This window comes from Nicotiana tomentosiformis, chromosome 5 (genome assembly GCF_000390325.3).
Source record: "Nicotiana tomentosiformis chromosome 5, ASM39032v3, whole genome shotgun sequence".
Taxonomy (NCBI): domain Eukaryota; kingdom Viridiplantae; phylum Streptophyta; class Magnoliopsida; order Solanales; family Solanaceae; genus Nicotiana; species Nicotiana tomentosiformis.
In genome coordinates, this window is record NC_090816.1 from 81292588 (window position 1) to 81364676 (window position 72089).

Consider the following 72089-nt stretch of genomic DNA (forward strand, 5'->3'; position numbering starts at 1 on the left):
TGCACCTCCGCTTGTGCGAGCAAAACGTCGCATTTGCGGACTCCACTCACCTGCCCAGTTTTCGCTTCTACGCGCATCCGTCCGCATCTGCGCTCACACAGGTGCGCAATTTTCCCTCGCACCTGCGACCAATGCTTCACAGCCCTCTGCCCGCATCTACGCTCCATCTCGCGCAGGTGCGATTGCGCAACTGCGAAGCTCCTTCCGCACCTGCGCGCCTCCCTTCAGCGCACCCCTGCTCGCACTTGCGAGCTCGCACATGCGACCACTTTTCCGCAGGTGCGATTACACCAGAAGGCTTCAGTTCCAGCAGTCTTCCAAATTCAAAAATCAATCCGTTAACCATCTGAAACTCACCCGAGGCCCCGGGACCTCAACCAACTATATCAACAAGTCCCATAACATAACACGGATCTACTCGAGGCCTCAAATCATACCTAACAACCTCAAAAATACGAACTACACACGGATTCAAGCCTAATAAATTTTTAAATTTCCAAATTATACAAACGACGCCGAAACCTATCAAATCACGTGCGATTGACCTCAAATTTTGCACACAAATCACAATTCACATTATGGACCTATTCCAATTTCCAGAATCAGATTTCGACCTCGATATCAAAAAGTCAACCCCCAGTCAAACTTCCCAAATATTCATCTTTCGGCATTTCAAGCCTAATTCCACTACGGACCTCCAAATAATTTTTCGGACACGCTCCTAAGTCCAAAATCACCATACGGAGCTATTGGAATCATCAGAATTAAATTCCGAGGTCATTTACACATAAGTCGACATCCTGTCACTATTTTAACTTAAGCTTTAACCCTTGGAACTAAATGTTCCAATTCATTCCAAAACTTCACCGGACCCGAACCAATTGCCCCGATAATTCACACAACAACTGTAAAGTACAATTTGAGCAGTAAATGGGAAAACGGGGTTGTAATACTCAAAACGACCGACCGGGTCGTTACATCAACCACGTGACTACGGAAGGCAAATGGACGGATCAGGTCGGATACGGGCGGGTCGAAGCAGTTAATGCAAAAACAAATAAATTATCCAGTCCAATCCATATTTAACAGAAGAAAATAGATTTATTAATATGGATATATTATCCGTGACTTTTTGAATATGATCACATTTTTGGGAGAATTTCTAGTCTTGTAAACTCGAGAAACACCTAATTTGAGTCCTTACAAATGTAAAAGTTAAACTAATTGGTTATCTATCTTTTAACTGAATAATATGATTTTTATCCATATTTGACCCATTTTTTAAAAGTACATTATCCAATTCATTTTTTAATGGGTAATATGGATGGATAACTATTTTTTTATCGATTTTGCCACCACTACACGTGACAAACGGAGGAAGACCAGCTAAACCTGAACTAGCACCAATATGTGCGCAGCACCTCGTGAGACTCATGACTCAACAATTTGATCCAATACTTGCTACATCTCATCAATACAAGCATTAAATAACTCTATCCACCAATTAAATAACTCTATCCACCAAAATCTAGACAAAAGTGGAAAAATCACCTAATATTTTGTCAGTACTAAAATTTAAATTCTAATCTCAATTTTCATCCCAATTCATTGATCAGCTTTCCACTTTCTTCTTAGTAAATGCTACAACTAGTAAGAAGAATCTAGAAGGGAATAATAAAAGGACCAGCTGTTTAATGGCAACATTAAGGGACGTCGTGCTAAATTACGATAACTACCTTCCATGCCACAATTGATTGTGAGATTATCATGTCTGATGTTACAGCTCTGCCGCGTATGTAAAACTCTATTTTAAAGGGCAATAGGTTGCTTGTACGAAAACTAGCTTCCATGCCACAATGATTGTGAGACATGTTAATTCATGTCTATCATGGCAAAAAGATGTTAATCCTAACGTTTAACTCTAACACATGACATGAATAAATAAACCCTTGTTGTCCAGAACACACAAACAACGGACTAGGTAGAATAATGTGATGGACAAACAGCCACATAAATAAAGGGCAAACTGAAAAGAGAGAAACAGGACCTTTCATCACAAAATAAGGTCTAAAGAAGATTGTTCCTCCGACAATTCATCAAACACCACCATAAAGATACACTTTTCTAATCAAGTATACACCATTAACACATAAGAAACATGAAGCTAACCACAGACTTCCGAAGTGTCAGCTCGGCAGAATCACGACTTAAATGGGTTTGATCTTGAAATGGAGAGAGATGAGAGAGAACACAAAACACTTGAGGTCCTGCAATGACAAGATAATGAGAAAACAGGTGTCAGTCAAGTGGGGCAGAAGAACTCCAAGAATGAAGTGCAGTGGTGCAAACCAACATCAATTGGTTTACCAATGATTCAAGCAAGTGAATACAGCATCTTTTCCAAAAATGCATTTAGAGCAGCGGAAACCGTGTGTTTTATTTCTTCTCTTTTTCGGGTGAGGGAGGGGGTTAGGAAACAAGCTGTAATTCCTTTTAGAAATCTGCCAAAGCAGAAACTTTCCTTTAAAGCAAGAGATTCTCCCCCACCCCACCCCACCCCACACACAAACCCCCAAAATTCGTTTTCCTGATCCTCTAACCTCCTTGTATTTTTATTATCTGCTTTGAAGGCTTGAAGATTGTAATTGAATGTCTGCGGCAACAAAGCTTTTACATTACATTTAATAATCCTCTTATAATACAAATGACTGATTATCATTACCAGACTAGAATGTAGCTTCAAAAAAGCCTGAGCTACAGCATTTATTAAAAGCAAGCTACGTGCTGACTTCCAGTCGTGTACCCTAGTTAGAGCTAATATCATGTTTGATTCTAAAGCTATTTGATTATTTCAATTAAAAGAATATGGCTGCTGATAACAAATGACAAGGAAGAATATGGCTACTGATAAAGAACATGGAATTCATTTGGAGCTTTAATCGACCATTCAAGGGAAGACGGGAAGAGGATAACAAAATTTCACAAGTGTAGGTCTGGGATACAATGTGTTTGCATAGGCAAGGACTGCATGTCAAAGCCTGTAATATATTGGCACGTCTCATCCTGATATTTCTATTTAAACCAACTGCATTTTTAGGGGTTGTTCGATTTATATACCAGTTATACAAGGATTATTTATGCAGTAATTAATAATGAGGAGATTGTTATCAAGAATTAGTATTGAGATTGTTATACATGAATTACGACGGGCACTTTTATCTTTCAATAACTTATTCCCCTTATTGCTAATACACATATTATTATTCCACGTTCAATTTCGCATAAAATAATACATAGATTTCAACATATCTAAATGTCAAGTATGATAGAGATATGACAATTATACCCTTCGACTAAACAGGCATTCTTGACGACATCTCAAACTCCATAGATGCGTGAAGACACCCCCTTGTTATGCAGGAATCAGTATTGAGGAGGTTGTTATACATGAATTACGACGGGCACTTTTATCTTTCAATAACTTATTCCCCTTATTGCTAATACACATTATTATTCCACGTTCAATTTCGCATAAAAAAATAAATCATAGATTTCAACATATCTAAATGTCAAGTATGATAGAGATATGACAATTATACCCTTCGACTAAACAGGCATTCTTGACGACATCTCAAACTCCATAGATGCGTGAAGACACCCCCTCACTCTCCCTCACACGTTTTTGTTTTCCCTCCAAATTTGAGAACATCCATTCCAATATAAAAGTTGACTACTAGAAAGAATGACAAATAATTATGTACCTACCTAGCATAGGTAGTCATGTTATGTAAGCTTTCTTTTCCCTTGTATTGTATGGAGTTTTCTTTCCCTTTTCCTTGCCATTATTCTCCATTGTAGTGAGGAAGAGTTAAAAGTTGAAAGCTAGTTCTCATTAATTCCCACCAAACACATTTTTAGCCTTAAAGGGGGAGAGTTCTCATTTATTATCATTTCTACCAACCATGGAAAGAGTTAATGAAGAAGATTAACATTCTTACAGCACTATCACACAATAATCGCTAGAGATACTTTACAAGATATGCAACCTCTCTGGTCATAGGGAAGTCATATTTCTATTTTAGCCAAAGTTAATTCTTCTAGTGTAGTCACTGATTTGACGAACAATGATATTGAAGAACGTAATAATACTAAAAAATAGGTCAAAAATATTAGCATACCCAATAATACAACCAACTTATTCAAGTCTAAATAAGGCGTTTGATTTGACATGAAACATGCCAAAGTCAAAGAATTTAGTGGTGTTAGAAACAATTAAAACCCTAGATGGCGATTACCGTAAGTATGTTATGTTCACATGTGACAAAGAAGGCAAGACTAGTTGCAGCAAGCACAGCGAGAGAATTGAATGCAAGGGAAGAGTTAACATCGTGATAACGGATGAAGGAGTGTATCATTTAAGGAAGGTGTAAAATATGCATAACAATGAATTATACCATGATATGTCTGGGCTTATGGCTAGGCATAGAAAAGTAATAAAGCCAATGAAGAGCACTTAAGGCAAATGATATTAGCCCGTGTCAAAATATGCAAGAATATTAGAGTGATGGAGGTTTTTAATAGCGGCCTTCAGCAAATGAGATGCTTGGTAGGGGACTGTAAAAAATTTATTCTAACCAATAGAAGGCTTCAGATGGAAGAAAGGGATGTTGTATTTAGATGAATTTTTTTTAAAGATGGAATTAAAGGATTCGGAGTTCTATCATTCCATGGAGCTCGACACTGAAGGTAGATTAAAAAACGTAGTTTGGATTCATCCACAAGGAAAAGATGCTTGTTCTGACTTCTACGAAGTAGTTAGCTTTGATACCACATCTAGTGAATAGGTATAGTATGTTGCTTGCATTATTGTAGGATTAATCACCATCGTCGGTCAATTCTCCTTAGGTGTGCATTAATATTGTAGGAAGATGTTGAAACGTATAGGTCGTTGTTTCGTACTTTGATTTATGTTACGGGAAGCACCCCTCTAACTAGTATATGGATGCATTGATGCTCTCACATTTATCAGTTGATATAATATTTGGAGGGATGCTTCACATAGGACAAATCCAAAAAGGGAACAACTACCTATATGTTGTAACATCTTCATGGTATCAATGCACTCCAAAGCAGAATTGACTGGCGATGGTGATTGTCTCTAGTGTCCAACTCTATGGAATAATAGAACTCAGTATCCTTTAATTCCATCCTACGAAAAAAATCATCATGGACTCAGCATCCCTATCTTTCATCAAAGCCCTCCTATTTGTTAGAATAAATTTTTAAAATCCCCTGCCAAGCATCCCATTTGCTGAGGGCCTCCATTCAAAACCTCCACCATTCTAATATTCTTGAATATTGCATATTCTGATACTGGCCCGTGGCAGATCCAGGAGTTCAAATTTTGAACTCCTGGGTACTTCACTGTCTTTAGAGTACACTGTACTCAGTACAGTTGCTACTACCAAACTTAAGGGTGAGGATATTTTACAAGTTTTAATTAATATTATCATTAAAAAACTATTATTTTCACAATCATCTTCAGCATGAGATGAATAATAACATTGTTGTTTACACTAAATTTATCTCCAAGATAAAAAATAAAAAAAAAAAGCGATTTGTTGTGAGGAAATAATTAGTTTTGTTTTGGGAAGTAGATAGGATTTTTTTTTGTGTGTGTGTGGTTGTGGGGGTGGGGGGGGGGGGGGGAACTAAAAAAGTAAAAGCAAATAAAGAAAGAAGAAAAAAGAAAAAAGGCATATAAGAAAGACGGAGTAATGGAAATATAAAAGAAATTAAATGGCAAGATAAAATAGAAAAGGAAAGCAATTAAAGGAAAGATAAAGAGAAACAATGTCAACTGCTTAAAAAGGAAGAGAAAATAAGAAAGGAAAACAGTTCAAAGATTAAGAAAGAAAGAGACAAACATCAGCCACATGAAGCGATAATGAGAAAACCAAGCCAAACACAATTTGCAAGCATAATCAGAACCATCCTCCCACTCCGTGATCCAAAGAGTTGCATAATGCGTAGGAAGTATCACAATTTGCTTTTTACCCCCTTTTTTTCTTCTTTGTCAATCCTCCTTTTTTTTTCATTTGTCTTTCGAAGGTAGTTCTTTTATCTCCCATCTTTTATTAATTTTTTTTTATCTTTGACATAGCATGCTATTGCAGCCTGTTCTACTTCCCATTGGCCCATCAAACTGGCCTTTCCTATTCGCCATTCTCCTACTCAACTCCCTCCAGACCCCCAACACATCCCTTACCACTCCTCTACTTTTTTATAATCAAGAAACCCCTGAGTATCGGTTGTGCACGTTCAAAACTCGATAGATGATGGGCCCATCCCTCTACCCTTCTCCACCTAAATACTAGGCTTTTGTCTGCAGCACAATTTGACCCCCCTGACATGCGCCTCCTCACATTACACGTTGCGCTCTTACAACTAAACCAAAATCATAGGCTTTAAGGGGCATAACAATGAAGGATGGGATGACTAGGAGCAGCAATGTGAGGGAGGGGCGATAAAAGGGAATGGAGGAGAAGAATGACAGCTATGTCAAAAAATGGGTAGTTTTTTTTTTCAGTCTTAACATCAACCCAGTCCTGGTCTATTTTTGTGCCAAACTAGTATAGTATGAAAAACTAAATGCTCTACCAAGAGATATTAACGATGAAAATGTTGTCAAATGGTAATCCAGAAAGAGAAATTTTCTTCACCTTGTTTCCTATTTCCTGGGGATAAGTACTCTCCTCGTTACTCCTAGTCAATTTGATCTCTTTCTCCAAGAACAATTAGACTCCTCTCTTACATCATGACCAAATCGGGAAGGGAAGTGGTGGTCAAGGTGGTGACAAGAGAACAAGAATTAAATGATACAACTAGTCAACCCAACTGTAGCATAAACCAGTAACCTTAGAAACCAAATCCAACTGCAAATGCAAAGAGTATTTCCAAACATACTGACTTTGGAGTTTGATAGGAGGGTATATCTAGTCCTATCTGAAGATGGAAGTTACTGAAATTAATTTCATAGGCAATTCAGCAATTGGATAATACGTTCATAATTGAGAGGACCATTTCAATTTTCAACAGAGTAGAAACGGGATTTTGTGGTATGCTTTCAGTAACTCCCTATACGAATCTACTCTGAACTCTCACACCATCCTGCCCTATATAGCTCTAATGAAGGTTAAAGCGAAGTAAACACTAAATCTCAATCTGAAACTATCAATTCCCGTAGCGTATATGACTACATTTCGAAAGAAGAAACAAGTGAAGTTTTTGAACAGAGTTGCCATACTAGATTAAGTGAGTCGGTGAACTGCATCTTTTCTCTTCTTCTTTTTTTCCTTTATGTGTGTTCGTGAGAATATGTACGTGCACTAGTTTGTTGATAGCCTGCAACAATTTTGCATTTTATCTCTTTTATCGAGCATCTCCCCTTACCATATCTACAAATTACTCTGCATAATTTTTGCACCCACTTGGTGCAAAATAACTATGCTGAGAATTAACTTAAAAAATTTCATCCAAAACATAAAATAGGGGCAAATGAAGCTTGCAATAACTACCTGAACAAGATAATAGAAGATACGAAGTCCCTCAGGATCTTTACTGGTTTGCACATCCATCAGTGAACCAATCTTAGATGTAGTGAATGATATGTGCTCATTCCCCATCACTATCTCAAGCTCCTGCCTCCCAACTCTATCCGGTTCAGGCCAGTTGTTATCATCTTCCTTCATAATCTACAAACAAAATAAACACCCAAATTACCAGATAACAAAACCTAATAGGCAAAGAGAATGGAAAAAATATATAAATACTGGAGGGGAAAGGTTAAAACCTCGCTATCGGCGACAATGCGGCGGCACTCTTTGAGTACGGCAGGGTTAAGGAAAACCTCTTTACGAATCATGGTATCGTTCTTGTAATTGGAGTTGTTGGCATAACGGAGTTTGCCGTCGGGACGAAACTCGAATTCTAAGAACTCATGCCCGAATTTCCCTTTGTGACCGACATAATACCTCAGGTAGAACTCGCCATTGTCTTCCAACTCCGCCATTTCTCTGATTCTTCTGCCCTCAAACCACTATGACTAAACTGTATCCGAAGGCCACAATGGAGCGTCGTCCCTCTTTGGCCCTAATGCCAGGGCGACGTGCACTGCTTGCCCCTTTTTAGGACTCTATTTAAACAATAGCCAAATTTACAAAAGTTTGTGTAGGAAAAAATAATGCATGCATTTTATTAATTACTTGTTTGGTATATTTTTTCAATCTATGTATGACTAATACTTGTATTAGTCATACATTCTATTTGATATTTGTAAATAAATAAATTTTGTGGAATTAAAATTCATATTAAATTTGGATAAATTCCTAAATTCAATAAATATTAAGCTCAAATTAAAATTATTTAAGCCCAATGTGGATTTAAATTAAAGTCCAATTTTATTCAGGCTAGCCCATTTAGTTAGAGTTCAAAAGACGAGCCCATCTTACTAACCCAAAGTCCAAATGGCTATTAGCCCATCTTAAAGCCCAGGCTCATGCCACGTGTCAAGTGATGTGGCGTTCTAAGTCAAAGGAACGAGCCAATAAAATTATGTCACATGTCAAATGATGTGGCAATACAAGTCAAATAAATGAGCCAATGAAATCATGCTATGTGTCAAGAAAAGGTGATATACCAAGTCAAATCAACAACTAGTAGAATTGTGCCAAGTGTCAAGATGGTATTGATCAATTCAAACGGACCAATCAAATCTTAGAGCCACACCACTCCCTATAACTATAAATAGAGGTCTTCATAAAGCTAAAAGACACCAGAAGTGAGAACTAGAAGCAAGCAGAGAGCTCGTGGATCAAAGGCTGCAGTTTTCTCTACAAGCTACAAGCTACAAGCTACAAGTTCAAGCACTCAAGATACAAGATCAAGATCAAGAACGAAGGCAAATCAAATACCAAGGCGTTCAAGATCAAATTACTTTTTCGTGGCGGATAATCCAAATTCAAGTTCAAGACCAAGCTTTACAAGCCCTTGAATCAAATCAAAACCAAGCTCATCAAGATAGTTTACATTCTTGAAGAATCAGAGGAATACCATAGAGATTGTAACATTTAACATTTATTGAAATCAAAAACTACATTTGTTACGCAATTTTCTAGTCTTGATTATTTATTTTTCTCGACCCGGAAATTTATTGTTATAAATTTCCGGCACGCCTAGTGGGACAATCTCTACCTCTCATCTCTTCAATTACCAATTTTAAAGAACATTGAAATGGTTCCTAAGAAGACCAACTTCAAATTCACTACTGCTAAGGCGACGGATTCCAAGTTTTCCTTTGATGTGGAAAACTTATTGGACGCTACTATGGAAAGCGTAGGACCTATCACTAGGAACAAAGCAAACTTGTTGGGACAACAAGCATTTAAAATGTCATCTACATCAGTTCCTATCTTTGATTTTCGATCCTCAAATGGGGCAACAATCTTTTCAACTGAACTAGAAGAAGGAGCGAACATTACTGAAATAGTTGAGAAGACATTGGCTCTACTTAGCCCATCTAAATCTAAGAATCTCATCACACAATATGATGATGATGTCTTGATTGTTGGATCTGCTCCAATCACTCCATGTGAGTTGTTACACTCGAAGTATGGTGTAAGAGAAAATCCATGCTTTGCTCCAGCATCCACGACGATTATCCAAGCAATAGTGACTAATACTTCAACTGTTGAAGAATAACTTGCAAATTTAACAAAGGCAATTGAAGGGTTAACGAAGCATATGCAAGATCAAGACAATCAAATTGTCAAGATGACAGATAGAGTTGAAAGCATGATGGAGGGAGATTCAAGTCATGCACCTAGAAATCTCCCTATGATGTAAGATAAAGGAGACTCATCTGCAAGGCAAACAATGACACCTAAGGAACTTCAGATTTCATCTAACGGGGTAATTCACATCGACCAGTTGAAAGACTTCATTATGGGAACTATCAAAGACAAGTACGATGTTACTGCCAAGTCTTCTCTCGCATATGTGAAGCCATACACTTCGAGAATTGATAGTTTGAAGATGACCGGGGGTTACCAACCTCCAAAATTTCAACAATTCGATGGTAAAGAAAATCCAAAGCAACACATTGCACACTTCATTGAAACTTGCAATGATGTTGGAACCTATGGAGATTATCTTGTCAAGCAGTTTGTTTGCTCCTTAAAAGGAAATGCTTTTGATTGGTACACTGATCTCGAGGCAGGTTCTATCGATAGTTCGGAGCAACTTGAACATGAATTTCTCAATCGCTTCAGTAGCACAAGACGAACTGTAAGCATGGTTGAGCACACAAGCACGCTTCAATGGAAGGATGAACCAGTCATTGATTTCATCAATCGATGGAGGAATGCAAGCCTCAACTGCAAAGACAAACTTAGTGAAACTTCTGGAATAGAAATGTGTATCCAAGGAATGCATTGGGGACTTCGCTACATACTACAGGGTATCAAGCCTAAGTCTGTTGAAGAATTAGCTGCACGTGCTCATGATATGGAGTTAAGCATGTCTTCAAGTAAAAATCAAGGACCACCTGTTTATGAACCTCGCAAAGGAAAGGATAAACAAGAAATAAAGAAAGGAGGCAAGTTTGTGCCAAAGTCTGAGAGAAAGGAATCAATGAATATTAATGTCTCGCCATTAAAGGTCACTACAAAAGCGAGTAAGAAGCAAAGTGTGAAGACAACTTCCTTACAGGATAAAGCTGGCCGAAAGTTAACTATGAAGGAAATGCAAGCGAAAGAATATCCATTCTTGGACTCTGATGTTCCAACAATTTTTGAAGAACTCCTTGAGTTGAAACTCATTGAGTTTCCCGAAATAAAGCATCCAGACGAAGCTGGAATGACTAATGATCCAAATTATTGCAAGTACCATTGGTTGATTGGCCACCCTATTAAAAAGTGCTTCATCTTCAAGGAGAAAATCATGGACTTGGCTGCTGAAGGAAAAATCTTGCTCGGGGATGAGAAGGAAAGTTCGAATCAAGTCTCCGTCACTTTTGGTTCACTTGATCCCATTATCCTTTTCAATTTTGCCGAAGTACATGAATGTGAGGGTATCCAAACTACATCACCACCAAAGATGATTAAATTTGGTGACTTTGAGCCTATCAATGTGAACACATCATTGTTTCTCCCTATAGTAAATAAAGTAATAGTGAAGGAAGGATCTCAAGAGAAAAATGAATCATATGCTGGTCAAACTGATGATGAAGGTTGGATTCTTGTGACTCGACGGAGACGCTGCAAGACAAATTCACAAAGGGAATCAAGTAAGCAATTGACTAAGGAAAAAATGGAGAAAAGACCCAAGAAGAAAATGATAAAGAAGGATCGGAAGAAAATAAAAATGGAGGAGAATCACTATCAAAGGCTATGTCGTCCAGTGACATTAGAAGAATTCATGCCAAGCCGGTTATGCGTGCAAGTAGAATCTTATTGTAAGGTAGATGGGGAAGAGACAAAGAAGGAATATCCATCAATGCTTTCGCTTTCATTCTTTGAAAAACTCACTGAGCGTCCATTTGAAGAAGTGGACACTTGTGATGCAAAAATTACATTCACTAATTATGATCTTTTGCTTGGTGAAACACACCATAATTGTCCCTTGTTTATGGTTGGATTTGTGTGTGAGCGAAGAGTAAGTAGAATCTTGATTGATGATGGATTTAGTGTCAATATTCTCCTAATTCATAATGTCAAAGAGCTTGGCACACCGATGGATGGACTATGTGAAAGTCTTTTGATGATTCAAGAATTCAATCAAGGGGGCCAAAGAGCTATAAGGGCTATCAAATTAGAAATAAATATGGGAGATATGCGTTCGAGTGCATGGATACACGTGATCGATGCAAAAAGCTCATATAATATCTTGTTAGGAAGGCCATGGATACACGAAAACAATGTGATTTCATTCACCTACCATCAATGCTTGAAGTACTGGGAAGATGGGGTTGAAAAGGAGATAGTTGTTGATGGTAAGCCCTTTACCGAGGCTGAATCATACTTTGCCAATGCAAAATTTTACTTAAAGAATTATGTCTCAAAAGAGGTTAAGGTTGATGATGTGATGTTAACCAAAAGTGTTGCAAAGAAGGTTGATGTCACAACTGGCAAGGCAAAGATTACGGTTGAAAAAGATCAAGTGCTTTATGATAGGAACAAGATATATAAGGCATCTTCGAGTAAGAAAGTGACTCATGTTCTTCGCTATGTTCCAAAGGCAATGAAGGTTGAAGACCCATTTTCTGAACTACAAGGTAATGTGTTAGGAGACTTGACCCTTCCTATTAAGCAAATTAATGCAATTAAGTCATTAAAAAAGTTGCTTAAAGGGTTTGTAAAATCATCAAATCACGATTGCTTCTAAATCTAGCACTTCCTACAAGGCGCACATATGAGGTCTTTGACCCAAATGCCTACAAATTGTTAGCGAAAGCTGGATATGATCCTAATGTATCATCCAAGTTGGATAAGCTCCCACCTGAAGCTTCTAACCCTGCTCAAAAGATGATGATAGAGAAAGGGTACCCCCTAAAACAATCACGTGAAGGTTTGGGTTATAAACAACCCGCGCCAATCCGTATTTCCATAAAAAGGGCAAGCTGTAACTACATTACTACTAAAGCAAAGTCTACCACATTTAATGAGAAGCCTTATGTGTTTGATCGACTTATGAAACCAAGGACCTCATTCTTTGATAGGTTAGGACAATTGAATAAGGAACACAAATGTCATGGAAGTAATAGAAGGATCGAAGCACCTATCTTCGCTAAAAAGGAGATTTTTACCATAGATTGCCCGAGTATGATTCCTTCTAGAATGAGGCGAGAGACACAACTTGTAGTTTCATGCGGAAAGGTCCCCAAAGTAAAGGCTCATACTATAGTCCATATAAAGAACGTGAGGAAGATTAAGAAACTGTAGGGTCATCATATCATATCACCATTCGTGACAAACAAAATGCTTCATCTCATATGGAAGTCGAGGAAAAGTGCCTTGATATTCATGTATATCATCACACATCTTTCAATGATGGTGATCCTCAAGAGGATGAAGATGCTAAAAATGCACCACCTGAGCTTGAAGAAGGGGTGAAGACAAAGGTTGATGCACTAAAAGAAGTCAATCTCAGAGCTATTTAAGATCCAAAGCCCATATATGTAAGTGCCTCTCTAACTGGTGATGAAGAGAGCAAATATATTAAGCTACTTAAGGAGTTCAAAGATATATTTGCTTGGAGTTACAAAGAGATGCCAGGTTTAGACCCCAAGGTGGATGTTTATCATCTTGCTGTCAAACGAGGCGCTCGTCCCGTGAAGTAAGCACAACGTTGCTTCAGATCAGAACCGGTTACCTTGATTAAAACTGAAGTTAACAAGCTTATTGAGGCTGATTTTATTCATGAAGTTAAGTATCCTACATGGATTTCAAGTATCGTACCTATAAGGAAGAAGAATGGCCAAATCCGAGTTTGGGTTGACTTTAGAGACCTAAATAACGCTTGTCCTAAGGATGAATTTTCTCTTACCATACCAGAGTTCATGATTGATGCCACGACTGGATATGAGGCGATGTCTTTCATGGATGGTTCGTCTTGATATAATCAAATTTGCATGGCACCAAAGTATGAAGAACTTACCGCCTTTCACACCCCTAAAGGTATATACTGCTACAAGGTAATGCCTTTTGATTTGAAAAATGCTGGTGCTACATATCAACGTGTCATATAAAATATTTTCGATAACATGCTTCATAAAAACGTGGAGTGTTATGTTGACGACTTGGTGGTAAAGTCAAGGAAGAGAGATGATCACTTAAAAGATTTGAGGATGGTATTCAAACGGTTTTGGAGATACTAGCTCAGAATGAATTCGTTGAAGTGCGCTTTTGGAGTTACTTCTAGGACGTTCCTCGGTTTTATTGTTCGACACCGAGGTATCGAATTGATCAAGCTAAGATGTATGCTATCTTAAAAATGCCCGAACCTAAGGATATTCATGAATTAAAAAGCTTACAAGGTAAGTTGGCATATATTAGAAGATTTATTTTGAATCTGGCTGGAAGATTGCAACCGTTCGCCTCATGAAGAAAGGGGTTCCTTTTGAATAGGACCAAGCTTCCAGAAATGCTTTCGAAAGCATTGAGTCCTATCTGGTGAAGCCTCTAATACTGGCAGCCCCCATACCTGGAAAACCAATAATATTATACATTTCAACACAAGAAAGGTCAGTAGGAGCACTTCTGGCTCAAGGAAACAATAAAGGCAAAGAAAATGCACTTTATTACTTGAGTAGGATGATGACGCCAAATGAGCTCAAGTATTCATCTATCGAGAAGTTATGCTTGGCACTTGTCTTCTCTATTCAGAAGCTAAAGCATTACTTCCAAGCTCACATTGTGCGACTCATCTCAAGAGCGAATCCTATCAAGTTTGTCATATCTAAACCTGTCCTAAGTGATCGATTGGCGAGGTGGTACCTCCAATTTCAACAATTAGAAATTGTGTATGTTCCTCAGAAGGCGGTAAAAGGACAAGTATTAGCAGACTTCCTAACTGACCATATGATTCCAGATGATTGGGAGTTGTCTGATGATTGCCCGATGAAGATGCAATGGTTACCGAAATTCAACCTCCTTGGAAGATGTATTTTGATGGCGCTGTACATCGTGATGGAGCTGGCGCTAGAATAGTGTTTATCACTTCTCAAGGAGAGGTTTTGCCGTATTCTTTCACTCTGACACAATGTTGCTCTAATAATGTTGTTGAATATCAAGCACTCATACTTGGGCTTGAAATGGTTGTGGATATGAAATAATTGCAACTACAAGTTTTTGGAGACTCCAAGTTAGTGATCAACCAGATTTTGGGTAGCTATGAGGTCAAGAAGCCAGAGTTGGTCCCATACCACAAATATGCTCAAAGACTGGTAAGTTGGCTTGGAGAGGTAACTATTCAACACATGTCGAGAAAGGAAAATAAGAGAGTTGATGCATTAGCAACCTTAGCTTCTACATTATCTTTGCTTGATCAAACGCAAGTCGCCGTTTGCCAAAGATGGGTAGTTCCTCCACCAAATGACTACGAAGAAGAAGAAAGCAAAGTTGAGCATTGTTGTCGTTCTTGAGGTTGAAATTGAAGATTGGTGACAACCACTAATCGATATCTTTGTTATGGAATACTACGAGAAAATCCAAGAAGGAAGACAAAAATCCGAAGGTAAGCCCCTTGTTTTCTTTATTACAAAGATACACTCTACAGAAGATCATTTAATGGAGTGCTCTTACGTTGTTTGGGGGCTGATGAATCCCTTCAAGTATTGGAAGAAGCACATTCTGGAGTATGTGGAGCACATCAATCTAGGCAAAAACTTCATTTCCACAAAAAAAAGAATGGGGTATTATTGGCCAACCATGGCGAAAGATTGTTTAGATTACGCTCGAAGGTGTAAAGCTTTCCAATTTCATGCTAACTTCATACATCAACCACCTTAAGTATTGCACCCAACTGTTGCCTCTTGTCCATTCGATGCTTGGGTTTGGATGTTGTTGGTCCATTGCCAAAGTCTTCTAATGGAAATTTGTACATTTTGGCCGCAACTGATTACTTCTCAAAGTGGGTTGAAGTTGTTTCTCTTAAGGAAGTACAGAAGGAAAATGTGGCTAACTTCATGGCATTCCTCGATATATATTGACGGACAATGGTAAGCAATTTGATAACAAGTTGATGAAGGAAATATGTGATCTTTTTCGCTTCAAGCAAAGCAATTCCTCCATGTATTATGCTGCTGCCAATGGACTTGCTGAAGCATTTAATAAGATACTTTGCAACTTGTTGAAAAAGGTTGTATCAAAGTCTAAGAGAGATTGGCATGAGAGAATGGAAGAAGCTCTTTAGGCATATACAACCACATATCGCCCACCAACATAGGTGACTCCTTATTCACTTGTTTATGGAGTTGAAGCAGTCCTTCCACTTGAGCGTCAAATCCCATCGTTCCAACTTGCCATTCAAGAAGGACTCACCGATGAAGAAAATGCTCGGTTACGCCTTTAAGAATTGAAAGCTCTTGACAAAAAGAGGCTAGAAGCTCAACAAAGCCTTGAATGTTATCAAGCTCGCCTGTCTCGATCTTTTAATAAAAGGGTTCGCCTTAGATCCTTCCAAGTGGGTGACCAAGTTCTTCTGGTAAAAAGGCCTATTATTACCTCTCGTTGATCTGGAGGAAAATTCTCTGCTAAGTGGGATGGACCATATGTTGTACAAGAAGTATGCTCAAGTGGCACTTTGTCACGACCCCAAAATCCAACCTAAGGTAGTCGTGATGGCACCTAGTCTCTAAGACTAAGTAAGCCTAACATTCATGAATAACTTAACAGAAATAGCGAACTAAGATGATAAAATAAACCGAATAAGCTCGTAATAACCACAAATCAGAAACATCAGTAATAAGATTCCAAAATCGGTGGAACATAATTATAAGCTCTACAGAAATAATCTAAGTATCTCTAATACAACAATGTCTAAGTAGAAGATAAATAGTAGTAAAAGTAATGACTCAAGGTGACTTCAAGGCCTGCGGACGTCGAGTAAGTGTACCGTGAAGTCTCCGGAAAGATAACTAAATGATCACTAGTGTCCGACACGAGCAGATGTATTTGGATCTGCACAAACAATGTACATAAGTATAGTATGTGTACACCAGAACTGCACCCAGTAAGTATCAAGCCTAACCTCGGTAGAGTAGTGATAAGGCCAGGTCAAGACACCTACTAGGATAAGAAAAACCGAACAAAATATCATATAGTCTAATAATGAAAGCGAGAAAATAATGAAAATGAAGCAATACAATAAGGTAAGCTAACAACGAAAATTAAGGCGGTAAAAGCAACAAGAAGTGAACACATGATGAGAACAACAAGTTATCAAATTGGACAAATACAAGTAGGACAATGAAGGAAACAACAACAACTATTCAAACAATAAGCCTTTTTAACATAGAATGTAAAACAAGAATCACAACCGAGGTACCACGCCTTATAACCTCATTTCACAATTCACAATCACAACCTTTCCTTATACCACCGCATGAGACTTACATTTAGATATTCTTGAAAATATTGTTTCCGAAATAACTACATGCACTTTAGCCCCCTTATGTCGCCACGTGGCTTCAAGTAATTCCCTTACTAGCAACACGCACATAGATTCCCACCTTATGTCGTCGCATGCACATTAACCCCTATCCTTATACTGCCGCATGCGCATCAATATCACAACACAATAACAACTCGCACCACAAGTGCCCATATGCCACAACTTGTCAAAATCAACAATACCGAAGTTACCACAACATATAGCCCATAGCTCAGCCACAATAAGAACAAGAATCTCAGTAATAACAAAATGAGAGAGAATTACTCAACAAGGAAAGATATCTCAATAATCAACAACTTCAATTCAATGTGATAATAGCTTGCATAACTTCAGCTTCAATAACTCAAAATAAAGGTACTCCCACGAAATGACAACTTGTAATAACAACTCCAAATAAGAATAACTTGACAATAAATGAGGTAACATGACAATAAGAGACATAACAAAGGCAATTAAGGCATATAAGAGCATGTTTGACAATAAGGGATAGAGCATATGACAACAACATCAAGTAAAGCATGTAAGAGCAATTTAACAATGGAAGATATAATATGATATTACAATTTCTAATTAAATGCTTGAAAGAGTCTAAGAGTCTAAATCACTCAAAGTACCACATATAAGCCCGTGTACTCACTCGTTACCTCGTGTACACATTTTTCACATAATCAAAATAGCACAAATCAACCCAAGTCCTAAGGGGTAGTTCCCCCACACAAAGTTAGGCAAGATACTTACCTCAAACAAGCTAAATCCATCCACTAATAAGCCTTTCTCACGAAAATCCAACCCCGGACGGCTCTAATCTATCTAAAATAACTTAGTACCATAAATACAAGCCATAGGAAGCAAATGAGGATAATAAAGTGCAATCTTTAAAGAAAATAAAAAAAAGTTAACTCAAAAAGTCAACCCCGAGCCCGCACCATGAAACCCAACCAAACTTATAAAATCCGAACACTCATTCCGATATGAGTCCAACTATACCAAAATTATCCAATTTCGACTTCAAATCGACCTTCAAATCCTCAATTTATGATTTAGGAAAGTTTTTACAAAATTCCCCAATGTTTTCAACTCAAATCACTAATTAAATGATACAAATAATGATGGTATCATGAATAATAAGCATCCGATTCAAAAACACTTACCCCGATCCAATCCTTGAAAATCCCCTCCAAAATCGCCCAAAATCGAGCTCTCTAACTCCAAATGTGGTGAATAAAATAAAACCCTCGAAGAAGCTATTTTTGCCCAGTGATTTCCGCATCTGCGATCATTTTGTCGCATCTGTGACTTCGCATCTGTGGAAGAAACATCACATATGCGGCTCCCATTCAAGCCTAGGACTTCCGCTGCTGCGGCCAAAAATAGCGTGCTTGTGCTTCTGCAAACCAAGGGGGCATTTGCGCGTCCGCTTGCAAAAGTCACCACACATGCGGTCCCTTTCCCCAATCCAAATTCCGCATCTGTGGAGAATAGTTCGCTTCTGCGATTACCGAGCCGCACCTGCGGCTCCCCATCTGCGGCCAAGCCCACCACAGATGCGATGACACCAAAACTCAAATTTCTTCAACAACCTTCCTAAGTCCAAAATGGATTGGAATTCGTTCTGAATCACACCCGCGGCCCCCGGGACCCCGTCTAAGCATACCATCAAGTCCTAAAACACAAGACGAACCTATTCGAGGCCTTAAATCACATCAAACAACATCAAATCTACGAATCGCATCCCAATTCAAGCCTATTGAACCAATAAACATTCAACTTCTAAACCTAACGCCGAATAATATCAAACTAACTCTGAATGAGCTCAAATTTTGCATGTAAGTCCCAAATGACAAAACGCACCTATATCAACTCCCAGAATCACAATTCGATCCCCATATCAATGAAGTCAACCCTCGGTCAAACCTATCAACCTTCCAAACCTTAAGCTTTCCAACTTTTGCCAAAAAGCCTCAAACCAACCTACGGACCTCCAAATAAATATTCGGACATACGTCTAAGTCCAAATCACCATACGAAGCTATCAGAACTATCAAAACTCCATTCCGGAGTCATATACATAAAAGTCAAACTCTGGTCATCTCTTTTAACTTAAACTTTCAACCTGGGGACTAAGTATCGCAGTTCATTCTGAAACCTCCCCGAAACCAATCCAACCACCTCCTTAAAATAAATGTTCGTCCTCGAACGAGTATATAGACATACTTGAAGTGCTGAAAAGGTGGGGATAACGGCTACGCATATCATGCTCGGTCTCCCAAGTCGCCTTCTCGACTAGTTGACCCCTCCATTGAACCTTCACTGAAGCAATATTCTTTGATCTCAACTTCTGGACCTGCCTGTCCAATATAGCCACTGACTCCTCAAGGTAAGTCAAATCCTTGTCCACTTGGACTGAGCTGAAATCTAATAAATGGGATGGATCACCATAATACTTCTGGAGCGTGGAAACATGGAACACTGGGTGATATGCCAATAAGCTGGGTGGCAATGCAAGTATGTAGGCCACCACCCCCACTCTCTCAAGGACCTCAAAAGGACCAATATACCTAGGTCTTAACTTGCCCTTCTTCCCGAACCCTTCATGAGTGAAACCCAAAGCAAAACCCTCTCTCCCACCATAAATGCTACATCACAAATCCTCCAATCAGCATAACTCTTCTGCCTAGACTGTGTTGTACGAAGCCGATCCTAAATCAACTTGACTTTATCCCAGGTATCCCGAACCAAATCAGTGCCCAATAACCTAGCCTCTCCCGACTCAAACCAACCAACTGGAGAACGGTACCGCCTCCCATATAGGGCCTCATAAGGAGCCATCTAAATACTCGATTGGTAGCTATTGTTGTAGACAAACTCTGCAAGCGACAAGAACTGATCCTATGAACTCACGAAATCCATAACATATGCACGTAACATATCCTCTAAGATCTGAATGGTGCGCTCGGACTGCCCGTCCATCTGGGAGTGAAATGATGTACTCAACTCAACCCGTGTGCCTAACTCACACTGCACAGCTCTCTAGGAATGCAATGTGAACTGTGTGCCTCGATCAGAGATAATGGACACCGGCACCCCATGAAGGTGAACAATCTCACAAATATAGATCTGAGCCAGTTGTTCTGAAGAATAGGTTATCACCACCGGAATGAAATGTTCCAACTTGGTCAACCGGTCCACAACGACCCAAACTGCGTCAAATTTCTTCCAAGTCTATGGGAGCCCAACAACGAAATCCATGGTAACATACTCCCATTTCCACTCGGGAATCTCAGGTCTCTGAAGTAAATCGCCCAGACTCTGATGCTCGTACTTCACCTGCTGATAGTTCAAGCCCAATCCATATACTCTACTATATCTTACTTCATTCTCCTCCACCAATAGGGTTGCCTCAAATCCTGATACATCTTAGCGGCACCCGGATGAATGAAGTAGCGCGAACTGTGGGCCTCCTCAAGGATCAATTCATGCAACCCATCCACATTGGGCACACATATCCATCCCTGAACCCGCAACACCTCGTCATCTTCGATAGAAACCTCCTTAGCATCGTCGTGCTGCACCGTGTCCTTAAGGACAAGCAAATGGGGGTCGTCATACTGATGCTCTCTGATGCGCTCATACAAAGAAGACCGAGAAACCACGCAAGCTAGAACCCTGTTGGGCTCCGAAACATCCAATCTCACAAACTGCTTGGCCAACGCCTGAACATCCAATGCTAATGGTCTCTTACAAACTGAAATATATGTAAGGCTACCCATACTCTCCACCTTCCTATTCAAGGCATCGGCCACCACACTGGCATTCTTAGGATAATACAGAATAGTGATATCATAGTCTTTCAACAGCTCTAACCACCCCCGCTACCTCAAGTTCAGGTCCTTTTGCTTAAACAAGTGTTGTAGACTCTGATGATCTGTGAATACCTTGCAAGACACGCCACAGAGATAATGCCTCCAAATCTTCAATGCGTGAACAATAGATGCCAACTCTAGATCATGGACATGGTAGTTCTTCTCATGGGGCTTCAACTGGTGTGAAACATAAGCAATCATCCTACCCTCTTGCATCAAGACATACCCAATACCAATCCTCTAAGCATCACAATAAATCGTATATGGACCCGATGCTGAAGGCAAAACTAGAACTAGAGCTGTGGTCAAAGCAGTCTTAAGCTTCTGAAAGCTCTCCTCACACTCGTCGCACCACCTTAATGGAGCACCCTTCTAGGTCAATCTGTCAGAGGTGCAGCAATGGACGAGAAACCCTCTTCAAAACAACGATAATATCTAGCCAAACCAAGGAAACTCCAAATCTCAGTAGTTGAAGACAGTCTAGGCCAACTCTGAACTGCCTCAATCTTCTTCAGATCTACCTTGATCCCCTCACTAGGCATCGCATGACCCAAAAACGCCACTGAATCAAGCTAGAATTCACACTTTGAGAATTTTGCAGATAACTTCTTCTCTCTCAATGTCTGGAGCACGATCCTCAAATACTACTCATGATCCTCCCGGCTGTGGGAATACACCAAGATGTCATTAATGAACACGATGATGAATGAGTCAAGATATGGCTGGAATACACTGTTTATCAAGTGCATAAATGTTGTTGGGGCGTTGGTCAGCCCAAATGACATCACAAGGAACTCGTAATGACCATACCGAGTCTTGAAAATAGTCTTCGGAATATCTGAGTCCTGAATCTTCAGCTGATGATACCCTGACCTCAAATCAATCTTTAAGAACACTCTAGTACCCTATAGCTGGTCAAATAAGTCATCAATGTGTGGTAATGGGTACTTGTTCTTGACTGTAACTTTGTTCAACTGCTTATAATCAATGTACATCCGCATAAAGCCATCCTTCTTCTTCACGAACAAAATTGGAGCACCCCAAGGCGAGACACTCGGCCAGATGAAACCCTTATCAAGCAACTCTTGAAGCTGCTCTTTCAATTCCTTAAACTCCACAGGTGCCATGCGATATAGTGGAATAGAAATGGGCTGAGTGCCTGGCACCAAGTCAATACCAAAATCAATATCCCTATCGGGTAGCATGCCCTATAGGTCTGCTGGAAATACATCTGGGAAATCTCTCACTACTGGAACTGACTCAACGGTAGGAGTATTAGCACTGATATCTCTCACAAAGGCTAGGTACGCATCAAACCCCTTCTCAACCATTCGTTGTGCCTTTAGAAAGGACACAACCCTGCTAGGAATATAATCCAATGTACCCCTCCTCTCCAACCGCGAAAACCTTGGCATAGCCAATGTCACGGTCTTGGCATGACAATCCAAAATAGCATGATAGGGAGACAAACCAGTCCATGCCCAAGATCATATCAAAGTCTACCATATTGAGTAGCAATAGATAAACTCTGATCTCATACCCACCAATAGTAACTAAACATGACTGATAAACACAGTCTACAATAATAGAATCTCCTACAGGTGTGGACACATATACAAGAGCAATCAAAGAATCGTGTGATATATCCAAATATTGAGCAAAGTAAGATGATACATATGAGTAAGTGGAGCCTGGATAAAATAAAACTGAGGCATCCCTGTGACAGCCCGGAACAATACATGTGATGACAGCATTTGAAGCGATAGCCTCCGTCATACCCGAAAAAGTATAGAAATGAGCCTGGACTCCCTCTCTAAGGAGACCTCTACATGCCTGACCTCCATACCTAGCTGGCGGTGCAGGTGGGGCGGCAACTGGAGCAACAACCATGGCCTGTGAACCTTGTGGACCTTGTGAAATCGGTAGAGCCTGTGTAGTTTATGGAGGTTCACCCCTCCTAAGTCTGGGATAGTCCCTCACCATGTGTTTGATATCACCACACTCAAAACAAGCTCTCAGTGGGCATGGCTACTGAAACTGACTCTAGCCTGGCCTGCTGGACTGACCGCTGAAAGCACCCCGTGCAGGAGGTGCACTGGCGGTACACAATAGGTAACCTGAGACCTCGGAATGGCTGGGGCACCGCTATAAGCTAGAAGTGCTGAATGAACTAGTCGACTTACATATGCCCTGCCATCCCGGGCTGTAGCTGCAGCATTGCCACCACTAAATCCTCTAGTACCTTGAGGCCTCTTGGCCTCCCTGTCCTCTCTCTCCCGGCCCTGCATACCCTTCAACCTCCGCGCGATCTCTACCACCTGCTGATATGGAGTATCTGTCTCCAACTCTTGAGTCATGCTGAATGTAACACCATAGTTGAGCCCCTCGATGAATCTGCGAACTCGCTCTCTGACTGTAGAAACCAAGGTAGGTGCATATCGGGACAACTCACTGAATCTGATAGCATACTCTGACACTAACATAGTCCCCTAATGCAGCTGCTCAAACTCTATACGCCATGCAGCCCGAAGGGTCTGGGGAACAAACTTTCTCAAAAACATCTCTGAAATTTGAGCCCAAGTGAGTGGGGCTGCATCAGCTGGCCTACCCTCCTCGTAAGTCTGCTACCACTGATACGCTGCTCCTGACAATTGAAATGTTGTAAAAGCAACTCCGTTCACCTCCATAATACCCATGGTACGGAGAATACAATGACACTTCTCTTGAAAGCCATGTGCATCCTCGATAGTCGTGCCGCTGAAAGTAAAAGGATCATACTTCTTGAACCTATCAAGTCTCCTCTACTCCTCCTCAAATGCCGCTAGCCTGACCTCAAGATGAATTAGAACAACAGGCTACGGTGGCATAACCCCGGGGACCTGATCAACATGGACCTGCTACTTTGGAACATGGGATATGGGAGTTTGAGCTCCTCCCCCATCCTGGGATGTAGCCGGTGCAAGGGGAATTAATCCCGCATGTGCTAGAGTGTCGAACATGCTCAAAACCTGTGCTAGTGTCTCCTAAAGTCTAGGGGCATCAACACATAATTCGGGTGTCTATCCCTCAATCAGAGCTACTAGTGGCTCCTCAGTCGTTGCCCGGGCCGGTGTTTGGACTGCACCATGTGCTCATCCTCGGCCTCTACCCCAGCCCCGGCCTCTCACGGCTCTAGTAGGGGGCGCATGTGTTCGATCATCGGATCCTGCACTGCTTGTCCTCACCATCTGTGAGAGAATAGCAAGACAAAAACTCAGATTTCAAAATCAACAAATTCGCACGATAAGGAATCAAAGAAGTATAATTTTCCTAATGGTTTCGTAGCCTCTCAAAGATAAGTATAGACGTCTCCATACCGATCCACAAGACTCTACTAAACTTGCTTATGACTCGTAGCACCTATGTACCTAGAGCTATGATACCAACTTGTCACGAACCCAAAATCCAACCTAAGGTAGTCGTGATGGCACCTAGTCTCTAAGACTAGGTAAGCCTAACATTCATGAATAACTTAACAGAAATAATGAACAAAGGTGATAAAATAAATCGAATAAGATCGTAATAACTCCAAATCAGAAACATCAGTAATAAGATTCCAAAATCGGTGGAACAGAGTCATAAGCTCTACAGAAATAATCTAAGTACCTCTAATACAACAATGTCTAAGTAGAAGATAAACAATAGTAAAAATAATGATTGAATGTGACTTCGAGGCCTGCGAACATCGAGCATGTGTACCGTGAAGTCTCCGAAAAGATAACTGAATGATCACTAGTGTCCGACACGAGCATATGTATTTGGATCTGTACAAAAATATACATAAGTGTAGTATGTGTACACCACAACTGCACCCAGTAAGTATCAAGCCTAACCTCGGTAGAATAGTGACAAGACCAGGTCAAGACACCTACTAGGATAAGAAAAACCGAACAAAATATCATATAGTCTAATAATGAAAGCGAGGAAATAATGACAATGAAGCAATGCAATAAGGTAAGCTAACAACGGAAATTAAGGCGGTAAAAGCAACAAGAAGTGAACACATGATGAGAACAACAAGTAATCAAATTCGGAAAAATACAAGTAGGACAAAGAAGGAAACAACAACAACTATTCAAACAATAAGCCTTTTTAACATAGAATGTACAACAAGAATCACAACCGAGGTACCACGCCTTATAACCTCATTTCACAATTCACAATCACAACTTTTTCTTATACCACCGCGTGAGCCTTACATTTAGATATTCTTGAAAATATTTTTTTCGAAATAGCTACACACACTTTAGCCCACTTATGTCGCCACGTGGCTTCAAGTAATTCCCTTACTAGCAACACGCACATAGATTCCCACCTTATGTCGTCGCATGCACATTAACCCCTATCCTTATACTGCCGCATGCTCATCAATATCACAATACAATAACAACTCGTACCACAAGTGCCCATATGCCACAACTTGCCAAAATCAACAATACCGAAGTTACCACAACATATAGCCCATGGCTCAGCCACAATACGAACAAGAATCTTAGTAATAATAAAATGAGAGATAATTACTCAACAAGGAATGATATCTTAATAATCAACAACTTCAATTCAATGTGATAATAGCTTGTATAACTTCAGCTTCAATAACTCAAAATAAAGGTATTCCCACGAAATGACAACTTGTAATAACAACTCCAAATAAGAATAACTTGAGAATAAAGGAGGTAACATGACAATAAAAGACATAATAAAGGCAATTAAGGCATATAAGAGCATGTTTGACAATAAGGGATAGAGCATATGACAACAACATCAAGTAAAGCATGTAAGAGCAATTTAAAAATGGAAGATATAATATGATATTACAATTTCTAATTAAATGCATGAAAGGTTATAAGAGTCTAAACCGGTCAAAGTACCACATATAAGCCCGTGTACACACTCGTTATCTCGTGTACACTTCTTTCACATAATCCAAATAACACAAATCAACCCAAGTCCTATGGGGAAGTCTCCCCCCCACACACAAAGTTAGGTAAGATACTTACCTCAAACAAGCTCTATCGATCCACTAATAAGCCTTTCCCGTGAAAATCTAACTCCGGACGGCTCGAAAATAGCCAAAATAACTTAGTACCATAAATACAAGCTATAAGAAGCAATTCCATATAATAAATTTTCATTCTTTAAAGAAATTCAAAAAAGTCAACTCAAAAGGTTAACCATAATACGAGTCTAACCATAATAAAATTATCCAATTTTGACTTCAAATCGACTTTCAAATCCTCAATTTATGGTTTAGGAATGTTTTTACAAAATTCCCCAATTTCTCCAACTTAAATCCCTAATTAAATGACAAAAACAATGATGGAATCATGAATAATAAGCAAATCCGAGTAAAATATACTTACCCCGATCCAATACTTGAAAATCCCCTCCAAAATCGCCCAAAACCGAGCTCTCTAACTCCAAATATGGTGAATGAAATAAAACCCTCGAAGAAGCTATTTCTGCCAGCGATTTTCGCATTTGCGGTCATTTAGTCGTATCTAAGACTTCGCATCTGCGAAGAAACATAAAAAATGCGGCTCCTACTCAATCCTAGGACTTCTGCTTCTGTGGCCAAAAATACCATGTATGCGCTTGCGCTTCTGTGGACTAAGGGCGCAACTACACGTCCGCTTCTGCACAAAAAATCACCGCACCTGCGGTCCCTTCCCCCCAGTCCAAATTTCGCATATGCGAAGAATATTTTGCTTATGCAGTTGCGTAGCTGCGCCCAAGTGTCCTCACCTGCGACTTTCCCCCGGCCAGCCTCCCTACGCTTCTGCGATTACCCAACCGCACCTGTGGTTTCACATCTGTGGCCAAGCCCACTGCAGATGCGACACCAGAACTCATATTTTTTCAGCAGCCTTCCTAAGTCCAAAATGATTTCGAATTTGATTTGAATCACACCCGGGATCCCCGGGACCCCATGCAAACATATCATAAAGTCCTAAAATACAAGACGAACCTACTTGAGGACTTAAATCATATCAAACAACATCAAATATACGAATTGCACCCCAATTCAAGCCTATTGAATCAATGAACATTCAACTTCTAAAACTAACGCCGAATCATATCAAACGAACTCCGAATGAGCTCAAATTTTGAATACAAGTCCAAAATGATACAATGGACCTATACCTACTCCCCGAATTACAATCCAAGCCTGATATCAATAAAGTCAACTCTCGGTCAAACTTATCAACCTTCCAAACCTTCAACTTTCCAACTTTTGCCAAAAAGTCTCAAACCAACCTACAGACCTTCAAATCAATATCCAGATATACTCGTAAGTACAAAATCACCATACGAAGCTATCAGACCCATCAAAACTCCATTCCGAAGTCATCTACAAAAAAAGTCAAAATCCGATCCGCTCTTTCTACTTAAAACTTTCAACCTTGGGACTAAGTGTCCCAATTCACTCAGAAACCTTCCCGAAACCAATACAACTACCTCGGCAAGTCACATAACCACAATTGAAGATAGAGAGGCAATAGATAAGAGAATGGGTCTAAAATACTCAAAACGACCGTCCGGGTCGTTACACGCTTAAAGATAGTTGACTCAAAAGGTTTGCGGATTGTCCCTATCAATGGAAAATTCATTAAGAGATATTGTCCTTGAAGAAAAAAATTATGCTCCTTAACATACGAGCATAAATTGCATGATACTCCTAGCCCGCAAGAGTATAAATTATGCATTCCCCCTCCCAAAAAAATGAAGGTCCGCTAGGTTTAAAACCTCAAAAGAGGTAGCCTAGGCAAAAGTAAGGACATCAAAAAAAAAACCTCACCCATTTTGAACTACGGTATGACTTGATCCTCTTCACTGAGGTACGTAGGAAGCTTAGAGTTTCATTCAAAGTTCAGTCATTGAGTTGAAAAAATACTTATTACCCAAGACATTATTCGAATAAAGTATGATGGAATATAATTCACTTGATTGACACTGGAAAATTAGGTGTACATGTATTTTTTCATTGAACTCTCTATCTTATAAGATATTGATGGCTCAATGGGGGGCAAGCCCTCCATGTCAAATTGAGGCCTCTGATGGAATGATTGTAGTCTTTTAGTAAAAGGCTAAATCTTCAAGTTAAAGCCTCCAATTCTAAGTCAAGTTGATTTTATCAAGTCTGTTACATCATCAATTTGAGGTATTCAAGCCCGCTAGGTCTTAAAGTTACAGTCTTCAAGTCCGCCAAGTCTTCAAATCCATAAAGTATTAAATAAATATCACTTGTTATGAACTACATGACTTGATCCTATTCAGCGAGGTACGCAAACATCTTAGAGTTTTTATTCTAAGTTCAGTCACCTTAATAAAAAGAAAAGTGAGGTTTTTCTTTAGAATACGTGGATAAACTACCAAGTCCTGATCGTTGAGGCACATAAATTAAAAAAATAAAGCAAGAACAAAAGGGAACATTAATGAGAATGCACAATATAAAGTGAAACAAAAGAAGTTTTATTGCTGATGAGAACATCTACTAAACAATCAAATGCAAGAAGAAAGGGAAAAATAAATAAAACAGTGTTTATAGCCTAATCTAAACACAACTTGTCGTTGGCCAAATCCTTGAGCATAGCTTCCAAGTATTTCTTCTTCTTCTCCAAATCGGCCAAGTCATTAGCAGTCAACAAGGCAACATTGCAGCATGTGTCACACTCCTTTCTGGCAGTTGAGGCTACTAACTCGGCTTCTTCAACTTCTTTCTTAGCAACTTTTAGAAGGGCTTCTAAGTTCTTCTCTTTTTCACGGAGTTTCTCTATCTTTTCTTTCACTGTAACTAGGGACTGACGGATAGATGACACTTCTCTAGCCTTCTCTTCTTCTTCAATCATAGCATTTGTAAGGTGGACCTCAACTTCTGATATTGCAGTCTCTTCAACCTTCTCAGACAAAGCAGATCATGTTTTGTTATATGAAGCAACAAACTCAAAAAGGGACTCCAATAAGTTTCTCAAAGGGGAAATATCCACATCATCTCCATCCATTGCCTCAAGGATCACTTTAGTAGTCTCTTCAAGGTCAGAGACCTTGTCTGCATCACTACCTTTCAGCTTACGATGGATCAAAGTCCAAAGCTTCAAAATAAACTCTTTTCAAATATCCAAGACAACCTTCTTTCCATCAAAACGGAAGCTGCAACTGTTGGTTGTTCACGTAAATCAGAACCCAACTTTACCATAATTCCATCACGAGAAATAGAAGTTGCCTCTTGATCTGTCTTAGTTGTGAAAGATGATTTCTGTGGGTTCGGTCCGCTATAGACTCACCGCTATCTTGTGGCCTTCCTCGTTGCAATGCTCCAATGTTATTTGGCTGCAAAAAAAATATATAAGAAAAATTTAGCAAAGTCATTTGGCCGAGATTCAAAAATGAAAAGCTTTTGTTTTCTTTTGCCTTCTCGTTACAAGCTGTTAGTGTTCTTGAAGGGCTATCAACGCGCTGGACCTCTACAACTCCTTCTAGGTGTGACGACCTGATAGGTCGTATTGAGTACTAGCCTTTATTTTCATGTTCCGAGACCTCTATTAGCTCTATTTGATGTTCCTCGATTTGCATACGCAGTCCAAGTCTTTTTTCGAAAAGTTTTTACGTAAAAATTTGAAAAGAAATATGATTTTTGGCTTTATAAATAACTTGAGTTGACTACGGTTAATATTTTGTATAAATAACCTTGGATCGGTAATTTGACAATCCCGGTGGGTCCGTATCGTGATTTTAGACTTGGGCATATGCCTGAAATTGAATTCGGAGGTCCTTAGGTTGATTTCACTTGTTTTGTCAAAAACTAGTAATTTGAAGGTTTGAAAATTTTCTAGGCTTGACCGTAGGTTGACTTTATCGTATAGGTCCAATTTGCTATTTTAAACTCTTATGCAAAATTTGGTGCCAAACGGAGTTGGTTTGATAGTTTTGGACGCTCGGTTGTGATTTTAGTTCTTGAGTTTTCTTGAAATTTCATGCATTTTAATGTCAGATTCGTAGTTCTAGATATTATTTTGGTGTTATGATCGTGCGAGTGAGTTCCTATGATGTTATTACACTTGTGTGCTTGTTTGGTTTGGAGCCTGAGGGGCTCGGGTGAGTTGCGGATAGGCTACAGACCATTTCGGACTTAGGAGATTCCTGGTTTTCAGGAGTTTCTGGTGTATGGGTTTGGTGTGATGTGCTTCGCGATCGCGAAGCTACTCTCTCGATCGCAAAGAGGAAACTTGGTGGGGTGGAATTGTTCTTCGCGAATGTGAGGACAGGGTCGCAAACGCGAAGTAGTGGGGGCTTGTCCTTCGCGAATGCGACCGTCCTTTCGCGAACGCATAGGGTTATGGTGTTCTGGGAGGAATTCTGTCTGTTACTCTTTGCGAACACGTTCCTTGGCTCGTGAACATGAGAGTATGGGGGAGTAAGCCTTCGCGAACGCGAAGAGTAGGTCGCGAACGCGAAGGCCTGTTGGTCGCTGATGCTTCGCGAACGCGTCAGGTGCTTCACGATCATGAAGGGCACGTGACGCCCTGGTATTAAACATTCCAAAACTGAGGATTTTCTTCACTTTTCACTATTTTCAAGTTTGAGCTCGGCCTAGAGGCGATTTTGAAAAGGTTTTTCATCCCCACTTAATTGGTTAGTAGATTTTAACTTGTGTTATCACATTTTCATAAACACTTATTGATTTCAACCTTTAATCTAAGATTTTTCATGGTAGAAATTAGGGATTTAGGTAGAAATTGGGGATTTTGAGAAATTGAGATTTAGACCTCAAATTGAGGTCGGATTTCGAAACTAATCACATAACCGGGCTCGGGAGTGAATGTGTAATTGGGTTTTTATCCGAATCTCGGGTTTTGACCAAGCAAGTCCGAGGTTGACTTTTGTTGACTTTTTCTGAAATCATTAAAGATTGAATCTTTTTCACTCATGGGTAGTTTCTAAAGCCTAATTTGGATTATTTGAACTATATTTGGCTAGATTTGATTGGTTTGGAGGCTAATTCTAAAGGAAAAGCCGCGGTTGTGCCTTGATTTTGTTGCAGAGTGAGGTAAGTATCGTGGCTAACCTTGACTTGAGGGATTAGGACTTTTTGGTCTATTTGCTATGTGTATTATGTATGGGGACGGCATATATATGAAGTGACGAGCATATGTGCGTTGTCATTAGGTTAAAGCATGCGACTGGTAATTGTTTCTTTATGTTAGATTGTTTCATTGACTATGCTTTCCATGCTTAGAATAGATTATTACTTCTTTAATTATTCATCTCGTATTTATTGTTATTTCAATGATGTTGGAATTTCGAAAGTTGGGTTTTTTATCATGGCACTATAATTGAAGTGAAATAGCTTTTCACTTTGCATTGTTAATTCATAATTGTATTATTGCTTGGTGAGGAAGCGTGAAAAGTACGAAGGGTGTTGTCGTATCTTATTTGCATACATTATCATATATTGAGAGGTTGTGAGGATAAAAGCACGAAGGGTGATATCGTGCTATTTTATTTATGATATTACATGGGACGAGAGTAAAAGCACGAAGGGTGATGTTGTGATATTTTATTTATGATATTACATGGGACGAGAGTAAAAGCACGAAGGGTGATGTTGTGATATTTTATTTATGATATTACATGGTGAGGTCGAGAGTAAAAGCACGAAGGGTAATGCCGTGCCATCTTTATTACATTGCCTTATTTAATTCCTTGATTGGTGATTTACTTGGTTACGATGTGGCTCATTTCGGAAAGATATTATTTGGTGATTTTATATTTGTCGTTCATATGATATAACCCTTTCGTATGTCCCCTCCCAGTTAATATTTTAATTTCTACTTGTTATTTTGTTGCTTTATGTATATATTTATATAGGATTTTACGTAGGTGTCTTGGCATAGCCTCTTCACTACCTCGTCGAGGTTAGGCTCGACACTTATAGAGTATATTGGGTTGGTTGTACTTATGCTACACTTCTGCATTTCTTGTACAGATACTGGTGCTGATCCTAGTAGCGTCTAGAGGTGTTCTGCTCGGACTCAGCTACATTCAGAGACTTAAGGTATAGCTGCACGGCGTCCACAGCCCTAAAGTCCCCTTCTTTATCTATTCTACTATTTATCTAGTTTCAAACAGTTGTATTTGCTTCAAACCTTATGTGTAGTACTCTAGTTGCTCATGTATTCGTGTCTTCGGATTTTGGGAGATGTTTAGTTATTGTCATTAGTATTCTATTGTTCCATTTCAAACTATTTCGATTTATTTCTAGTAATGATTTATTTTGAATTATTAAAATTGGTTAAGAAATCTAGCTAACGTTGGCTTGCCTAGAAAGTGAAATGTTAGGCGCCATCACGGTCCCGAGGGTGGGATTTCGGGTCATGACACTGGGTTAGGCCTTTTCTTTTTCCAACATTTATCTCCTTTGCTACTATCACTCTCCTCTTGGGATAGTTGCTTGTTTGAGGCATCAAAAACTACATCTAATGGAACGAGGCTTTAGTCAACTGGAGTATGTATCTTTTTTCTTTGAACTTCTTTGTGTAGTTGAAGTCCATTGCCTATGCGCATCTTAACTACCTTAGACTTTAAAGCAAGAAGCTTATCAATCACCAGGACACCCTTGTTGCGCTCTGAAAAGTATTTGTGATTGGCTCAACAATATTCATCAAAAAATTTAAGTGGTCTTCAAGAAAGCTTCCATGCTCCCTTGCCCACCAAGATCTATAGTTAGACGACGTAAATTCTTCATGTTGGACCCTAAAGGAGGAAATACCGCCCTTAACTTAGATCTAGTCAACACACAAATTCGTATAAGTCTTAACCCTTCTTCTAATGAGGCCTCAAGAAAATCTCGCTCCAAGCGACCAGAGGTATCTTGATAAAAACCAAATTGGCGGCTAAATCAATGAGGGCTATAAGGCTCAATAATAAAGTTGACTCTGTCCCTCAAAGGAAGATAATTCGAGTGGATACTCATAAAGAAATTTAACCCGAACTCGTCTGCCTTACCATCGTCATAGTAGTGGTACAAATCAGATCTACGGGGCATTATCGAAGTCCAAATGATATTTTCTCCATTATGGATACGCTTCCTTGCTTCTTCTTTCCCGAAATATCTAGCAACACCTGCACCAGAACATGCGGCCATAAGAGGAATAGCTAGCCCCTTTGCATACGGGAAATAAGTCTTAAAATAATGGGCTAACCAACCATACACATAATGGGCCGAAAAGTAAGCTTGGGTAGGATCAAGCAACGAACACTTTGAAATCCCGTTTAAACCCTTATATATGCTAGCTAAGACCGGGACTGCGAGGCTAACTCTTCGTTTACAAGCCAGATGACATGCGATCTTAAAGGTCCCAGGACAAATGAAGTCGCCTTCTTTTAAAGGGAGTACAAAAATACATAACCATCAAGATAGAAAAGAAGCCAAGTATGTCTCATCTTTCTTGTCTCCCATAACTCATAGCTTATGGAATAAGGCTTCTTCAACCGTCGACCAATTTGGTGGAATTTTACTGGATTGTTGTTGTTGTTGTCAACAGTCGACCAATTAACTGTTTTCTCTATGACCCAAGTAGGATTGTGCGTCGATTTCAAATGAACAAACTTCTTTTCTTTTCTTAATGGAGGTTGAGTGTCCTTCATTGTCTTTATGCACCAAAACTCTATCCATTTTTCACAGAAACCTTTGGGTCATTGCCACTTCCCTCTCGGAGGTGATGGAAGGCATCAAACAAATGCTCACAAGTCTAGGGAAGAAACCTTCTCCCCTTGTCATACGTGCATGTAAGTTATTCAACATTTAGCACAACTTCCTCGTAAGGAGATCCTGTTATAGGCAGACCGTCGATCTTTCATAAATCTCAAAGTGATATGGATAGTTCTCCAGAAGAGATAAGCAATGTATTTGTAACAGGGCACCATGCCTCATATAAAGGCTGCATGATATTTGTATTATGGTCATATGTGAAGAGTGAAAAATATACAACGTCATAAATTCTTACGCCTTCTAGGGTTAGACGACACCTACTTAAGACATCGTCTGCCCATTCCCAGTAGCCAGGAACGTAATGACATTCACCGTCGAACAGTAAATCATCACCACAATAAGTTTTCTTGTTAATAATTTCCCGCCCCAAGCATGGTAAGGTACTTGCGACATTCCAAGCATAATGATTACGAGTGCAAAGTATCTATGTCTTGGGAAGACGACTATTGTATTCAAGTGTCCAGTCTGCCAAATAAGGTGGATCCCTCAAAAGGAGCCACGAAGCTGCAGCATATTGGCCGACTAGTGACCTATCCACTAATAACCTCGTCTCCACCTTGCTTCCCTTATGGTCCGAAATAACAAGGTATTGTGAATTGTAGGAAGAAAATCTTTGAGTCTTTGAAGTAAACCATATTTAGACTGCAAAAAGAGAGAAAAGTGTTCATTAGCACTTATCATAGAAAGGTAATATTCATGGTCTTAAATCCTTAATATAATATGTCCTATATCAAGACTAATCCTACCAAGCACGAAAAAAGTAAAATCTTTGGCTTAGATAGCGTAATGATCTTTACCTCAGATAAAGTAAAATTTTTAACTTAGGCGGTGTAATGGTCTATGCCTTAGATAAAATGAAGTCAAATTTTTAAACAAAATAAAGTCTTCGACTTAAACGATGTAATGATCTTTGCTTTAAACAAAATAAAGTCTTTAGCTTAGACGGTGTAATCGTCTTCGCTTCAGACAAAATAAAATCTTTGGCTCAGACGCTTTAATGGTCCCTGCCTCACATAAAGTATAATTTTTGGCTCAGATGGTGTAGTGGTCTTCGCCTTAGATAAAGTAAAGTCATATCTTAAATAAAGTAAGATTTTTGGCCCAGATGGTGTAATGATATTCACCTCAGATAAAGTAAATTTTTGGCTCAGATGGTGTATTGATCTTTACCTCAGATAAAGTAAATTCTTTAGCTCAGACGATATAACAGTCTTTGCATCGGATAAAGTAAAGTTTTGGCTTAAACGGTGTAATAGCTTTCCTTTCGGACAAAACAAAGTCTCCAGCTTAGACGTTATAATGATTTTCGCATCGGTCAAAATAAAACTTTTGGCTTAGACAGTGTAATAGTCTTCGCCAGACAAAGTTGAAAGGTTATTTGCATGACAAGCAAAATAACTGAAGTTAAGCCAAAGAAAAATAATAATACAAGAACAATTGGTTGGATTTCTGTGAATAGCCAGGTGACATCAGCTAAAGATGGATTCATAGCACATAAAGATTTTATCTCAAAGAAAAAATATTTAATCAAGTCCACCCCAATAAAGAGCCCAGGAGCAATGTATTAAGGAATTCAATTAAGTAGACTTATAATTTTGACTGGATTTGCAGACAAGTTCCGCTTTGGATTATAGCAAGCAACACATGGATGAAAAGAGGAGCATACTGAATTAAAAATAAAAAAGAGCTTCAGTGAAATTTCACATTAAGATTTTGAAACCATAGTTAATTAATCATTGACACTAGAGTCTTTTTTTTTCTTTCTCCGGAAAAAATGCATATACAAAGAAAATAGACTACTGGCAGTGACTAATCAACTTGATAAAGTAATCATAGAGCCTCAATTTTTTAAAGAATAAATAACGTGATATATCTACTAACTTTCCAAAGGCAATCAAAAGAAAAGTGAGGATCTGTTCATTTGTACACAAAAGAAGTACAGGGATATTCATGAATGATCCAAGCAAGTAATTAATGCATAGATTAAAACAACAATTCTAATAAATAAAGCCATCATGGAATGGTACAAAAGCAAAAGAAAGTGGTGTCGTACTTCTCCATACTTGAAAGAAGAAACTGGAACTAAAGTTTGGAATAAAGGAACAAAATCCAATAATACATTCACGTGAGATTTTTTCTTTAAAACAAAGATACAAAAGGGTGACATGGACAAGGAAGTACTTGCTATTCTTGAAAATAATACAACAAATTCACATGATTCACTAAAGTTCAAGCAACTTTTATGCATGATGAAAAGTACGACAAACTGTTTGACTTGCTTTTTAAACGGGAAAAATATAAATGAGAGTACTACCTTCTGAAAAATAGCAGAGGATTCCTTATTCTCCCCGAGTTTTATCGTTTTCAGTTAAAAATATATATATTTAATCATTGTTATATTATATTTTAGTACTTTTAATTATTTTTTAAGTATTAATTATATTATTTTATGCTTAATATTATATTTTAATTATGTAGGAATAAAACAGTGCGAAAATAAAAAGATTTGGAACAAAAATTGAATAAAACTCGAAAGAAAAAGAAAGAAAATTAAAAAAAATTAATAAGACAAAGGGGGACACCTTTGGTCTTTGTTCCCCCCAAGTGAAAGGCAAGAAACAAAGAAGAAAGCAAAAACGATTATAAGTAATTGGAAGTTGGCGGCAGGAAAGGAATTGAAGTTGAAAACAAACGGGCTTTAGAGCCAGGTCGAGCGCTTGGCGCTAGACGTTGAGGCGGATATTTTTCCTATTTCGTCCGGAACAAGGTTATTTCGGTCATACACGGCCCCAATTCGTATAAAAGGGGTTCTAAACCTATTTTGGAGAAGGATGATGTTTTTAGAGTAATTTTTGGACGAAGGTAAAGCACATAGCCGTCGTGAAGGCCGGGTATCATCTTTCTTCCATCAAACTTTGTAATTTTTATGTTTCTTTGTATGATTTGTAGTTTGGCTACCATGTCTATGTGGAGCTAAACTTCACGTTCTAGGGTTGTGGTTCTTTCATGACTATTGTTATTCGAATATTGATTTTAATTTCTTAGTTTATTGTATTAGTTTATTTATTCAATCCTGCACTTAATTATTTGATTGCTTGATCACCAATTGAATACTATCTACAAATCTAGAATTGCACTCGAAAGTGAGAATTCTAGATTGCATATAGGATTAAGTAGAGCAAGTTCTTGAACCTGGGCATCGGGGAACGGATTCACGGTTAGGATAGACATATACTTAGTTGCCTTGCTTGGTTGATTTACAGGAATTATAAATACGTTCTTGTTAGAGAACTAATTCCATAGACATATAGGCATTAGGTTAGCTTGAATAGGCGAGTAAGAACTCGACAGATTCTTATGAGCAATATTAACCCTGTTAACCAATAAACTAGATAAATTAGTTAGTCAATTCAATTGAAGAATACAATAGGAATGTTAGTTAGCCCATAACCCTAGATCGTTTTCATCACATTGATAATATAAAAATCTGTTCTTCCTCTGTTTAAAGTTCATTAGTTATTTTATTTTAGTTTAATTACTTTAGCATCACTACTTTTGGGTTTAATCCTTGTTTAGATAATTAGGGTAGTCTAATTTAGTTAATAGTTAATCACAAGTCCTTGTGGGTTCGACATTCGAATTTTAGTCACTTTATTACTTGACGACCGCGTATACTTGCGTGTGTGTTTAGCCGCAATAAGTTTTTGGCGCCGTTGTCGGGGACTTAGTTATTGATTGTTTATCTAAGTTTAGCTTTTAGTTGATTTCTATTCAAGTTTTTAATTTTCTTATTTAGTTAGTATTTTCTTTTCTTATTTTGATATGATATCTTGGAATGAAAATTGTTTGAATGATGATTATTCTTACTTTGATGATCCTTTTCCATATTGTGGAGGACCCCACCGGTGAAAAAATTATCAGAATATTCCTAGGAGCAGGTTGTGCGCACAAACTCAATCCTATGAGTGGAATATTTGTAACATGTATGGTGGTCAAGGTGGCCATTGGAATGGTTGTCCTAATTCTTTATATCCTTCTCTGAGCCCTTATTATGACATTTCTAACAGTGTTTGTGAGTTTGATAAGGGCAATAAAGTGCAGGATATGGAACATGATGCATATAATAGGGATATTCTGAGGCAAGTAGTAGAGCAACAAGATGAACTAAAAAAAGATATGAAAAGAATGAGGGCAACAATCATAAGAATGAAGGCAAATATGAAAGAATTAAATGAAGAGAGCGAGTACCAGCAAGAGAAAAATTTTAAAAAAGAGGAGATTTTGAGTCAAACTTGGATGGTAGAACAAGCTGAAAAAATTAGAAATATATGAGGCTCAACATGAGAAAATTACAGATGGGATTAAAGACTTAATAGAAGGAAGAGCTGAACTGGGGTAAGAGATTGAAAAATTTGGCACCACTATTCACGACTTGGAAGCTCAATTGAATGCAAAAGTTATTGCGTCTAACGCCCAACAAAATAGTTCTGAGCCGTGTGAAGCTGAAAATGAGCTTATACGCCAAATTGATGAGCTAAAAGTGGAGAGTCAATCATTCGACCATAATTTTATTGATGATGTCCATGTTGAGGAAAGCACACTAGAGTTATGTGAGGAAGTAGATAATATTACATTTGAAGACTCTAGTGTGTGTACATATGGGGATGTAAATAGTGACGTAATTCTAGAGTTGGGGCGTACTGGTCCTCATTCCATGCATTTTTCGACATTGTGTTTAGATGATGATATGAAAATTGAGTCATTCGAGCCTTTGGAGGAGCCAACAGACGAGGAGCAAGGTGCTTATATTCTGGAATTTATTGTGCCAGAGACACATAATTACATACCTCATCTGAAAGCCAAGAAGTGTAGAATACGAAATTGGTTACTTGGCCCAACTACATTTATTCCACCACCCCGCGAGCATAGCAAAAAGCTTGATGCCAAATTAGGGGCTCAATTCTCAAGTTCGAGGTGGAGACAAAAAGTGGTTCAGGTCGTGCCGCAACGTTAAATCAGGCGCTTGTTGGGAGGCAACCCAACTTTACTGTTTTCTTTTATTTTTATTTTTATTATTTTTTTTGTAGTGTTTGTTTTTATTTTGTAGGATTATAAGCATAGGAAGCAAAGCCATTGGAAGAGTGCAAAACTGAGCTAGATGGTTGGAACTAAGTGTGGGGTGTCCACACAAAGGACCATGCCTGGGGGGAGACTGAGTACCTCGTGAGCCGCTATTGCTTCGGCCTTTGGCTTTTCAGGAAGTTTCTTGTTCACCCTTGTTATTGTTTTGCTTTATTTATGCATTGGGGACACTGCACTCTTTTAAGTGTGGGGTGGGAGAATTTCTTTAGATCATTAGTTGTATTATATTAGTATGATAATTCCTTTTTTTTTAGTTTCATATTTTTATTTTTTATAGTTGTGTAATATTTTAGTAGCTCCTAAGAAAAATTAAAAAAAAAAGTAGAAAAATTGGACTTTTCCCGACGATTGATCTCCTAGACAGTTTCTTGAGGGATTAAAGTCAAAAAAAAAAAAAAATAGTAGAAAAAAACACAAAAATATGTCTTTTTTTTCTAGGTAGTAACAATCCACCATGATTTTTCTTTATGCCTCGATTCTTTTTCATGGGATGTAGTTTGAACCGAGTCATAGTTTTATTTTTTTAGAGTAGAGTAGGATGTAGGAAATAAATGAAGGAAGAAAGATGAACCTAGGCGTCTTTGACTTGTTTGATAGTAGTATATTTAGGCTTTGGCATGTGTAGGATCTTCCCTATGTGTTGAAGTCATTGGATTGCATGTTTTGTGACGCCTATGTCTCACTTTCTTGACTTGTGTTCACTTTGTGCTTTATGCTTAATATCTCGTGGCTTCGTGAATACTTGCATTAATTTGAGAGTCGGAATGAGACCATCCTTAGTGAGTCATGTGCCATGTGTTGTGAGGTTTTTGTAGTACATGTTATTGTACTTGTGTCTAGAACTTACCCGATATGTGAGTTAAAACGAAATTTTAGGTGATGCTCGATTTGAAAAATAATTTTAGGCTTTCTTTGATCTTTTTGAGCTTAATGCTTGCCATAAATAAAATTTATCCCTAATTACCTCTTTTGAGCCTATAGTTTTTATTTGGCACCCACATTACAAGTTTATACCATTTTTGTTCCTAATTGACATTGTTTTGATCTTTTTACCTCTTAAAACACTTTAATTGTAAAATGAGCGCTAAAAGAAGTAAGAAGAGACTAAGTGTGGGGAGGCTTTTGAGTGGAATCAATGAAAGGAAGAAATGAGCACTTGTTTTGTAAAAGAATACACCACTAGAGAAAATTGCAAAAGAGAAAAAAAAAGTTGAAAAAAAGGAGAAAAAGGAAAATAAAAACAAAAACATGTAGATGAATAAATTGATATCTTGTTCTTACTAGTGGAGTGTAAATGAAGATAGTTCTTAAAAAATAAAAATATTTTTGGGGGTAATATTGTTTGTGAAGTTGAAGTTGGATCGAGGAAATATGCGTTTAAAGTAATTTTGTGATGTGTTAAAGTGCTTAGGAGGGTGAGTCACTGTTCCTAAAATATATCCTACCCGTCTCTTAGCCCACATTACAACCATGAAAAGTCCTAATTAATTTTAGATCGAGCGATCCTACATTAGTAGAGATTTACATTAAGGGCAAGCCTATGGTGTCAATTGCATGCATGTGACTTCTTTGTGAGAGTGAGAGATTTTCTTTGATATATGTGAGTCCTTAAAGTATATTTGATTATGAGATTCGAATGTATGGATTCTATTTACTCTCTGTGATTTTGTTGTGAGGGCACATGGTTTCACGAGGGATAGGTAATGTTATTAGACTTCTCTACGATGTTGGGTGTTCAAGCCACAAGTGCATTGTGACATTGCGTCGATTTTTGAGGTTAGGATTGTTATGAGCATGTTGTCTTTGTTTTGAATATTTGTGAAGTATGACACAAAGTAAAATGAAAGTGTGTGTTGAATGCATATGCTGTAGTTTAATTGTTGCTATCAACCATAGCCATTGGTGTAGTATGATTCGAATGTGTTAAATATAAAGTGCTCAAGAATATTGTGAATTGTTGGTTGACTCGAGGACGAGCAACGTTTAAGTGTGAGGTGGTGATATTCGGTCAAAAATATATATGTTTAATCAATGTTGCCTCACATTCTAGTACTTTTAATCATCTTTTTAGTATTAATTATATTATTTTATGCTTAATATTATATTTTAACCGTATAGGAATAAAACAGTACAAATATAAAGAGATTTGGTGCAAAATTAAATAAAATACAGAAGAAAAAGAAAGAAAATAAAAAAATAATAATAAGACAAAGGGGACACCCTTTGGTCATTGTCCCCGAAGTGAAAGACAAGAAACAAAGAAGTAAGCAAAAACGTTTATAAGCAATTGGAAGTTGGCCGTAGGAAAGGAATTGAAGTTGAAAACATACGGGTTTTACTGGGCGGATACTTTTTCTATTTCGTCCGGGACAAAGTTATTTCGGTCCTACATGGCTCCAATTCGTATAAAAGGGATTCTAAACCTATTTTGAAGAAGGAGAACGTTTTTAGAGTAACTTTTGGACAAAGGGAAAGCACAGAGCCGCCATGGAGGCCGGATTTCATCTTTCTTCCATCAAACTTTGTAATTTTTATGTTTCTTTGTATGATTTGTAGTTTGGCTACCATGTCTATGTGAAGCTAAATTTCACGTTCTAGTTCATGACTATTGTTATTTGAATATTGATTTTAATTTCTTAGTTTATTGTATTAGTTTATTTATTCAATCCTGCACTTAATTATTTGATTGTTTGATCACCAATTGAATACTATCTACAAATTTAGAATTGAACTCGAAAGTGAGAATTCTAGATTGCATAAAGGATTGAGTAGAGCAAGTTCTTGAACCTGGGCATCGGGGAACAGATTCGCAGTTAGGATAGACATATACCTAATTGCCTTGCTTGGTTGATTTACAGGAATTATAAATACGTTCTTATTAGAGAACTAATTCCATAGACATATAGGCGTTAGGTTAGCTTGAATAGGCGAGTAAGAACTCGACAGATTCTTATGAGCAATATTAACTATGTTAACTAATAAACTAGATAAATTAGTTAGTCAATTCAATTGAAGAATACAATAGGAATGTTAGTTAGCCCATAACCCTAGATCGTTTTCATCACATTGATAATATAAAAATCTGCTCTTCCTATGTTTAAAGTTCATTAGTTATTTTCTTTTTAGTTTAATTACTTTAGTATCACTACTTTTGGGTTTAATCCTTGTTTAGATAATTAGGATAGTCTAATTTAGTTAATAGTTAATCACAAGTTCTCGTGGATTCGACATCCGAATTTTAGTCACTTTATTACTTGATGACCGCGTATACTTGCATGCGCGTTTGAGCGCAACATTTGCTAAAAGAGAGAAAACTTATATCGTGAATTTTGGAGATGGTTTCACCTCTTTATATATAGCCAATGGTGTCAGTAGTCATAGTGTCCTATTTGAAGATGAAAATTGTTTTGATAGGCCTAAATAATCCTATTCATATCTAATCTCCAAGAATGAAGATTGTTCCGATAAGTCTAGAGGTTATCCTGATCTATTCAATCTTTAAGTCCACAATCTGGGACTTGGACGCCAAGTCGAGCTATTCCCGGGCAATGATGTGGCGAGAGGTTAAGTTAGCTATGGGTATGATTTTTCAAGGAAACACTTGAATTTTGCAATTAACTCATCCGGCTTAAAATGGAAGGAAAACAAAACTTCTCAAAAATGAAATATTAAAGTATAAAAGATATTTTAAAAGCATCATTATTCCACGTGCAAGTAAAATAGCTATGGACAATAATCCTTTTAAATTGATTCTCACGTATGCTTGCTTCAGAATGTCTTACCTGGGCCAAATACATTAACCACCAATTTCTGAGGCAAAGTATGATTGCCTCTTGTGCTCGATTGACTTGCACACGGAAAATTTTACTAGTACTTCAAGCAAAATCGTGAAAAATTGCACAAGTTCATACCACGATAAGACTCGAAGTAGGGGCATTTGTAAATATATGAATTTTGTGAAATTAAAATTTATATTAAATTTAGATAAATTCCTAAATTCAATAAATGTTAAGCTCAAATTAAAATTATTTAAGTCAGATGTGGATTTAAATTAAAGTCCAATTTAACTCGGACTTGCCCATTTATTTGGAGTTCAACAGACGAGCCCATCTTACTAACCCAAGATCCAAATAGCTACTAGCCCATCTTAAAGTTCAGGCTCATGCCATATGTCAAGGGATGTGGCGATCCAAGTCCCCAATAAAATCATGCCACGTGTCAAATGTGGCAATCCAAGTCAAATAAATGAGCCAATGAAATCATGTCATGTGTCAAGAAAGGGTGGCATACTAAGTCAAATCAACAACTAGTAGAGTTGTGCCAAGTGTCTAGATGATATTGGCACCACTCCCTATAACTATAAATAGAGGTCTTTATAAAGCTAGAAGACACCAAAAATGAGAACAAAAAGCAATCATAGAGCTCGTGGATCAAAGTCTGCATTTTTCTCTACAAGCTACAAGTTCAAGCACTCAAGCTACAAGTTCAAATTCAAGATCAAGAATGAAGGCAAATCAAATACCAAGGCTTTTAAGATCAAATTACTTGTTCGTGACGGATAATTCAAATTCAAGTTCAAGAAGGAGATTCAAAACCTAGCTTTACAAGCCCTTGAATCAAATAAAAACCAAGTTCATCAAGATAGTTTACATTCTTGAAGAATCAGGGGAATAACATAAAGATTGTAATATTCAATATTTATTGAAATCAAAAACTACATTTGTTATGCAATTTTCTAGTCTTGATTATTTATTTTTTTCGACACGTAAATTTATTGTTAAAATATTATCCTATGTATAATTAATACTTAGCAAACCATGATATTAGCAATGCAAGGGTTTTTAATACTTGCATAAACATGGTTAAGACATAATTTTCCCTCAAATACCTCAAAACTTTTTCCAAATACTTTCCGACATATTTTGTAAATGACATTTTGACTACACAAGATCGTTATTTCAGTTTACTATTTTAATACTGATGAGAAATATTTAAAAATATATGGTGTTTGTTTAGTAGATGGAAAATATTTTCTGAAAAAATTATATTACTAAAGATTAATAATAATAGTAGTAAATGGAATAATGTAAAAGAACCCACTATTTGCTCCCCAATTAAAAAGAAAGTTGACTTTAGAAAGAGTAAAGAATGTAGAGGGTAATAAAATTGTTGCAATAAAAATAGTGTATAAAGTTAAAAAATGTGGAGGATATTTTTGTAAACAATTAATTTTTTAGAAATTATGCAACACTTTAATATATCAAACCACCAATGGATAAGAGATAATCTCAGCATAACTAATCCCAACATTACTTATACATCCTATTCAGCATTATTCTTATATCTCCTATCAAACGATCCCTTAAAGTTTAATCACTTTAATAGTTTTTAAAGTTCACAAATATATTATAAATAATAGTGCTACAAGTGACTAACCGGTAACATTTCTGCGTATTGACACCTTGGATCAAAATTAATTACAACACATGAGCAGATGATAATATGACGACCCGACTTATCATTTTGAGAATTAACGTTCTGTTCAGCGGCTTAAGGTTTCGAGCAGCTTTATATGATGTGTTATGACTTGCGTGTGTGGTCGAGTTCGATTTTCGGATGATTCGGGGGTCAATTTGGAAGAAAGATTCTTGTTTTTGAAGCTTAAGCGATAAGAGTTGACCGAAGTTTTGACTTTTGTATAAACGACTCCGAAATAACATTTTGATGATTCCAATAGTTTCGTGTGGCGATTTTGGACTTAGGCATGCGTCCGGATTTGGTGTTGGAAGTCCATAGGTTAATTCGAAATATTTTGGTGAAAAATTAGAAAATTAAAGTTTTGGAAGGTTGAGAGGTTTGACCGAGAGTTGACTTTGGTGATATTGGAGTCGAAATATGATTCCGAGAGTTGGACTATCTCCGTTATATCATTTGTAACTTTCATGGAAACTTTAACGTGATTCCAGGTTGATTTGATATGTTTCGGCGCGAGTTTTAAAAGTTGGAAGATTTAAAAATTCATAAGTTCAGTTTGTGGTGTGATTCGTAATTTCGATGTGTTTGGTATGATTTAAGGCCTCGAGCGGGTCCGTGATATGTTATAGAACTTGTTGGTATATTTCGACAGGGTGCCGGGGGCCTCGGGTGTATTTCGGATGGGATACGGGTCAATTCTTCAGGTTTTTGAGTTGCTAGTTTCGGGTGTTGCTGTTGCTCCTCGCGATCGCGAACATTAAGACGCGATCGCGTAAGGTTCCTTAGAGCTGGGGATTTTTGTTCACCGCGAAAGCGATCGTGGTCACGCATTCGCGAAGCTTATGCAGTCATATGTCCGCGTTCGCAGCTATCTCTCCGCGTTCGCGTAGCTCAGCTTTAGCAGCTGGTATATTCCCTCTTTCGCGATCGCACATCCTGGCTCGCGATCGTGTAGTGCATTCTTGGGGCCTTGGTTGCTTCCTTCTTCGCGATTGCATTCATCTATTCGCGATCGCGTTATATAAATTCTGGCAGTGGTCATTTCCTTCTTCGCGATCGCAATACTTCTTCCGCGATCGCAATGTACAAATACCTGGGCAGCAGAATATGTTTTCCAAATCGAGAGTTTAACCATTTTTACCATATCTTGAGTTGTAGATCTCGATTTTGAGCGATTTTGTCGTGGAGTTTTTCAAACAAATCATTGGAAAAAGTGTTCTTCACCCGAATTTATTATATTCCATGATTCTATCATTATTTTTATCTTATAATTAGTGTTTTGAGTTGAGGAAAATGAGAATTTTTGTAGAAATCTTTCAAAATATAAAATTATGATTTGAAGGATGAATTGATGTCAGAAATTGATAATTTTAGTATGGTTGAACTCGTATCGGAATGAGTATTCAGGGTTTGTTAATTTTATCGGGTTCTGAGGTGCGGGCCCGGGGTTTGACTTTTGGATTGACTTTTTAGTTTTTATTAAAAATCAAATCTTTATTATCTGGAATTGTTTCCTATGAGTTTTATTTATGATTTGAAGTTATTTTGGCTAGCTTTGAGGCGTCCAGAGGTTGTTTCACTCGAGAAGGTCATTTAAGAGTAACTGTCTAGCTTCTTTGAGGTAAGTATCTTGCCTAACTTTGTGTAGGGGAACTACCCCTTAGGATTTGAGTCTTTGGTGATAATTGTGTCATGTGAAGCCCATGTACGCGAGGTGACGAGTACGTGCTCGGGCTTATTTGTGGAAATTTAACCGTTTAGGGCTCTTAAGTTCTTATGTTCATTAGATATGAAGTGTTTTGTTATGTTAAATCCCTCCCATTTACTAGTTTCACCTCTACGTGCCTTAATTGGAATTAATTGCTTCATGTTCCACCCTTATTGCCGATTAAACTCTCATGTGCCTTAACTGAAGTTGTTACCTCTTTTGTTACCATAGTATCCTTCCCTAATTGCTTATCCTTAATTGAAGTTATTGTTATCTCTTATGTAATTGCCTATCCTTAATTGAAGTTATTATTATCTTTTCCGTAATTGCTTATCCTTAATTGAATTTATTGTATCTCTTTCCGTAATTGCTCAACCCTAAACGAAGTTTTGTTATCCCTTATCATTGTTGACTTATCCTTATTTGGAATCATCGATTCATTTATCTCTTCTATCGTTGAATTGTACTTTGGTGAAATCATTGCTACACATTATCTCTTCCTTATTGAGCTATTGCCATGTTGTACCATTATTTTTTGTCGTGTCTTTCTTTGTCAGCTCATTATTCCATTTTTCTATGTATTCTGAAGTTATTGAGTTGATTTACTTGCCGTATTCTCGTGTTGTTGTCGCTGTTGCTCTTGTATTCAGTGTTGTTGAGCCGAGGGCTATGTGTGGGCATGATATTGAAATTGTTTTGAGGAAATGTTGTGGCATATGGGCACATATTGTGAAAGTCATTTATTTGAGTTGTTATGTTTTGGCATGCGTTTTTTGTTGAGAGAATGTTATTGTGTTTGCACGATGTTTCTGCCGTGCGGTTGTTATTGTGTTGCACGAGGTTTCTGTCGTGCGGTTGCTATTGTGTTGCACGGGATTTCTGTCATGCGGTTATTATTGATGCGCATGCGGTGGTATAATGTCTGGGTGTTGAAACGCATGCGGTGAGATAAGGTAGGCTTGAAACACGTGGCTAGTAGGGGAAGTACTAGAAGCCATGCAGTGTGATAAGGTGGGCTAACATGCGGGATGCTTTTTCGGGAAGATAATTTTCAAAAACAAATATAAAGGCTCCCGTGGTGATATAAGGAAAGTTGTGATTCATTTTACTATTTGAGACTACGAGGCGGTACCTCGGGAGGGATCTTGCTGTCATTTCCCCTCTTCTGTGCACTTGTCTTTGATTGTTGTTTTCCTTAGCATACTACTAATTGTTTTCCTCTGTGTTGCTCTATTTGCTCAGTTCTATGTAGCTAATCTTGTTGTGCTTGTTGTTACGTCCACTTCATTACTGTCTTCTTTACACTGTATATTTTGTGGTGATCGTTTCTTATGTGCCATTTATTGTCTCTACTCATATTTGTTGACTTGAATTGTGGTAGAACACTTGCACAAGCATACACGTAGATGAATCACCCATATCAGTTTAAGAAGAGAAATCCTAACGTTATTGACCATTACATGTACTCTTGTCTACTTGCCTTCTATGTGAGAGTTGTTCACTCGGCACATGAGTCGTTCGTATGGTTATGAATTGAAATTATACACAAGATGCAAAGTGATTAGGGTTCAAGAATTGGGACGCGTGAGCTATGATTTTGAGGTTCGGTACCTCATGGAAATGCTTGAACAAATTTGGTGTCAAAACGATTGCTCTTATTTAGTTGTTACTGGTTTTTCCTCTATTTTGGTTTCACCGGACTTAGACTGTGTCCAGTTTACTCTACAGCTGTGATGACCCAAAAGGTCATCTTATGTTTTAAAACTCGAATCTGTGCTCTTAAGCCTTAAAAAGCTCATTTTTACCCTCCTCGATTTGCGTGTGGTCTAGGCAAGTTTCCGAAAAGCTTTTATGTTAAAAATTGATAAAAATGAGAATTTATGCCTTAAAAGTTGATTTTAGTTGACTTCGATCAACATTTTTGGTAAACGAGCCCAAATCTATGTTTTGACGGTTCCAGTGGGTCCGTGTCAAATTATGGAACATGGGCGTATGCCCGGAATCGAATTCGGAGGTCCCTAGCTCAAGTTATGAATTTTTGATGAAAATTAAAAGTCTGAAAATTAATTATTTTTAAGAATTGATTGATGTTTGGCATTGTTAGTGCCGGGTCCGTATTCTGGTTCCGGAGCTCGGTACAGGTTCATTATGATATTTAAGACTTGTCTGTGAAATTTGGTGAGAAACGGAGTTGATTTGACGTGATTCGGACGTCCAGTTGAGAAGATATGAATTTTAAAGTGTTCTTGAGAATTTCATTTGATTTGGTGCTAAATTCGTAGTTCTAGGTGTTATTTTGGCGATTTGCTCGCGCGAGCAAATTCATATGATGCGTTTAGACTTGTGTGCATATTTGGTTTGGAGCCCCGATGGCTCGGGTGAGTTTCGGATAGGCCACGAGATGTTTTGGACTTTGGAAATCTGGTATTTTGCTGCAGCAGGTGTTCTGGCATGTCCTTCTTCATGTTCATGAAGGTACTCTCGCGATTGCGAAGAGTAAACTGGGTAGTTGAAGATTTCTTATTCGCGAACGCGAAGCGATAGGGGAGTTACCCTTCGCGAACGCGACAAGCCCATCGCAAACGCGTAGTGTTAGGTATTGGGGAGGGGGAGTCAGCCGTTCCTTCATCGCGAACGCGAGCAATGCCTCGCGAACGCGAAGACCGGGGGGGAGTAACCATCGCGAACGCGAGATGGGTATCGCAAACGCGAAGACCAGGGGGGAGTAACCATCGCGAACGTGAGATGGGTATCGCGAACGCGAAGGCTTGGCAGCCAGTTTCTTCGCGAACGCAACAGTGCTCTCGCGAACGCGATGAACACTGTCGCCCACCACTTAACAGAATCCAAAAACTGGATTTTAGCCAAAAACTCATTTTTCTCAAAAACCAAACGGTGAGAGACGATTTTCCAAGAGCCATTTCTTCCCCAAGTTGTTGGTAAGTGATTCTAAACCATTATCTTTCAATTACCCATTACATTTCTTGAATTTTCAACCTAAAATCTAGAGTTTTCATGGTAGAATTAGGGGTTAAGGAAGAAACTAAGGATTTCGGGAATTTGAGGATTTAGACCCCAATTTGAGGTCGGATTCCAAAACTAATTACATATTCGGGCTCGGGGGTGAATGGGTAAAAGGATTTTGGTCTGAACCTTGAGTTTTGACCAAGTGGGCCCGGGGTCGATTTTTGACTTTTTGGAGGAAAATTTGGAAAATTAAATTTGTGCAATATAATTGATTCCTTTAGCAATATTTGATATTATTGAGCCATTTTTGAATAGATATGAGTGGTTCAGAGGTGAATTCCAAAGGAAAAGCTGTGATTGAGAATTAAGTGGCTTTCGGAGCGAGGTAAGTGATGTGTCTAACCCTGACTTGAGGGAATTAGGAACATTATATTACTTGCTAAGTGAAATTTATGTGAGCAGCGTATATGCGAGGTGACGAGTACTTATGCGCCGCCAATTTACCTGTTTTCCATGTTTCTCTATTTTTCTTATATTGTCTCATTCCTATGCCAAATTGCTACGTGTTATACTAGTGTTGTTCAATTTATCGTTCTTATCATGTTTACGGATTTTCTGGTGATAATTGCGTTTTTATTTCAAAGTTGAGATTCATATTATGGAACCAAATGTTGAAGTAAGGTTTGTACTTGTTATTCTATCTCCCTATTGTTATTTATGCATTACATTATGGTAAAGGAGAGTGTTAATGCACGAAGGGTAACGCCGTGCCATATTGTGAGTGTTAATGCACGAAGGGTGATGCCGTACCATATTGTGAGTGTTAATGCACAAAGGGTGATGCCGTGCCATATTGTGAGTGTTAATGCACGAAGGGTGATGTAATGTACGAAGGGTGATGCCGTGCCATGATATAAGAGTTAATGCACGAAAAGTGACGCCGTGCCGTTTCTATTAATTTTATGGTGAGATTGAGAGTAAAAGAAAGAAGGGTGATGCCGTGCATTTTTCCTGACTGTATTCACTATTCCTTTTGATTCATGTTATATTGACTACTCCGGTGATCATTCTGTTGTAGTTCTTTATCTTGTATTCCCCTCAGTATGTTCCCCTCCCGATATTTCCCGTTTAGTTCTTCATTTCTATTATTTGCATATACACTGTTAAATTGTACATGTTGATTTTTAGGTGCCTTGACTTAGCCTCGTCACTACTTCGTCGAGGTTAGGCTCGACACTTACCAGTACATGGGGTCGGTTGTACTGATATTTCACTCTGCACGTTTTGTGCAGATTTTGATACTGGCTCGGGTTGATCGAGATTTTTCTATTGGTCCGCTATCCGGAGACTCAAGGTAGATCTGTCGGCGTTCACAAACCTTAAAGTCCCCGTCTATCTTTTCTGTTCTACTGTTTTTTTCATTCAGACATTTGTATTTCTTTCTGACTATTACTTGTAGCAAATTCTAGAATGCTCGTGAATTGTGACTCCAGATCCGGGTGGTAGTAATTAATACAGTTTTATGATATTCCGCACTTATTATATTTCATCTTAGTTAATTATTGTTATTTACTGAATGGAAATAAGGAATTGGTTTATTGATTCTCTAACGTTGGCTTGCCTGGTAAGTGAAATGTTAGGCGCCATCACTGTCCCCTCGGTAGGAAATTTCATGTCGTGACAAGTTGGTATCAGAGCACTAGGTTGCCTAGGTCTCACGATTCACGAGCAAGCTTAGTAGAGTCTGGAGGATCGGTACAGAGACGTCTGTGCTTATCTTCCAGAGGCTATGATGGTTAGGAACAAGTTTCACTTCTTTTCTTCTCTGTCGTGCGATTTTGCTTTCTCAAGGCTGATTAAACTCTTCTACTCTTATTCTCTCGCAGATGGCTAGAACACGTACCGCTTCCTCACCTGAGCAGCAGCCAGAGCCTCCAGTGTCAGCTCCTACACGGGGCAGAGGTCGAGGCCGAGGCAGGGGTAGGGCGTAGCCTATAGCCCGAGCAGCAGCCCCAACAGTGGAGCCTCAGATAGAGCTTGACGAGGAGGTTCCAGCCCCGACTGTTCCTGCAGGACCAGCTCAGGTTCTGGAGGGGTTCATTGCTACCCCAGTACTTCAGGACGCTTTGGTCCGTTTGATGGGCCTTATGGAGAGTGTGGCCCAGACTGGCGTATTTCCCATGGCACCAGCAGTCTCTCAGGCTGGAGGAGTAGCCCAGACTCCTACCACTCCCGCTCCAGAGCAGATAACTCCTCAGTATCAGGATCCAGCAGCTCAGCCAGTCGGATTACTTCAGCCGGTTATTGCGGTATAGGTCGGAGATGGGCCAGCTATGTCTTCTGAGGCTTTATGGAGATTGGACAGGTTTACCAAGCTTTTTACTGTTCACTTCAGTGGTGCTCCTTCAGAGGATCCCCAGGAGTATCTTGACAGCTGTCACGAGGTTCTACGAAACATGGGTATAGCGGAGACCAATGGGGTCGATTTTGCTGCATTTCGGATGACTGGTTCCGCCAAGAAATGGTGGAGAGATGACTTGTTGACCAGACAAGCTGGGTCACCTGCTCTTACTTGGGACCAGTTCTCTCAGCTCTTCATAGAGAAGTTTTTTCCTATCATATTGAGAGAGGAGCATCGCCGTCAGTTTGAGCATCTCCAGCAGGGTAGTATGACTGTTACTCAGTATGAGACCCATTTTGTAGATTTGGACCGTCATGCCATTCTTCTGCTTCCCACAGAGAGAGATGGTGAGGAGGTTTATTGATGGACTTGCTCAGCCTATCAGATTGCAGATGGCTAAGGAGACTGAGAGTGAGATTTCTTTTCAGGCGGCTGCTAATGTCGCCAGACGAGTCGAAATGGTTCTTACTCAGGGAGGTCAGGGGTTTAATAAGAGACCTCGTCATTTCGGTGAGTTCAGTGGTGCCTCATCTAGAGGCAGGAGTATTTTTGGTAGAGGCCATCCTCCCAGGCCATTTCATTCAGCGCTTCAGGCATCCCACGGTGCCTCAAGTGGTCGTGGCCCTCAGATGCATTATTCTGACCAGCTAGCCTACAGTGCACCACCAGCTCCTATTAGTGCACCTCCACTCCAGAGTTATCAGGGTGGTTATTCGGGCCGACAGGGTTAATTTCAGGGTCAGCAGTCACCGCAACCGAGGTTATGCTATACTTGTGGTAATCCGAGATACATTGCTAGATTTTGCCCTCGGGCAACGGGCAGCTCACAACATCAGAGTTCTCGTGCCATGGTTCCGACACCAGTTGCTGCACCACCTGCTTAGCCAGCCAGAGGTAGGGGTCAGACAGCCAGAGGTAGAGGCCAGACTGTTAGAGGTGGAGGTCAGGCCGTTAGAGGTGGAGACCAGCCAGCTAGAGGCCATCCTAGGGACGTAGTTCAGGGTGGTGGGACCCAGCCCCAGTGTTATTCTTTTCCAGCCAGGCCTAAGGCTGAGTCATCTGACGCTGTTATCACAAGTACTGTTTCAGTTTGCAGTAGAGATGCTTCAGTTCTATTTGATCCGGGATATACTTACTTCTATGTGTCATCCTATTTTGCTTCTTATTTGGTTGTGCCACGTGATTCTTTGAGTGCTCCTGTGTATGTGTCCACACCAGTGGGAGATGCTATTATTGTAGATCGTGTTTATCGTTCGTGTGTGGTCACCATTGGGAGTCTCGAGACTCATGTAGATCTTCTACATCTTGACATGGTTGATTTTGATGTCATACTGGGTATGGATTGGCTGTCACCTTATCATGCTATATTAGATTATCACACCAAAATGGTGACCTTAGCCTTGTAGGGGTTGCCTCGATTAGAGTGGAGAGGGAATCTTGGCCATTCTGCCAGCAGGGTTATCTCTTATGTGAAGGCTCGGCATATGGTCGAGAAGGGGTGCCTAGCTTATTTGACTTATGTCTGCGATTCTAGTGTGGAGGTTCCTTCCATAGATTCGGTGTCGGTTGTCCGTGAGTTTCTAGAGGTGTTTCCTGCATATCTGCCGGGGATGCCACCCGACAGGGATATTGATTTCTTCATTGATTTGGCTCTGGGCACTTAGCCTATTTCCATTTCGCCATATCGCATGGCCCTGCCAGAGTTGAAAGAATTGTAGGAGCAGTTGCAAGATTTGCTTGATAAGGTCATTATTAGACCTAGTGTCTCGCCCTGGGGTGCACCTGTGTTGTTTGTGAAGAATAAAGATGGATCGATGAGGATGTGTATAGATTATCGGCAGTTGAACAAAGTCACCGTCAAGAACAAGTATCCATTGCCAAAGATTGATGATTTATTTGATCAGCTTCAGGGTGCCAAGGTGTTTTCAAAGATTGATTTGAGATCTGGCTACCATCAGTTGAGGATTAGGGCATTCGATGTTCTTAAGACAGCTTTTCGGACTCGGTATGGGCATTATGAGTTTCTAGTGATGCCATTTGGGCTAACAAATGCCCCAGCAACATTCATGGATTTGATGAACCGGGTGTTCAAACCCTACTTGGATTTCTTTGTGGTTGTGTTTATTGATGATATCTTGATCTACTCCCACAGTCGAGAGGAGCATGAGCAACACCTTTGGATCATTTTTCAGACTCTGAAAGACAGCCAGTTATATGCTAAGTTCTCAAAATGTGAGTTTTGGTTGAGTTCACTTGCTTTCTTGTGTCAGTTGTACTAGCAGAGGGTATTCAGGTGGATCCTAAGAAGATTTAGGCAGTCCAGAATTGGCCTAGACCCACATTAGCTACATAGATCCATAATTTCCTGGATTTGGTGGGCTATTACCATCAATTTGTGGAGGGGTTTTCATCCATAGCAGCCCCATTAACCAGATTGACCCAGAAGGGTGCCCCGTTCAGGTGGTCAGACGAGTGTGAAGCGAGCTTTCAGAAGCTCAAGACTGCTTTGACCACGACACCGGTATTGGTGTTACCCACAGGTTCATGATCTTATACAGTATATTGTGACGCATCTCGTATTGGTCTGGGTGCGGTATTGATGCAGGGTGGCAAGGTTATTGCATATGTTTCACAGCAGTTGAAGGTTTACGAGAAGAATTACCCTGTTCATGATTAGAGCTGCAGCTATTGTTCACGCGCTGAAGATTTGGAGGCACTATCTTTACAGCATGCCATGTGAGGTATTCACTGATCATCGGAGCTTGCAGTATTAGTTCAAGCAGAAGGAACTCAATTTGAGGCAGAGGAGGTGGCTGGAGCTATTGAAAGACTATGATATCACCATATTGTATCATCCCGGGAAGGCCAATGTGGTGGCCGATGCTTTGAGTAGAAAGTCAGTCAGTATGGGTAGGCTTACATATATTCCAGTTGGTGAGAGACCGCTTGCATTGGATGTTCATGCCTTGGCCAACCAGTTCGTAAGGTTAGATGTTTCTGAGCCCAACCGTGTTCTAGCTTGTACAGTTGCTCGGTCTTTTTTGTTTGAGCGCATCAGAGATCAGTAGGATGACGATCCTCATTTACTTGTCCTTAGAGACACAGTGCGACATGGTGGTGCCAAGTAGGTTACTGTTGGAGATGACAGAGTTTTGAGGATGCATGGTCATATTTGTATGCCTAATGTGGATGGACTTCGTGAGTTGATCCTTGAGGAGTCCCACAGTTCCCGGTATTCTATTCATCTGGGCGCTGCCAAGATGTATTAGGATTTGAGGCAGCATTATTGGTGGAGGCAAATGAAGAAGGACATAGTTGCCTATGTAGCTCGGTGTCTAAATTACAAGCAGGTAAAGTGTGAGCATCAGAGACCTGGTGGTTTACTTTAGAGGTTAGATATTCCTGAGTGGAAGTGGGAGCGTATCACTATGGATTTTGTTGTTAGACTCCCACGGACTCAGAGGAAGTTTGATGCAGTTTGGGTTATTGTGGACAGGCTGACTAAGTCAGCGCATTTCATTCCTGTGGCAGTTACCTATTCCTCAGAGCGGTTGGTAGAGATTTACATTCGTGAGATCGTCCGTCTTCACGGTGTGCCCGTGTCTATCATTTCTGATCGAGGTATGCAGTTTACCTCGCACTTTTAGAGGGCAGTACAATATGAGTTGGGTACACGGGTTTAGTTGAGCACAACATTCCATCCTCAAATGGACGGGCAGTCCGAGCGTACTATTCAGATCTTGGAGGATATGCTCCGCGCTTGTGTCATAGACTATGGAGGTTCTTGGGATCAGTTCTTGCCCCTTGCAGAGTTCGCCTACAACAACAGTTACCAATCAAGCATTCAGATGGCTCCTTATGAGGCATTATATGGTAGGCGGTGTCGGTCGCCATTTAGGTGGTTCGAGCTAGGAGAGGCTCGGTTGTTAGGCACAGATTTAGTTCAGGAGGCCTTGGACAAGGTCAAGATTATCCAGGATCGACTTCGTACAGCTCAGTCCAGGCAGAAGAGTTATGTCGACCGTAGAGTTCGTGATGTTGCATTCATGGTCAGAGAGAGAGTGTTACTTCGGGTATCACCCATGAAGGGTGTAATGAGGTTCAGAAAGAAGGGCAAGTTGAGCCCTAGGTATATCAGACCTTTTGAGATTCTGGAGAGAGTGGGAGAGGTGGCTTACAAGCTTGTGTTGCCACCTAGTTTAACAGTTATTCATCCGGTATTCCATATTTCCATGCTTCGAAAGTATCACGGCGATCCGTCCCATGTGTTAGATTTTAGCTCTGTCTAGTTGGACAAGGATTTGACTTACGAGGAGGAGCCGGTGGCAATTCTAGCCCGGCAAGTTCGCCAGCTGAGATCAAAGAGTTACCTTTCAGTTCGAGTGCAATGGAGAGGTTAGCTTATTGAGGCAGCTACTTGGGAGTCCGAGTCCGATATGCGGAGTAGATATCCCCACCTTTTCATCAGCCCAGGTACTTTTCCATGTCCGTTCGAGGACGAACGGTTATTTTAGAGGTGGAGAATGTGATGACCCAAAAGGTCATCTTATATTATAGAACTCGAATCTGTGCGCTTAAGCCTTAAAAAGCTCATTTTTACCCTCCTCGATTTGCGTGCACGGTCCGACCAGGTTTGCGGAAAGCTTTTATGTTGAAAATTCATGAAAATTAGAATTTATACGTTAAAAGTTGATTTTAGTTGATTTCGGTCAACATTTTTGGTAAACCGGCCCGAATTTGTGTTTTGACGGTCCCACTGGGTCCGTGTCGAATTATGGGACCTGGGCGTAAGCCCGAAATCGAATTCGGAGGTCCCTAGCTCAAGTTATGAATTTTTGATGAAAATTAAAAGTCTGAAAATTAATTATTTTTAAGAATTGATTGATGTTTGGCATTGTTAGTGCCGGGTCCGTATTCTAGTTCCGGAGCTCGGTACAAGTTCATTATGATATTTAAGACTTGTCTGTGAAATTTGGTGAGAAACGGAGTTGATTTGACATGATTCGGACGTCCAGTTGAGAAGATATAAATTTTAAAGTGTTCTTGAGAATTTTATTTGATTTGGTGCTAAATTCGTAGTTCTAGGTGTTATTTTGGTGATTTGATCGCATGAGCAAGTTCGTATGATGCTTTTAGACTTGTGTGCATGTTTGGTTTGGTAGGAGTCTGGGCTCCTCCTCCAGCCTGAGAGACTGCTGGTGCCATGGGAAATGCGCCAGTCTGGGCCACACTCTAAATAAGGCCCACCAAACAGACCAAAGCGTTCTGAAGTACTGGGGTAACAATGAACCCCTCTAAAACCTGAGTTGGTCCGGCAGGAACAGTCTGGGCTGGAACCTCCTCGTCGAGCTCTATCTGAGGCTCCACTGCTCGGGCTCTAGGCTAAGCCCTGCCCCTGCCTCGGCCTATGGCACGGCCTCGGCCTCGACCTCTGCCTCGCGTAGGAGCTGCCACTACAGGCTCTGGCTGCTGCTCACCTGAGAAAGCGGTATGTGTTCTCGCCATCTGCGAGAGAATAAAAGTAGGAGAGTTCAATCAGCATTGAGAAAGCAAAATTGCACAACAAAAAAGAATAGAAGTGAAACTTGTTCCTAAACTTCATAGCTCTGGAAGATAAGCACAGACGTTTCCGTACCGATCCTCCAGACTCTACTAAGCTTGCTCGTAAATCGTGAGACCTAGGCAACCTAGGGCTATGATACCAACTATCACGACTAAAAATTTCCCACCGACGGGACCGTGATGGCGCCGAATATTTCGCTTGCTAGGCAAGCCAACGTTAGAGAATCATTAAATCAATTCCTTATTCCCATTCAGTAATTAACAATAATTAACTAAGATGAAATATAATAAGTGCGGAATATCATAAAATGTATTAATTACTACCACCAGGATATGGAGTTACAATTCATGAGCATTCTAGAATTTACTACAAGTAATAGTCTGAAAGAAATATAACTATCTGAATGAAAGAAACAGTAGAACAGAAAAGATAGACGGGGACTTCAAGGTCTGTGAACGCCGACAGATCTACCTTGAGTCTCCGGATAGTGGACCAATAGCAAAATCTCGATCAACCCGAGCCGGTATCAAAATCTACACAAAAAGTGCAGAGTGCAGTATCAGTACAACCGACCCCATGTACTGGTAAGTGTCGAGCCTAACCTCGACGAAGTAGTGACGAGGCTAAGGCAAGGCACCTACAAATCAACCTGTACATTTTAACAGTGTATATACAAATAACATAAATGAAGAATTAAACAGGAAATGTCGGGAGGGGACCATACTGAGGGGAATACAAGATAAAGAACTACAATTGAATGATCACTGGAGCAGTTAATACACCATGAATCAACAGGAATAGTGAATACAGTAAAGGAAAAATGCACGACATCACCCTTCGTGCTTTTAATCTCAATCTCACCATAAAATTAATAGAAACGGCACGAAATAACCCTTCGTGCATTAACTTTTATATCATGGCACGATATCATCCTTCATGCTTTTACACTCACAATATGGCACGTCATCACCCTTCGTGCATTAACACTCACAATATGGCACGGCACCACCCTTGGTGCATTAACACTCACAATATGGCACGGCATCACCCTTCGTGCATTAACACTCACAATATGGCACGACATCACCCTTTGTGCATTAACACTCCCCCTTACCATAATGCAATGCATAAATAACAACAGGGAGATAAAATAACAAGTACAATCCTTACTTCAATATTTGGTTCCACAATATAAATCTCAACTTTTAAATGAATACTCGATTACCAACAGAAAATCCGTAACCATGAGAATGACGATCAATTTAACAACAATAGTATAAACATGTAGCAATTAGGCACAGAAAAGAGACAATATAAGAAAACGGAAGAAACATGGAATACAGGTAAATTGGCGGCGCATAAGTACTCGTCACCTCACATATACGCCGCTCACATGAATTTCACTTAGCAAATAATCTAAGGTTCCTAATTTCCCCAAATCAGGGTTAGACACAACACTTACCTTGCTTTGAAGGACACTTAATTCTCAATCACAGCTTTTTCTTTGGAATTCACCTCCAAACCACTCGTATCTATTCAAAAATGACTCAATAATATCAAATATTGCTAAAGGAATCAATTATATTTCATAAATTAAATTTTCCAAATTTTTCTCCAAAAAGTCGAAAAATCAAACCCGGGCCTGCTTGGTCAAAACCCAAGGTTCGGACCATAATCCTTTTACCCATTCACCCCCCGAGCCCAAATATGTAATTAGTTTTGGAAATCCGACCTCATATTGAGGTCTATATTCCCAAATTTCTGAAATCTCTAGTTTCTATCCTAACCCCTAATTCTACCATGTAAACTCTAGATTTTAGGTTGATGATTCATAAAATGTAATGGGTAATTGAAAGAAAATAGTTTAGAAGCACTTACCAATACTTTGGGGGAAGAAAATGACTCTTGAAAATCGCCTCTACCCGTTTGGTTCTTGAAAAATGTTGAAGAAATGGCTTAAACCCGTGTTTGATTCTGTTTTATGCACTGGGCGACAATGTTCATCGCGATCGCGTGAACACTGCCGCATTCGCGAAGAGCAGCCTCCTAAGGACTTATGCGATCACGGGAGGCTTTACGCGTTCGCGAAGGTTTAGCCTGCCTTACCTTTGCGTTCACGTGAAATGGCTCGCTTTCGCGTAGAGCTTCCCCAGGTCCCCTGCCCAACATAATTAGAGCTACGCGTTCGCGTTCGCGTAGAGCAACTCCCCCCAATGCTCCGTGTTCGCAACCATGGTCTTGCGTTTGCGTAGAGTAAATCCTCCCCCATCCTAGTTTCCCCTTCGCGATCGCGAGAGTGACTACGCGATCGCGAAGCACAGTATTGCAGACATCAGATACAACAAAAATACCAGATTTTTCTAAGTTCAAAACATCACATGGCCTATCGAAACTCACCCGAGCCCTCGGGGCTTTAAACTAAACATGCACCCAAGTCTAAAAACATCATATGAACTTGCTCGCGTGATCAAATCGCCAAAATAACACCTACAACTAGGAATTTAGCACCAAATCAAATGAAATTCTCAAGAACACTTTAAAATTTCTATTTTCTCAACTGGACGTCCAAATCACATCAAATCAACTCCGCTTCTCACCAAATTTCACAAACAAGTCTTAAATATCATAATTAACCTGTACCGGGCTCCAGAACCAAAATACGGACCCGGTACTAACAATGCCATACATCAATCAATTCTTAAAAACAAATAATTTCCAGACTTTTAATTTTCATAAAAAATTCATAACTCAAGTTAGGGACCTCCGAATTCGATTCCGGGCATACGCCCAGGTCCCATAATTTGATACGGACCCACCGAGACCGTCAAAATACAGATCCGGCCCATTTACCAAAAATGTTGACCGAAGTCAAATAAAATCAACTTTTTAAGGCATAAATTCTTGTTTTCATCAATTTTCAACATAAAGCTTTTCAGAAATATGCCCGGACTGTGCACACAAATCGAGGAGGGTAAAATGAGATTTTTAAGGCTTAAGAGCGCAGATTCGAGGTCTAAAACATAAGATGACCTTTTGGGTCATCACATGTGGTATTGTGTCATTTGTTTCTCCATGGTTATGGTCGTGCACCTTGGGTACTTGATGTTGAGTTTCGCACGATTATTGATTTTAAGTAGGGTGGCTTGAGGTATTTCATATGAACCCGTGTTTGAATGGGGTCACGCATTACAACAGAGTTATGTTGAGATATGATCCCTGTGTTAGATTTATGTATTATGGTTCTACGGTGTGCTATAGATTTTTAGCATTGCATTGTGGTAGTACTTGTTGAGCTTGCGGGATGGTTCCCTCGTTTGAGTCATTTTCTATGTTTGAGTACATTTGAATTGTTGCATGGATTGCACAGTTTGTGGCTCTAGGTAGTATTGGTGTGGCATATCAGTAGAGTAGTTGGTATTTGATAAGATGAGGTTGTCGGATCTAGGATGGGTGCCATCAGATTTGATTACAGTATATTTGGAAGGATAGTATCAGAAGTCGGCTTCGAAATTGCTATAGTTCTTGCCGAAGAAGAGGGGGCTCCATGACGTGTTGATTTGATGAATAGTTATGAGTTCTATGTGTTTCTTTCATCGTCAGTAGTGTACGAAGGCTTGATAATGAGGTTTTGGTTTGATATGAGGTTTATTGCCAGTATTGGGTTGTTTTGAGTAGATACTGTGATCAGCAATTTTGCTACGAGCATGCGAGTCATGTGGTGTGTCATGTGATTGCATCATGGGTTACGGATATGGCTTGATACAGCTTGTTCAGACTTATACAGTATGTAGATGTGAGATTCTGATCTTATAGAAAATTTCAGATGTTGGAAATTGGATTCTAAGGCTTATGAGATAGGCTGAATTAAGAAATTTCAGTTATGTTGTGTTACCAGACCTATATGGGATAGGGTGACGTGGGATTACCCCCGGGTATGTGCATGGTAAGGTTACATAGAGGTTTGGCGGCTTTCGAACAACTCTGGGCACGTTCGAGGACGAACATATATTTAAGTGGGAGAGGATGTAGTGATCCAACCGGTCGTTTTGAGTATTTGCACTTCGCTCGGTAGTTTACGAGCATAAGTAGCTCCATATGATACATTATGACTTGTATAAATCGTCGGTTTTTGTTTTCAGGTTATTCGGGATCGATTTGGAAGAATAATTCACAACTAGAAAGCTTTAAATTGAAATAGTTTACCAAGTTTGACTTTTTAGTAATTGACCTCGGATCGGAGTTTTGATGGTTCCCTTAGCTCCGTTGGGTAATTTTGGACTTAGGAGCGTGTCCGGATTGTGATTTGGAGGTCCATAGTTGAATTTGGTTTGAAATGGCGAAAGTTGGATTTTTGGAAAGTTTGAACATGAGTGGACTTTTTGATATCGGATTCGGATTGTGGTTCCGGGAATTGGAATAGCTTCGTTATGTCATTTGGGACTTGTGTGCAAAATTTGGGTTCATTCCGGGTTGATTTGCTATGTTTCGGCACGAGTTGTGGAAGTTGAAAAGTTTAAAGTTCATCAAGTTTGAATTGAGGTGCAATTCGTCATTTCGATGTTGTTATGTGTGATTTGAGGCCCCGAGTAGGTCCGTGTTATGATATGGGACTTGTTGGTATACTTGGACAGGGTCCCGAGGTGCTCGGGCGTGTTTCAGATTGATTTCAGATCATTTTCTTCATGTTTTCAATGCTGGTTGCTGCTGGTTCTGGTATGACCGCAACTGGGGAGTTATGGGCACATGTGCAGAGCAACAAAAGCAGCAGAAGAGTCGCAGGAGCGGAATAGGAACTGGGAGAAGGTCTCCGCAGATGCGAGAAATGGACCGCACCTGCGGAAGCAGTGCCTTGGAGCGCAAGAGCGAGGTTTGGCGCAGGTACGATGGTAGAACCGCACCTGCGTGTGCGCAAGTGCGAAGTGATATTCCGCAGAAGCGATGGTTGCTGAGTTGGTTTGTTCACAGAGGCGAATATTTGGCCGCATGTGCGTGTCCGCAGAAGCATAAATTTGGTTTGCAAAAGCGAAAATGCTGGGCAGAATGCTATAAATCGAGGTTTATGGTTCTTTTATCATATTTTGAGATGTGGGACTCAGATTAAGGCAATTTTTTGAGTAATTTTGCATCATAAGGATTGGGGTAAATATTCTACACTTGGTTTTGATCTTATTCCATGAATCTATCTTTATCTTTGGCAATTGGTTGATGAATTTTAAAGAGAAATTGGAGGTTTTAGCCTAAAGTTTCATAATGTGATTTTTTTGAGTTTTGAACATCGATTTGGAGTCGGATTTGAGTGAAACTAGTATGCCTGGACTCGTAACTGAATGGGTTGTCAGATTTTGTGAGTTTTGTAGGGTTCCGAGGCGTGGGCCCGGGTTGGACATTTTGGTCGATTTTTGGGCTTTGATTAAAGTTTCGACTTTTATCGATTGGGTTTGTTTCCTTTGGCATTATTTGATATATTTGAGTTACTTTTGGCTAGTTTTGAGCCGTTCGGAGGCCGGTACATGCGAGATGGTATTTTTGGAGCATCGCTTGGCTTTCTCGGTATTGGAATTGGCTTGTTTGAGGTATGTAACACTTTTAAACTTGGTGCTGAGGGTATGAAACCCCAAATCACGTGTTATGTGATTGGTGTTGAGGTGATGCACATGCTAGGTGACGGGCATGTGGGCTTGCACCATATGAATTGTGACTCCGTTATTCCTGTGGTACTGTGTAGTTACCTGATCTTATATCTAATCTTGAAATCTCTATGTGCTAGAGATTTTGAGCTATGATCCATGTTAGAAACTATGTATAGACTACATGCTTATCCTATTGGGACCCTCTGAGGTCATTTATGTTGTTGAGCTATCTACTTTCATTGTATTACATACTCAGTCATACGCATTCATATGCATATCATATCTCAGTCTCTGTTACCATTTATTGATACATCACATCATTATTTTTGGGTTGATTTTTCATGACATTGAGAGCCCCAGAGACTGGAGAGATTGATGACTGAGTGAGGCCGAGGGCATGATAGTGAGGATGTTTATGGGATCGGGCTGCACGCCGCAACATGTCTTACTGATTTATGTCATGATTGGCTTGTTATAGCGCTTGGGCTAATGGAGCCCCTTCGGAGTCCGTACAGATGCCTAGTGAGCGTAGGTACCTACTGAGTGCTAGTGCCGAGTGCCGAGTGCCGAGTGCCAAGTGCCGAGTGCCGAGTGCCGAGTGCCGAGTGATTGGGAGGATTGAGTGACTGTGAGGACTGAGTGGTTGTGAGGACTGAGTGATTAGGAGGACTGAGTGAACTGATAATCTGAGAGTATGCATATGATTTTATCACTGAGTCTCATCGCATTTGACATGCACATGATATACAGGCATAAAGATGTATTTTCCTCATACTGTACGGTATCACGTCATTCATGATTTACCACATATATTGACGTATGGGCATCGAGAGGTATTTTACACTTGCTATCTGGAGAGAAAATGAAACATCATATTTACTGTTGAAAGGATTTTTGGGAAATCTTACAGTTTTCAAATTTACTCGTATTTTTGACGATTTCGGTAAAGGAGTTGGGTTTTCACTAATATACTTGAGAAGCGGAACTATTTTTGGAAAACTACGAAAAAGCTGAGCATTTTATCTCTGAGTTACTTCTTTTATTATTTGGTTTACGTTGTTATGAACTGTTGATGGCTATTGGTGTTGGACCCGACCTTTGTTCCAGCTCGTCACTACTTTCAACTTAAGGTTAAGTTTGTTACTTATTGAGTACATGGGGTCGGCTGTACTCATACTATACTTCTGCACCTTGCGTGCAGATGTTGACTGATGATGTTGTTGTGTTCGACAAGAGCTGGACTTGAAGATGTACCTGCGTTCCGATTGTAGCTTCCACTTGTTCATGGTAGCCTTAGATTCATAAAACTCTGTTTATGTATTTTTCGGACAAATTATGTATTTATTTCATACCCGCTTTGTTAATTCTATTTTTAGAAACTCATGATTTGTACTACCAGCCCTTGATAAATATATAAGATTCAATTAATTTCTATATTTAATTATTTTTATTAATTTCATTGGAATTGGATAGTTGTTAATTGGCTTACCTAGCGGGTTGGGCTAGGTTACATCATGGCTAGTCGGATTTTAGTTCGTGACAGTTTTAAAAGGTGCCTGTTATGAAGAGATGAGTCTGTTAGGTATTATAAATACCCATATCATCTCCAAAACGAAATACATCATCAGATTTCCATCTCTTTCTCTTCTACTTATTTTCTACAACTTACAAATATTTTTTCTTATGAAAAATTTGAGTTAATTGCTGAAACTCAAATTTCAGTAGCTTTGTAAAATCTTGAAGGAATTATGCTATTATCCCTGCAGCAACAAATGGGGAAGCTTAAATTCCTTAAGGACAATGATTACACTTCAAAATCAGATTATTTTATCCGATTATTTTTCTAACAATCTTAAGGAATATAAACAACACTGCAATGGAGGCCTCTGGTAGTGATTCTAGTTTGAACAAGATGTTTGAAGTGTTCAAACTTGATCGATTTGATGGTTCGAATTTCACCTGCTGGAAAGATAAATTGATGTTCTTTCTCACGGAGTTGGGAATAGCATATCTGCTGAGTTCGGATCTTCCTACAATACCAAAACCTGCTGCTCAAGATTATAATGAAATTAAGGTGGCACTCAAAAAATGTGAAGATGATGAGGTGCGCTGCAGAGGCTTTATTTTAAACTCACTTTCTGATCGTTTATATGATTTGTTTCGTCCTCTCAAATCATCACAAGAAATTCGGAAAGCCTTGGAACATAAATATACTACTGTGAAACAAAGAACAGACAGATTCCTTGGAATGAATGTTTTTGAATTTCAAATGGTAGATGGAAAATTTGTTACAAAACAGTATGAGTTGCTTGTCTTGATTACTAGAGTCAAAGATTTTAAAGTCGATGTTTCTGAATTTCTTTAAGTGGCTGTTGTACTTGCAAAATTACCAGCCACTTGGTGTCACGACCAAAAACCCTACCCGTCGTAATGACACCTAACACACTTGCTAGGCAAGCCGAATATAACCACAAAGAACCATAAAAGTAGGATTTACAGAATTAACATAAGTCTGAAACCTTAACATAACATAATAATGCCATAACATAATAAATTTTCCAGAACTGGTAACTACATAGTCACGAGCTCTAATATGAAAATACAAGTCTGAAATGACTAAATACAATACTGTCTAAAATAAAGATAATAGTACATAAGAGAAGAGATGTCAAGACTGAGGACGAGAATGCAGCTCTACCTCGTCTCTCGAAGCTCAGCTCAATAAGCAACCCCGCTACTGCTGACTGGTCCCGACACCTGGATCTGCACTATTAAGTGCAGAGTATAGCATGAGTACAACCGACCTAATGTACTCAGCAAGTATCATAACTAACCTCGGCAAGGAAAAAGAAGCAAGAATTATAAATGATACTAACTATAACCTGTATAGTTTCATAATTCAACAAGTACAGAACAATCATGTGATAAAGTCATAAAGCACAAAAAGAACCATATGCGTTGTGCAAAATTACTCAGGTACTCTGCTTAGTTAATGATCCAGCATATAAAGATGATATGCATATAAATTAGGCAAATAACCACGGAAATTGCAAGTAAAGATGAAATGCAAAATCCAGAACAAACACTGGCCAGATTATTCTCAATATTCCATATTTGTACCAAACCATTGATCAGTTTTCCTCAAAATTGCGTGTACACCATCAAGAGAGAAACACGAGAGGGTGATCCTAGGGGGGATATATGCATGGACAATTCAACGTGCTACCAGTCCGGTGTGGTCACATGCTCAATATCATAATTCGCCCGGCGTGGTCACATGCATAACAATACAATCCGTCCGGTGTGGTCACAAGCTTAACAACACAATCTTCGTAGTATGGTCACATGTATAACAACACAATCCTCCCGGCATGATCACATGCATAACAATATAATCCGCTTGGCATGGTCACAAGCATAACAACACAATCCGCCCAGCGTGGTCACACATATAATAACACAATCCGCCCGGCGTGTTCAAAGGCATCCAGTCCAATTCATATCACATAGAAGCAAATATACAAGAATACATGTATATGATAAATAAATAACAGATTTTATGCTCCTGGACTGATATAGATGACAAGCTAAAATGTAGGCATGTGTAAAGTGTACTTTTGTAACGACCTGACCAGTTGTTTTGACCTTTAGCATTCCATTCAGTGATTTGAGACTTTATGTAGCTTCATATTATGTATTATGACTTGCGTGTATGGTTGGTTTTGTTTTTCGAGCGTTTCGGGATTGATTTGGAAGAATAATTCTCGTTTTAGAAGGTTTAAGTTGGAAGAGTTGACCAAGGTTTGACTTTTGGATAAACGGACTCGGAATCGGGTTTTAATTATTCCAATAAGTTTGTATGATAGTTTTGGACATGTCCACAAAATTTGGTTAAATTCATATTAATTTTGGATAAGTTAGGGTTGTATGGTGATTGTTTTCGGTTTTGACGTCGATTTGAGCATAAAGATTACGATATTCAGAAAATGACATTTGATTCGTGTTTCAACTAAACCATTATATCCGTACTGTAATTTTGGAACCATAGCAACTGAAATCATCAAGTTTCGATATCGTATGAGGAATTTATGGTCATTTTACTAAGAATTGGTTGCTAGATTTTGCAGATTAATTACGAAATTGCCACTGCATTCGTATTTAAAAATCTGCACTATTTTCAAATATTAAAACCAACATATCTCCTTTATTATAAGGTTAAATAGAGTGATTCAAAAGCCTAACTTGACTGGAATATTACGAGGAATCCATTGGAGGCATCAAAAATGAGTTTCAAGATTGTTTGGCATAAGAAACGAGGCAGAACAGCTGAGCGTTTTTGGATATTTATGTTGGAGTTTTTCTCATCTTGAAAGTTTGGGATTGGGAGAATTCATGGATGTTCTTCAAGTTTCTTCCATGGGGTAAGGTTGTAACGACCCGCATGGTCATTTTGAGCAATTACGGCTGGTTCGGCAGTTTGGGGTCATGAGTAGCTTCATCTAGTGTATTATGACTTGCGTGCATCGTTGACTAGGGTTTTTGAGTGGTTTAGAGATGATTTTAAGGAGTGACTCTCATTTGAGAAGCTCGAAGTTGAAAGAATTGACCGAGGTTTGACTTTTAAGTATTTGACCTCAGATTGAAGTTTTGATGGTTCTGGTAGGCCTGTATGGTAATTTTGGACTTGGGCGTATGCCCGGATTTGCATTTGGATGTTTCTAGAGGGTTTTAGCATCATTTGGCAGAAGTTGGCAATCTAAAGGTTTGGAATTTTCCTAGGTTTGATCATGGTTTGACTTTAAGTCTATCAGATTCGAATTTTAGTTTCGGGACTTGGAATAGGTCTGTTTCGTCATATGGAACTTGCCTGAAAAATTCGGTGTCATTTGGAGTTGATTTAGTATGGTTCGGACACTTGGTTGCGATTCTAGAAGTTCTTGAAGTTCATTGTGATTTTCATGCATTTTGGCATCCGATTCGTGCTTTTAGAAGTTTTTTTGATGTTTTGATCACACGAGCGAGTTCATGTTATGTTGTTGGACTAGTGTGGGTGTTTGGTTTGGAGCCTCGGGGGCTCGGGTGAGTACCAGATGGGTTTCAGATTGATTTTGTTAAGTTGTTGGGAGCTGGTAGTGGTTCCATTACATTTTTGATGTTTTTGTCGCAAATGCGATTACCGCATTTGCGAGGTATTCCTCGAGTTTGCGAACCTAGGCTGATGGGGAAGGCACTCGCATTTACGAAGAAATGTCGCTTTTGCGAAGCCTGTTGAGTTCGCATCTGCGGACTCTGTATCGCATTTGCGATGAAAGCCTGGGTTGGGTAGGTTCGCCTATGCGACCAACTGGTCGCGTTTGCGAAAGACCAGTGCCCGCATTTGCGACCTTTTTGTCGCATTTGCGAAGGCAGCAGAATTTTTCAAGCTTCGCTTTTGTAAAGGGTTCTTCGCTTGTGCGGGGTTCGCAGCTGCGAACCCCATGTCGCAAATGCGACATCTGTAGCCTGCATATAGCTGAGTAATTCTGAGACTTAGCTTCATTTTGAAATATTTTTAACCCTAGCCTCGATGAGAGGCGATTTGTGGAAGGATTTTCATACCAAACCATTGGGTAAGTACCTCTAATCAATTTTCAATTATATTTTATGATTATACATTAGATTTAACATCAAATTCATAAGAATCTAAGGGAAAAATTTGGGGATTTTGTCAAAGTTTTGAAAAATGAAAATATGGGATTTGAGAGTCGAATTGGACTCGAATTTGGAAACAAAATACGTATATGGACTTCTGGGGCTATGGGTAGTGAGGACCTACCCTTGGACCCCAGGTTTTTGACCGGGCGGGACCGGGGTTGACTTTTGTTTCAGTTTTTAGGAATTGTATAAAGATCATAGCTTTATTAATTGAAATTGTTTTCTCTTGCATTGTGTGATATATTCAAGTCGTCTTTGGCTAGATTGGACCAAGCGGAGGTAAATTGGTAAAGGAAAAGCTAAATTGAGTATTGAGTTGGCCGAATTGAGGTAAGTGTCTTGTCTAACTTTGTGTGGGGGAAACTACCTCTTAGGAATTGAGTTAATTGTGCTATCTTGTTATGTGAAAGCTGTGTACGCAAGGTGATGAGTGGGTACATGGTCTATATGTGGTATTTGACCGGTTTAGATTGTCTAGTCTCTTCCCATGCCTTTGATTGAATTGTCATAACATGTGATGTCTCGTTGTTAGGCTACTCTTACATGCTCTATTTGACGTTGTTAGCACTTATTGTACCTCTTACTCGTTATTTGGACCTTATATGCCTTAGTTAAAGTTATTGCCTTCCTTATTGTCTTGTTACCTCTTAATTGTTGAGTTTCTTCTATGACTCTGTGCATATCTGCTACATGTAGAAATTGTTGTGATTGCATACTTAGTTATCACGTGCCTTACCTGTCTTGTCATTTTTGTAAAGGTTGTTGTATTCCTTTGATTTTTATGTGGTTCCTTTGTTGACGTATACTCATATCCTTGATTGTAGAATTTCTTGTAAATTGAGTTATTGAATTATTGCTGTTGATTTAAATTATTTTACGGGGGATCGGGTTGCACGCCGCAACATGTGAAATAAGGGAGGACATTTATGTTGTGATATTGATATTGTACGGGGGATCGGGTTGCACGCCGCAATATATGAAATAAGGGTGGATTGATATGGTGAAATAAGGGTGAATTATGATATTGACTCTGATTATATGGTGGGATCGGGTTGCGCGCCGCAACATATATTTATTTATTATTATAGATATTTACATGGTGGAATAAGGGTGGATAGTGTTTTACGGTGGGATCATGTTGTGCACCGCAACAATTTATGTATCTTGTCTACCTTGTTGTATTGAGTTGACATCGTTTTCCCTACTTGAACACATTTGTACTTCATCCGTACCCCGACTAGGTTATTTAAATTCTTGGTTATTTCTCGGTGCCATTCACGTTCCCCTTATCTTCACTATTGTTTGTAATTTGAATTCTTTCTACCATTGGTATTACCTTGATATTCCTTCCTTGTTAGTTTTATGTCATATCCTGCACATGTTTACATGTTCGGTAGGTGTCTTGACCTGGCCTCGTCACTACTCTACCAAGGTTAGGCTTGATACTTACTGGGTACCACTGTGGTGTACTCATTCTACGCTTCTGCACATTTTGTGCACAACCAGGTACTTCGGATCGAGCTGGTTTTGAGACTTATGCTTTTGTTGCTGGAGACTTTAAGGTACATCTATTGGACATTCGTAGGCTTCGAAGTCACCTTCTGCTGTATTTATTTCCATTGTTTCCTATTATTCCGGAACAGTGATGTATTCATTATATATAGTTATTCTTAGAAAAGCTTATGACTTGTACTACCGGTTCTGGGATATTATGTATCTACTTTGGGATTATTGGCTTATATAGATATTTCTGGTTCATGTTTAGCAGTTGTTTAGTAGAATCTGTTATCATTTAGATATGTGTTAGGCTTACCTAGTTTTTGAGACTAGGTGCCATCACGACTCTTTCAGAGGGATTTTGGGTCGTGACAAGTTGGTATCAAAGCTCTAGGTTAATAGGTGATATGAGTCATAAGCAGATTTAGTAGAGTCTCGCGGATCGGTACGGAGACGTCTGTGCTTATCTTTGAGAGGGTACAAAAACTATTAGGAAATTCCACTTCTTTCATTCCTTGCCGTGTGACATTGATTCAGCTTGAAACATATATCTTATGTTCCTTTGCATCCACTAATGTACGATATTGCTCTCTCGGTATCAGCTATGCGAGAGGTTTGTGATGCTGCGGAAGGGCTATGAGGAAGCCAGAGATGCTCAAACATTGTCTCAACGTGTAGTCCAAACTAATGATGAGGAGGTATTGAGGGACTATTCAGTTGTTCACATGGGGGTGCAGCGAGTTCTAACGTCTGGTTGATAAGTACGAGCTTGGGAAGGTTTAATTGGTTGACTAGTTGTCGTGATCGTGGTAGGGTCACGAGGTGGATGTTGATTTGAGGATAGTTGGTGGTATTAGAGACTAGGTGGTTCGTATGGTATTTCTACTTAGTGGAAGGTACATATTATCATTCAAGGCACTAGAGGAAGCGAGTTTGACTGTCACGAGGATGGACATGTGCTTAGTAGATGACTTGGAGTATCTTATGATTGGTGTTGTACGATCAGTGAATGTTAGTTTTGCGGATCATTGGATGTTGTTTTCTATGGATTCACGCCAAGTTGGGGAGTCCACTATCGACAATCAGATTGCAGGGTCATGTGTTATATCAGTTTTGGCCCGAGATGTATATATGTGGTATTAAAGGGTTCCCCGAAATTCGTATAAGTTTAAGATCTGAGATATGTATGGGATAATGCTGGGACTTGCGGTATTTCTACGTCATTAATGGATCTACATTTCAGTATCAGAGAAGTTAGAGAAGCAATTTCAGATTCACAGAAGGTCTCTTCAGTGTGGGCCTCTCAGCTGCGGCGTTATGGGGTGCTTCGGAGGAAATACGGTGGTTTATGAGCTTCTAAGCTACGTGGTTCATGCTAGAATTTTCTGCATTGAGCTTTGGTTGGGATCGTTGTGTATCGACAGGAAGAAGCATTACCCCAGAGTAAAGTAGAGGAGTATCCGAAGAAATGGGTCAGCTCGGTGGTGGTGGGTCAGCATAACAATGGAAGTTATCAGTCCTTTTTTGGGTGGTAATTTTTTACCGGCGTTTGTAGCAGCACTCTTGGGTTGGACGGGTTGTGTGACTCGGTTGAGTTGGGGAGATGCGGTTCTGATGGCTTCGTTAAGTACGTGCGGGTCTCGGAGAGTTCTTGATGGTGTCGTCCACGACTTGAGGCGGCTGTCTACTATGTACATAAGGAAAATGTTGTGCATTATGGTTTCCTCTTAGATGGATATCAAAAGTTAATAAAATGTTGGAATTATTGGATATCGCGTGTGAAGAGCGTGCATTTTAGGAAGGCACCTTGTGTTTTGACTTGCGGATGCTTGACTAGTGGTACGATGATTGCTGGGTTTTGGGGCTTTTGATGTTCAGGTTTTACGCGGTATGGAAGATCTATGTGGGTGTTTTTGTAAGATGATGGAGTTTGAGTGATGTATCAGCCATTTGGGTAGCGTAGTTGAGATCGGGTATGAAAGTTCTAGTATTCATGAGGTTTCTGGACTGGATGTCCTCGTAGGCGGACTATTCCTTAATTGCGGATTGTGAAGAAATGTTAAGAATGGGATAACTAATGGCGTATGTTATGGATAAATTGTTATAGAT

The 72089-nt window shown here is 39.4% G+C and overlaps 4 protein-coding genes across 4 annotated transcripts; 1 reads left to right on the plus strand and 3 right to left on the minus strand.

Moving 5' to 3' along the window:
- Positions 1–2027: 2027 nt before the first annotated feature.
- Positions 2028–8206, minus strand: LOC104105133 (protein mago nashi homolog). Its single transcript, XM_009613376.4, has 3 exons — positions 7853–8206; positions 7578–7754; positions 2028–2267 (listed from the first exon to the last, which is right to left on the minus strand). The coding sequence occupies exons 1-3, from the start codon at positions 8069–8071 to the stop codon at positions 2208–2210; spliced, it is 456 nt and encodes a 151-aa protein (XP_009611671.1). The 5' UTR covers positions 8072–8206; the 3' UTR covers positions 2028–2207.
- Positions 8207–9933: 1727 nt separating this feature from the next.
- LOC138892665 (uncharacterized) lies at positions 9934–13216 on the plus strand. The gene is made up of 3 exons (XM_070176399.1): positions 9934–12331; positions 12448–12624; positions 12999–13216. The coding sequence occupies exons 1-3, from the start codon at positions 9934–9936 to the stop codon at positions 13214–13216; spliced, it is 2793 nt and encodes a 930-aa protein (XP_070032500.1).
- Positions 13217–20597: 7381 nt separating this feature from the next.
- Positions 20598–22423, minus strand: LOC138892666 (uncharacterized). The gene is made up of 4 exons (XM_070176400.1): positions 22322–22423; positions 21165–21332; positions 20929–21044; positions 20598–20847 (listed from the first exon to the last, which is right to left on the minus strand). The coding sequence occupies exons 1-4, from the start codon at positions 22421–22423 to the stop codon at positions 20598–20600; spliced, it is 636 nt and encodes a 211-aa protein (XP_070032501.1).
- A 31-nt stretch (positions 22424–22454) lies between these two features.
- Positions 22455–23575, minus strand: LOC138892667 (uncharacterized). Its single transcript, XM_070176401.1, has 2 exons — positions 23276–23575; positions 22455–23021 (listed from the first exon to the last, which is right to left on the minus strand). Exons 1-2 carry the CDS (start codon positions 23573–23575, stop codon positions 22455–22457), a joined length of 867 nt encoding a protein of 288 aa, XP_070032502.1.
- Between the last annotated feature and the right edge of the window lie 48514 nt (positions 23576–72089).

Bases quoted from the DNA above. Each gene is read 5' to 3' on its own strand.
- LOC104105133 (XM_009613376.4), bottom strand. From the start codon at position 8,071: ATGGCGGAGTTGGAAGACAATGGCGAGTTCTACCTGAGGTATTATGTC. The intron at 7,755-7,852 runs GTTTTAACCTTT...TTTTGTTTGTAG, and splicing joins GCATTGTCGCCGATAGCGAG to ATTATGAAGGAAGATGATAA. The intron at 2,268-7,577 runs GTAGTTATTGCA...TTGTCATTGCAG, and splicing joins TCTTCTATTATCTTGTTCAG to GACCTCAAGTGTTTTGTGTT.
- LOC138892665 (XM_070176399.1), top strand. From the start codon at position 9,934: ATGACACCTAAGGAACTTCAGATTTCATCTAACGGGGTAATTCACATC. The intron at 12,332-12,447 runs GTAATGTGTTAG...TTCTAAATCTAG, and splicing joins CCCATTTTCTGAACTACAAG to CACTTCCTACAAGGCGCACA. The intron at 12,625-12,998 runs GTTTGGGTTATA...AAGAAACTGTAG, and splicing joins CCTAAAACAATCACGTGAAG to GGTCATCATATCATATCACC.
- LOC138892666 (XM_070176400.1), bottom strand. From the start codon at position 22,423: ATGGTTGAGAAGGGGTTTGATGCGTACCTAGCCTTTGTGAGAGATATC. The intron at 21,333-22,321 runs GTATTTCCAGCA...TGTGATGCTTAG, and splicing joins TAGTGAGAGATTTCCCAGAT to AGGATTGGTATTGGGTATGT. The intron at 21,045-21,164 runs GTATTCACAGAT...TATTATCCTAAG, and splicing joins TCTGTGGCGTGTCTTGCAAG to AATGCCAGTGTGGTGGCCGA.
- LOC138892667 (XM_070176401.1), bottom strand. From the start codon at position 23,575: ATGTTAGTGTCAGAGTATGCTATCAGATTCAGTGAGTTGTCCCGATAT. The intron at 23,022-23,275 runs GTAAGTCGACTA...TAAACTACACAG, and splicing joins CCCGGGATGGCAGGGCATAT to GCTCTACCGATTTCACAAGG.